This window comes from Lolium perenne, chromosome 2 (genome assembly GCF_019359855.2).
Source record: "Lolium perenne isolate Kyuss_39 chromosome 2, Kyuss_2.0, whole genome shotgun sequence".
In the NCBI taxonomy this organism is placed as follows: domain Eukaryota; kingdom Viridiplantae; phylum Streptophyta; class Magnoliopsida; order Poales; family Poaceae; genus Lolium; species Lolium perenne.
In genome coordinates, this window is record NC_067245.2 from 7,344,899 (window position 1) to 7,414,916 (window position 70,018).

Here is a 70,018-nt window from a genome sequence, read left to right on the forward strand (position 1 = left end):
TTTCTCTTGTGGAGCTTGGCATTAGGGTGGCTTGCAAGAGTGTTAGCTTGCCTTGGTGGGGATAGGAGTCAAAGTTCTCCTCCTCTTCTTGAGAGTAGCCTTCCTCCTCTTGGTACTCCTCGTTACTAGCGTCTATACACGAATACGGGGTACACAATCACCACACAAACTTAAGTGCTAAGCTAAACACACCAAAGATTCACACAAGCCTATGCTAACATCACATCTTATTTAGCATGGTGATTTACTTTGTTTTATTGTAAAGAAAAATAATTTCCTCTCATTATAATTATTTATTAGTGTAGCTCTTTAATGCTTTGGAGGAAATAATTTCCTCTCATTGAATCTTATTAAGATTTAATCTCTTCAAATAATAATAAGGTATGAGTATAAGTTGACCAAGGTCAACACTCCATATCTATTATTTGCGAGTGAAAATTTAAATGAGGTGCTACACCTCATGCATTTTAATACTAACATGGAAATGATTTAATGTCACTAAGTAACCAAGCATGAGGCTTATTAGACCAAGGTCAGTACCTCTATTTGAATTACTTAGGATCACAATTTAAATGAGAGAGGAGCTCTCATACTATTTAAATAAGTTTATGTGTATGGGTTAAATGGACTAGAAATGGCTCCATAGCCATTATTTGGATCTAGTCCATGATCATGTAAAACACTATGTTATATTTTTGCAGAAACAATTAGAGTATATCAAATGTGATTTATGAGAGTTGGAATCAACTCAAAATCATTTGTAGATCATTTTTAATAATTATTTGAAGTTAGAAAAGGCCCTGCCTTGTTATTTTTATCATTTGGATTTAATTTCGAATTTGGAAATGAGGCCAGTGGCATTGTTTAGATAATTTCATGGGCTTTCCGAATATATAAAATTTGCTAAATTTGGTGTAGTAGATTTTAAACTATTCAATTTGGAAGTGGACACCAGTATTTGAATCCAGCTGAATTAATTAAACGAAGTTTGAATTTGTGGGCCGCGCGGGAAACTAGAATGGGCCGAAACCAGAAATAACAGCACAGCGCAGCCCAACACGCATCTGGTGCGAGTGGGCCGCCTGACAAGGTAGGGGCCACCCGTCAGTGGCTCTTTAATAGCCGAAACGGTACGCGTGATGAGATCCGTTAGATCAGAGGGGAGATCAACGGCGCACAGGGGTCGTCGTCTCCAGCGATAATCCGAGGAGCTCACGGCGAGCCTAGGGGGTCGGAGGGCATACCAGAGTTCCCGCGGTGTTCTGCTTGGTGCGAGGCGGCGTTGTCGAGGGTGCTGAAGCGTCTGGTAGCAGTGGCGAGCCTCGGGGCGGCGTCAGTCGTCGACGGTGAGCTGCGGGCTCCGGCGGCTCCGATCTTGAAATTCCGGCGATGGAGATGCTAATTGGACTAGCTATCGATGCGAGGAGAACCAGTGGTGAGAGGGGATGAGATTGTGTGAAGGAGTGGTGCCCGGAGCTCCTCTATTTATAGGTGGGGAGGTGGTGCCGCGGGTGCTGTGAAGGGCCGATCATGGCGTGGCCGCTCCGGCGTGCGAAAGGGCGAGGCGAGGACGGCTACGTGTAGGCGTCGGCCTGGCGATGCTCAAGGTGCAGCGGGCGCAGAGAAAAGGTGACGGGAGGGCTCGGGCGCATGCGATGATCACGGCGGTACCCGCGGTATGATTCCGACGAGGACGACGGTGACAAGGCGGCCGCAGTCGTTCGAGTGCGTCTACGCGTTAGAGGTGAGGGTGGCGGTGCTCGTTACAGGCGTAGGGATGCAGGGGGAGGACGACGTCGAGCAGGCGCGAGATGCTCTGGCGCGTTCCAGAGCGCGCTCACCGCGTGCCTGGCACGTCCTGGCATGGTGCTGGGTGTGCTTGGGCTGGCCAATGCCGTGGCTTGGCGAGCGAGGGCTGTGTACTGGTATGATCCTGGTGATGAGTAGATGCTCTGGGATAAGGTGGTGCTGGGAGAGAGAGGCTAGAGAGAGATGTGCCAAAGGTGGCCGAGTGTGCACGGCATGGGGAGAAAAAAGGGGTGTCTCCTCACTTTAATCAGCCAAGGAGGTACATGTAGAGATGCAGGGGAGGTAGGGGAGAGATGATCATCACTGATAAATCATGGTTTAGTTGAAAAACCAGCGTGTAATAGCATGTATTGCAAAAGCCAGAAGTTGCCTGCAAGGTGTTCGGAGAAATGGCCGCAAGAACTTTTTGGTGGAATTTTGGAAATCTTTTTAGTGAAGCTCATTCTTATATTTAATGTGATGGAATGGTGGTGGTGGTGTTCATTTTGGTGAAGTTTTGCACAAATTCAAAATGTGGGTCATCTTCTCTTTATTTCAAAGTCCTCTCTTGTCAATTCTATTCTGGTCAACCTAGTCAAAGTTAGCATGGGTGGTCAACAGAGAAGTGGTTCACTTTGACTTGGTCTTGGATGAGGTGTCAAGGGTTGACAAAGTTTGGTTTAAGAAAAGATATAACCAGAGGTGCAAAGTAGTGAAGATGTTAAAAAGTGGACATATGACCATGATCATATGTGTGTTAAATTTGAAATTTCCTTTGATTTGAATCTGGTTTCTTTTATGCATTTGTGTTTGTTTTTGTTATATAAGAGTTTTAGAAACCATAGGTCAAGCAATGGCGGCCTTTGGTGATGGTTTGCAAAATTGGCCCTATGTGTATGTGAGGGAGAATTGAATTCTTTTCTAATTTTTTTCTTTTTCTCAACTTTGGGTTTAGTGATCTTGTGTTAGGGTTTAAGCATACTTGACCAACAATAAACACTCATCATGGCAATTGCACAATAGAAAAACACATTATGCATAGGACTATATGCAACACTATATGCATGAGAAAAGTTTTTGTAAGTTGAGAAAATTGAGTATTTGAAATTCTCTCTCTTGATTTATTATTGGTGAAACTTGGGATGTTACACACCTATATAATGAGGGACAAGGGGAGAGGCCGGCTACCACAACACCACCTTGGCCGCACCCCTCAAGGCACCCAAGCCGGCGCCCCCCTCTCCCCAAACCCTAGCCGCCCCTCCTCCTCATACACCTCTAGTAGTGCTTAGGCGAAGCTCTGCTGGAGATCTCCACCACCACCGCCACCACGCCGTTGTGCTGTCGGGATTCCGAGGAGGATCTACTACTTCCGCTGCCCGCTGGAACGGGGAGAAGGACGTCGTCATCAACACCGAACGTGTGACCGAGTACGGAGGTGCTGCCCGACTGTGGCACCGTCAACATCTTCTACGCGCTTTTGAAAGCGGCAAGTGATCGACTACATCCACAACGAGATCTAATCTCGTAGGCTTTGCAAATCTTCGAGGGTTAGTCTCATGATCTTCTCGTTGCTACCATCTTCTAGATTGGATCTTGGCTTGTTATTCGTTCTTGCGGTAGGAAATTTTTTGTTTTCTATGCTACGAATCCCTTCAAAATCCTCTCTCAAATCTTTGTAGCACGTCGAATTCTGCGGGACCGATTGATATGATCTCACCCATTCCTGTGCAAACGGCCATCTTATCGATCAACGCATTCGATCTCCTCCTCTTTTCTCCACTCCAGAAACCTCCGCTTTGTCTCATGAATTTTTTGCCGCTGCCACATCCCATGATCCCATCCACCTACGCATGTTCCTCGTCGTCGAGCTCTAGTTACCCAGAAGCCGCCCAAGGCCCGTGTTACCAAGGGCACGTTTTCATCGTGAAGTGCAAGAAGCAAAGAGTGGTGCGGTTAAAATTCATGGTCTGCAGGAGGAGCATCAATTACTCAAGCCGTGATACAAGAAGAGATCGACGGGGATGCAAGAAGCCCACTGCAATCGCCTCGCGCTCGCCAACTTCCCCCCCGCTCCTTTGTTGCCCATGCCCTCGCTTTCCCTCCTAATTCCCTACGTAGCATATGCCTCCTCGGTAAATTATATGTGATATCACCGATCAATTGGACCAACCCATAACTAGGAGCAACCGCGTGTACAACATGTGTTTGTCCAAATGCAGAAGATGCACAGATGCGAAGGAATTGTGCCCTAGAGGCAATAATACATATATTATTTAATTTTAAGTTTATGATTAATTTTTATGTCTTTATGCTATATAACTGCCATGGTAGTTGAATGTGAGATTCGAAGGGAAACTCATAGGAACATGTAGAAATACAGACTCCAACTTGTTTCTAGTCCCGCCTCTAGGATTAGCTCATGTGTTGTGAGATGACCATGTTTTTCTTGATCATGGGGATCGTTAAAGTAACAAGGATGCCAACAACAGTGAGAGTACATTGTTACAAGAATAAAGTATAATCCAATCTGATGATATACTACGAGCTAGTTTTATCATTTGTTGTTAATATAATCATCATGTTGTTAGTGTCTTATGCACAAGTCCTTAGACTATAGGAGTATCAAGTGATCTCGTACTAGAAGGTGCACTTTGGTTATCATCAGACGTTACACGTAATAGGTGGTCAAAACGGTGAGGACCGGGTACAGTGGAAAGTATGTATGGGAACTTAGATAGTTCAAGAATGTGATATTGCTCCTCCTGGCGATAGGGAGAGACACTTCAGGCTCTCTCGATATTATTCTTCTGTGTGTATGTGTGTGAGAGCTATCATCGGTGTCCATGTCCCGTTGTTAGTTATTGATCTGAATTCGTAATCATGTCTACACATTACTGAACATGTTGGGTCACATGCCTAAAGTGATTCAATCTATTATGAGAGTATATTTGTGGTTTATTTTTGAGAGAGTGTCATCGGAATTATTCCAAGGACATCGAAATTATTTTAGAGAGGGTTAAAAATAATTCTGAAATATTTTATTGGGCATCTGGACTTTATTTTAAAGTATCGAAGGGGTGCCAAAAGAGACCTATGGGTTGCAACATTGCTACAACCCATGAGTGGTCGCATGGGTCATTAAGGCCCATAGGGGCTGGGCGTGGAAGGGCCCCAAGCCCCCTAGGGTTGTGCCCCTTTCTTCCTAGGGAAGCAAAGGGGGTGGCTAGGGTCGATGGGCGCGGCAGCCAAAGGGGGAGACGGCGTCCTAGGGCTGCCCCTCCCCGCATATAAATAGGTGCATCCCTCTCTCTATATCTGGTCTCTGTCCATCTCTTTCACCATCTCTTTCACGTGGAACTTTCCACCTACGCAGAAAGGGTAGACTACTCTCTCCGTGAGCACAACTACATGTACGCCGGATCATTGATTCACCAAACGCATGGCTATCGCTAGAGGGGTCTAACTTTTTTATATAGGATCGAGGACAAGATATAATTCTTGTGGTTGGGAGAGATACACCTAGCTGCGGGAAACGCCACATTCAGAATCGCTTTGTGAGTTCATCTCGACCCAATCTATCACTTGCATATTCATAGATTTGATCTTGATGTTTTCGTAGGATCATTTTTTTTGTTTTATGTCTATAATTTCCAGTAGTGGTATTACAAAGGTCTATACATAGATACCTATTCGATCTAGAGCACACAGAGATGTGCAGGCATTGCACATTAGTTTGTGTGACTAATAGATGAGATTTATTTAATTATTCGATGTTCATGTTGCTTCCCTATAATCTACAATATCGTGATCTTAGCGGCATAGTGCAAATTTTGTTACATATTGCAATATGTTCCTAATCCATTCATGGCTGCTTCTAAGTATGCTGGTTGTGTAGATGAACTAAGTATTTTAAGTGGGGACAGAAATTGACACTAGAGTGAGAAGGAACTCGTTGGAAGAGGCTGTCAGGTTATGTCTTGCCAGCGGCATATGCAAGGAATTGTGTCTGAGGCCCATGCAATATTCAAGACCAAAACTATATTATTGAATATAAACACATTTGATGGATAGTTTTCCTCGAAATTACAAGAGTTGCACTGGATGCAATATGTTAAGTATTGCATTCATGAGGTTAGTCGTTGTATGGGTAATATTGCTCTTGCACTTGAAGCTCGGATATTCTACTTATGTCTTGATAATCTGACATGTGCCACTATTTATTTTTCTTCCTCTTTACTTTAAACAAAGCAAGATACCAGATAGAATAATTATCAATATCAAGCGTCTACGCGAAAGGAATTAGTGGAAAATTCTTGGTATATTTCTTGTTTCCTTGCGAATTTTGTATATGTAGGTCGTTGCTTGCCTATTTTCCATTCAGATGCAAATTTAAGGTAAGTCTTAGCAACAACCTTCTTATCTCTGATGGAAGTTATCTACTTTGTCACGTTTAGGCTCCGCTTCTTGCTGCTATCACTATCAACTCTCTTAAGAGCGGGAAGGTAGTTAATTTTTTTAGATAAATAAAATCTTGAAAATGAAGGCATAGAAAAGGATAACTGAATAAGTGAAAAGGAGATCATGATATGTGGATGCCTACATGAATTTGAGTTTTCTCTCCCATTGCAAGGCACGACGTGTTTTCTACTAAACTTATGGAGAAATAGAATGGTCTGCATAATTACTTTAAAGTCATATTGGTAATACTATGAAATAACCATAGCACAACACGTACAAATCGAGCAACCGTGAGATATTTGGTGTATGATAACTTCACTTGATAACACTTAAGTACCAAACACGAGTTTTTGAAATTCCTTACAACACAATGATAATAGGAAGCACATGGCCAGAAGTTTGGCATGTGTTTGACATCCTTTTTCTCTAGACTAACATTAGTTCATTTTGCCTACGTGATTGGTCGAAGTCGGATGTGATAGCCCTTGGGAAACATCACATCTGTGCTACGGAATACATCTCCGCCTTTGATTTCCTCCCATCTATGAAAACACAAAGAAATTCATATAAATAAGCAGCTTGCATCATTCACTGCTGAATTTTATGTTATCTCTACTAAAAAAAGATAGTAGCATGTTTTGAGATGCAAGAAAAGCTCACATGTACTCAGTCACCAAAACATGGATGAGAAGTGTTACTACAGCCTTGCTATATTCTGCTCCAGGACACACCCTCATGCCTGCTCCGAATGGCATAAAGTTCTTAAGCAGTGTGCTACGTTTTGTCTCATCCTGCAGTTTTAGTTAGTGAATATTAGTGGCAATCTAGCTAAGAAAGATTATTACTAGAAAAAATATATATAAAAATATAAGTATATTGTTATTATCATGGAACAACCTAAAATGGTATGGTTGCATGCTATGCACATAGAGAGTTCCTTGGGTAAAGGTATCGTTCACTTTTCACAAGAGCGACACATTGAAGCTTTTTGAATAGGTTCGGTATGATCATCTGGTATCTGTGACCGACTCCTATATTAGAATGCCCCGAACTACTCTTGGCGTCTTTCTAGAAGTTATACACCTATAAACTAGTCTTGCACCCAAACTGTACTAGTCTTACCTCACCTTTCTCTTGAACCTGTATTTAAGATGTAATTGTTTCTCATGCTGCATTTATTGGAGTTATCACGCTCCTCTATTCCATCCTCTCTAGTACAAGTACATAAGGTACTATGGACTAGTGAAAACAAAATAAAATCCCTAATTACCCTCTGGCTATTTATGGGCTGAAATTGCTTCAGACTGAGACATTTTCGTATTGCTTCATCCTTTAAGGCAGCCCTTAACTTCCTAGTATTTTACCATTTATATTTTTCTTATATCACATCCCCTATATCATGTTGATGCTCCCGGTGATACCCCATCAACTTTAAATGGGACGGTCAAATACTAATCTTCATTAATAAAACACATACATCATTCAATATCGTCCTATGCATGAAACACTTAATTTTCGGTCACTAACCATCCATCTCCATGGGTTAAACTTGAGTGGATCTTCAAACACTTCCGCATTGAGATGTAGTGCCATGGGGTTCACTATGACAATCCATCCAGCCGGAATTGTATAACCTGCAGTATGGAGAACAATTACAACTATGAAAGTTGCTACCGACTATAGTGATTTTTTTAATGAAATAAACTATGGTATAATGGTGTTCAATGGAATGTGCATGGATGTGTACCATTTACTTGTGCGTCCATTAGAGTTGTCCGGAAAACTCCTATGGCGGCATTGCTTATTCGAAAAATCTCATTTGTAACCTTCAGCCAAAGAAAGATACAACCACGTTAGGAAATATATAAATAAATTACTTGACCATCAATCACCATGTCACCCTATAAAAGTACAACAATGTTCACTTAAACCTGAGTAGTAAATCTCAGTGACTTGCACTCTTCCCATGTGAACCTAGAATTCCCATCCGTCCGGTTCTTCAGTATCGCTTGGTTCTCCTCCTATTGAAAGTATATTTTTTCAGGGTTTTAATTGCTTTTGTCACATGTTTTTATAAAATATATTTTAAAATTTAAAAGTGTAAAAGCTTGCACTTGGATATTACTTACGATGTAGTATTACAAACTAGTGGTGTGTACTAGAATACAACAAACCTTGAGAGCACGGACAACTTCAGGGTTATCATGTAGGGACTTGAATGTTATAGCAATGATTGCAGCCAGTGTATAGATGCCAGCGAATAATAATGTGGAAACCATATCAACAGCAAAATTCTCATTTATCAAAGGCTCTTCACAATGTAGTTGTTCCACAATCAGGTCTAGCATGTCACCATGTTTCTTATCAGGTGTTCGCAATCTCTCTGTCAGCGTATCACGGATTGTCTTGCGCACATTTTTCCATGCCTGTATACATGAGAGTATGGGGTTAAACCACAATCAAAGATGAACTGGTTTCACCTTCGGCATGTAGTACATATACTCAAACTTTCAGCGCTTGGACCTATATAGGAAAGGGCACTATAATAATTGTTTTAAAATTGGTACAATGACCAACAAATATCTCTAACCACTGCTTGTTAAAATAGTATAAACTAATGGAAATCCCCAAAATATTATATAAACAAATCATGTTGAATTTAATGATTATATTTTTTTTCCAGTACCAGCTCTCATATATCAGTAGTAAAAGTTTGGCTGTTTTTTACCGGACAAAAAAAGTTTGGAAGTTTTAACTGCATAGAACCTAGGAAATTATATTTTTTTGAAAGAAGGTAATACCTTCATCGATCGGTAAAATGCTGTCCCAGGGAAGTATATTGGGAAGGAGAGCAATCCCTTGGAAAGTGTATCGATGTTCTTTCTCAGTTCCGCCGACTTAGCCGCGTCAAAACTAAGGAACTTCTTAGTCATGAGCTCGAAGAGAATCTTCAAGAAATTTGAAACAAAAGGGATTAGTCATACATTTGGACCAAACATCAAGCCAAATGGAAAAAAATCAAGACGAATGCACTAACATCTGGCGCGCCACCGCGCACGTCAACACTAGGCTTGGTGGCCCACGTTGCAAGGCACTCTCTCACGGCACCCTCCAGCTCAGGAAGAAGCACCTCTTTCAGGTTCTCGAGGCCGAACAGCGTGAAACAAAACCTGCGGATGAACTTCTGGGTTGCACCCCTGAATGCGTCAATGCTCTTGCCGCCGAAGATTTTGCGCACCGCCTCAGGGTACCCGATCTGGAACACGTTGCCCTCCTCCTTAAGGATGAACCGGTTTACCTCTGCATCGCAAGTGAACACCGCAGGCTGACCGAACAAGCTTGTTTTGAAAACAGGACCGTATCTGTTGTGGTGGCAGTTAAAAGAAGTGGATGTCATAATGCAAAACTCAAGTGTGCAAACCAGGATGCATGGTACAAACATATGCATGGAAGTTCACACAACAGTACCTCCTCATCCGTATTTTGAAGTAGTCTGGGATGTCCAAGGAAGAGTTTGCCTTGATGAACTGGAAGGTCTCGCCGATAACAGGGAATCCCATGGAGCCAGGCGGAAGAATCCCATTGCATGTGGGGTTAATCCATTTGTATACCCAGTGTACTAACCATCCTATAAGAAGTGTAACCACTGGAAGAGCAATGTACTGAGATAGAGAAACTTCCATCTGCAGGTGCATCTTACATATTAGCGAGGTCATTAGATGCTCATACATAAGTGTTCTGCTTGTTATATAAGTATATTTCAGACAATCAGAGGAGCAAGAGAAGTGTCTCATAATGACAGACTGCAAACTATTCCTGGTGTGAATCCCGCTGTCATGTATGTTACTATCACTCAGGATAGGGTGTAACCACCGTGAGGAACGACTATTGGCGTCAGGAAGACACAGTCCAAATTCTCAGTCCTAACCAGCGGGTTGGGACACTTTTCGTGCATACCATAGCACTTTAAGTTTTATGAGATAGGATAATAACAAAATAAGTTTCTCTTTTTTTCCATAACACCCAAATATCATCTAAAAGATCCAAATAGAATTATGGAGGATTGTTACCATGTGACTTATCTCCTAGTTTTTTTTAGTTCTACAACTACTTGGCATTTGGGGCTTGATGAACAATTTCTAGCATATCATTTCAAGATCTCAGAAAAAAATATTGGCTCTGTGCATCACGGATGTAGAGAGGTGGAGAGATGATCTGTTCATTGCATATAAACTTCATAAAACCATGGAGACAAAAATGTAGAGCATGACTTATACGGAATCATTTGCCTTCTAATTGTGAAGTGAATACGTGAGGTCCTAACTTATAACAAACTAGTCTCTTGATGGGTATTGCATTGTTTTCTCAGGTGAAGGTGAGGTGCGTGGCCGTTGCACGCCTGGGAGAATCTCACAATTAAGTTGACCAAAATCCCTTGTTAGAGTCGTGCTATCCATGTGGGTAAAAATAAATGAAATGCAAAGCTCACAAGTGTTTATTTCGGCACATATAAACAAAAAAAGGCTCGATGGCGCACAGAGAAAGAATCAGAGAAAATCAACTCACGATGAGCGTTGTGGTGGCAAGTCCTCCCCGGTCGTCGACCCGTCAGAACGGCGATACCTGCCGCTAGAAAAATCGACCTCTCGACTTTGGACGTGTAGAGGCGACGGTTTGTCGTTCGTGGGTTGTCAAACAAGAGAGATAGTGATGGATAGATTGGTTGATCTCATCGATCACAGTTGTGGCCGGCGGCTTTGCGTCATATATATATACAGAGTTTCGGTCTATACAGCAATCAAATCTCAACCAAATAAAAAAAATCTCAACCAAATCAATTTAAATAAATGTAATTAATACGGAATCAATTTGGATCAAAACTGATTCTAGATATCTTATGCAATAAATACCAAATTAATATAAATCAATATATACTCTGGACGCATCTAGCGGGTGGCCGCGTGCCCATTGGTCAAACCGAGCGGGCGGCCTAAAAAGGAAAGGATCTGTCGGGACTGCCCAAAAAGGTAACTGCGTGATCCACCAGCTGGGTGCTGGTTGGCTGTTTCTGGCACGCAGCGTACGAAGCACCAGATCACGAAAAAACCGGCGGGAACCTCTCCCATGTCCGGCCCAATTGCAACAAAACTTGGAGAAGGGGGGTAAACGACCCAGATTTGAGGGACCTGAGACATACCTGGACCAACCCTACGAGCTCCCCCTTTGATGTGGGCATTACTCTTCGGCTAACTAGTATTACGCTACCTCCTACCGTCCAACCAGGGGGCCCATGAAGATCATCCACCGACCAAGGTGGGCTGTTATGTCGGTTCCAAAGGAGGATTCTTGACGAATAAGGCAAGAAGACAAAGAGACAAGGAAAGTTTAGATGTAAAATTCTTTGTAACCTAGTCGAACCCGGACAGGACTCTTGAGACCTGGCCTGCAATATAAGGGCCAGGGGAGGGCCTACCGAGGGACACACAATCATTGCAGCAAAAACCACCGCAAGTCTAGAGCTAGGTCATTAGAAATCTTAGCCTCTCGACGAGTTCATAGTCAGAGCCTTCGGCTACCCCACTGTAACCCGATATTCTCGATAATCAAGATCAGACAAGCAGGAAGTAAGGGTTTTACCTCATCGAGGGCCCCGAACCTGGGTAAATCTCTCTCCCCGTTTGTTTGGTATCCGATGTCTCGTGTCAGCCTGCATGATTCCGTCAACCCTAAGCCCCAAAAGGTTGGCATTGCCGAGGAGTACCCTCGACAATTGGCGCCGTCTGTGGGAAACCTGTTGGCACAAGGCCCGGCATCGGCTGCTTCGTCCATGTCATCCGCAACTTCATCAACATCGCCGGCATTGTCGTCGGCCCCTTCATCACCGAGCTCGGGGAACTCGATTCGATTCGGGTCCTTCGAGTTCACCCCGCAAAACGATTTGTCTCGTCCGACTTTTTCGGATATACAAGGAGGATTGGACATGACGTTTGGGAGCGTCCACTACTGCATCAGCGCTGAAGGCATCCTTTGACTGCCCGATCCGCTCGTTTCCAACTCAGCAAGGACTCCATCCTTGTCAGCGACAGGATCAACCGCGTCGACTCCGGTCCCGGTCGATCTATCGACTGAATTACCTACATCGACAAACTCTTCACCGCCATCGACCCCCCGATCAGTATCATCTATGTATGTTCGATCCGATGATTCTATGTCATCCGATATGACTTCATATTATTGCTTAAATTGCGATACCAGGCACAGATTGGGCTCAAACAACGTCTGCAGCGCCAATTATTCTTCGTGTGAGGAAAGTATCGACAGCGCTGCCAGGACAGCACTTGGAGGGTGATACGTCTCCGACGTATCGATAATTTCTTGTGTTCCATGCCACATTATTGATGTTATCTACATGTTTTATGCACACTTTATGTCATATTCGTGCATTTTCTGGAACTAACCTATTAACAAGATGCCGAAGTGCCAGTTCCTGTTTTCTGCTATTTTTGGTTTCAGAAATCCTAGTAACGAAATATTCTCGGAATCGGACGAAATCAACGCCCAAGTTCCTATTTTCACCGGAAGCATCCAGAACACCCGGGAAGGACCAGAGGGGGGGCACTGGGCCCCCAGACCATAGGCCGGCGCGGCCCAGGCCCTGGCCGCGCCGCCATATGGTGTGGGCACCCCTTCAGCCCTCCTACGCCGCCTCTTCGCCTATATAAAGCCCCTGGATCGAAAACCCTGATACGTTCGACGAAAACCACAGAAACCTTCCAGAGCCGCCGCCATCGCGACGCCAAGATCTGGGGGACAGGAGTCTCTGTTCCGGCACGCTGCCGGAGCGGGGAAGTGCCCCCGGAAGGCTTCTCCATCGACACCGCTGCCATCTCCACCGCCATCTTCATCACCGCTGCTGCTCCCATGAGGAGGGAGTAGTTCTCCATCGAGGCTCGGGGCTGTACCGGTAGCTATGTGGTTCATCTCTCCCATGTACCTCAATACAATAATCTCATGAGCTGCTTTACATGATTGAGATTCATATGAGTTTGTATCACAATTTATCTATGTGCTACTCTAGCAATGTTATTAAAGTAGTTTTATTCCTCCTGCACGTGTGTAAAGGTGACAGTGTGTGCACCGTGTTAGTACTTGGTTTATGCTATGATCATGATCTCTTGTAGATTGCGAAGTTAACTATTGCTATGATAATATTGATGTGATCTATTCCTCCTACATATGCATGAAGGTGACAGTGTGCATGCTATGTTAGTACTTGGTTTAGTCTGTTGATCTATCTTACACTATAAGGTTACTTAAATATGAACAAATTGTGGAGCTTGTTAACTCCGGCATTGAGGGTTCGTGTAATCCTACGCAATGCGTTCATCATCCAACAAGAGTGTAGAGTATGCATTTATCTGTTCTGTTATGTGATCAATGTTGAGAGTGTCCACTAGTGAAAGTGTAATCACTAGGCCTTGTTCCTACATACTGCTATCGCTGCTTGTTTACTGGTTTACTGCGTTACTACTGCTGCAATACTACCACCATCAACTACACGCCAGCAAGCTATTTTCTGGCACCGTTGTTACTGCTCATATATATTCATACCACCTGTATTTCACTATCTCTTCGCCGAACTAGTGCACCTATTAGGTGTGTTGGGGACACAAGAGACTTCTTGCTTTGTGGTTGCAGGGTTGCATGAGAGGGATATCTTTGACCTCTTCCTCCCTGAGTTCGATAAACCTTGGGTGATCCACTTAAGGGAAAACTTGCTGCTGTTCTACAAACCTCTGCTCTTGGAGGCCCAACACTGTCTACAGGAAAAGGAGGGGGAAGTAGACATCAAGCTATTTTAATGCGCCGTTTGCGGGGAGGAAAGGTAAAAGGTACTCACACTCCGGACCTCGGCTACCAAGCTATTTTCCGGCGCTGTAAGTACTCAAAGCTATTTCCTTTAGATCCTGCAATTGCAACTTTTTGTTTCTTGTTTACACTAGTAAGGCATAATGGACAACAATGAGCTTTTTACTCTATTTCCTGATTTAAGACATGGATGGTTTGATCCGAAAATTAAAAAACCCATGGAACATGTTAGTATGAACACTTTGAATACCATTGTTGCTAATAATATAGAAAGTTCTAAGCTTGGGGAAGCTGGTTTTCATGATCTTTTTAGTCCCCCAAGCATTGAGGAGAAAATTTTCTTTGATGATACTTTGCCTCCCATATATGATGATTATAATGATAGTGGTCTTTTGGTGCCACCTACTATGGAGAGTGAATTTGATTATGATTACAATATGCCTCCTATATTTGATGATAGCTACTTTGTTGAATTTGCTCCCACCACAACAACTAATAAAATTGATTATGCTTATGTGGAGAGTAATAATTTTATGCATGAGACTCATGATAAGAATGCTTTGTGTGATAGTTACATTGTTGAGTTTGCTCATGATGCTACTGAAAGTTATTATGAGAGAGGAAAATATGGTTGTAGAAATTTTCATGTTACTAAAATACCTCTCTATGTGCTGAAATTTTTGAAGCTATGCTTGTTTTATCTTCCTATGCTTGTTACTTTGCTCTTCATGAACTTATTTATTTACAAGATTCCTATGCATAGGAAGCATGTTAGACTTAAATGTGTTTTGAATTTGCCTCTTGATGCTCTCTTTTGCTTCAACTACTATTTCTTGCGAGTGCATCATTAAAACCGCTGAGCCCATCTTAATGGCTATAAAGAAAGAACTTCTTGGGAGATAACCCATGTGTTATTTTGCTACAGTACCTTGTTTTATATTTGTGTCTTGGAAGTTGTTTACTACTGTAGCAACCTCTCCTTATCTTAGTTTAGTGTTTTGTTGTGCCAAGTAAAGCCGTTGATAGAAAAGTAAGTACTAGATTTGGATTACTGCGCAGTTCCAGATTTCTTTGCTGTCACGAATCTGGGTCTACCTCCCTGTAGGTAGCTCAGAAAATTAAGCCAATTTACGTGCATGATCCTCAGATATGTACGCAACTTTCATTCAATTTGAGCATTTTCATTTGAGCAAGTCTGGTGCCATTTTAAAATTCGTCAATACGAACTGTTCTGTTTTGACAGATTCTGCCTTTTATTTCGCATTGCCTCTTTTGCTATGTTGGATGAATTTCTTTGATCCACTAATATCCAGTAGCATTATGCAATGTCCAGAAGTGTTAAGAATGATTGTGTCACCTCTGAATATGTTAATTTTTATTGTGCACTAACCCTCTAATGAGTTGTTTCGAGTTTGGTGTGGAGGAAGTTTTCAAGGATCAAGAGAGGAGTATGATGCAACATGATCAAGGAGAGTGAAAGCTCTAAGCTTGGGGATGCCCCGGTGGTTCACCCCTGCATATATCAAGAAGACTCAAGCGTCTAAGCTTGGGGATGCCCAAGGCATCCCCTTCTTCATCGACAAAATTATCAGGTTCCTTCTCTTGAAACTATATTTTTATTCGGTCACATCTTATGTGCTTTGCTTGGAGCGTCTGTATGCTTTTATTTTTGTTTTTGTTTGAATAAATGCTTGTGTGGGAGAGAGACACGCTCCGCTGGTTCATATGAACACATGTGTTCTTAGCTTTTAATATTCATGGCGAAGTTTCTTCTTCGTTAAATTGTTATATGGTTGGAATTGGAAAATGATACATGTAGTAATTGCTATAAATGTCTTGGGTAATGTGATACTTGGCAATTGTTGTGCTCATGTGTAAGCTCTTGCATCATATACTTTGCACCCATTAATGAAGAAATACATAGAGCATGCTAAAATTTGGTTTGCATATTTGGTTTCTCTAAGGTCTAGATAATTTCTAGTATTGAGTTTGAACAACAAGGAAGACGGTGTAGAGTCTTATAATGTTTTCAATATGTCTTTTATGTGAGTTTTGCTGCACCGGTTCATCCTTGTGTTTGTTTCAAATAAGCCTTGCTAGCCTAAACCTTGTATCGAGAGGGAATACTTCTCATGCATCCAAATACTTGAGCCAACCACTATGCCATTTGTGTCCACCATACCTACCTACTACATGGTATTTCCTGCCATTCCAAAGTAAATTGCTTGAGTGCTACCTTTAAACAATTCAAAATTTATCACCTCTGATTTGTGTCAATGTTTTATAGCTCATGAGGAAGTATGTGGTGTTTATCTTTCAATCTTGTTGGGCAACTTTCACCAATGGACTAGTGGCTTCATCCGCTTATCCAATAATTTTGCAAAAAGAGCTGGCAATGGGATTCCCAGTCCCAAATTAATTAACAAAAAATAGACACTCCTCCATGGTATGTGATTGTTGGACGGCACCCGAAGGATTCGGTTAGCCATGGCTTGTGTAAGCAAAGGTGGGGACGAGTGTCATCATAATAAAACTAAAATAAAAAGGCACTCCTTCATGGTATGAGATTGTTGGCAGGCACCCGAGGATTCGGTTAGCCATGGTTTGTGAAAGAAAGGTTGGAAGGAGTGCCACCCAAAAATAAAATAAAATGGGAGCCGCTCTTTGAAGGTTTGTCTGGCAAGGGGGTTAGAGTACCCGCTACCATTCGTTGACAACAACATACACCTCTCAAAACTTTATTTTTATGCTCTCTTTATGTTTTCAAAATAAAAGCTCTAGCACAAATATAGCAATCGATGCTTTCCTCTTTGAAGGACCATTCTTTTACTTTTATGTTGAGTCAGTTCACCTATTTCTCTCCACCTCAAGAAGCAAACACTTGTGTGAACTGTGCATTGATTCCTACATATTTGCTTATTGCACTTGTTATATTACTCTATGTTGACAATATCCATGAGATATACATGTTACAAGTTGAAAGCAACCGCTGAAACTTAATCTTCTTTTGTGTTGCTTCAATGCCTTTACTTTGAATTATTGCTTTATGAGTTAACTCTTATGCAAGACTTATTGATGCTTGTCTTGAAGTGCTATTCATGAAAAGTCTTTGCTATATGATTCACTTGTTTACTCATGTCATATACATTGTTTTGATCGCTGCATTCACTACATATGCTTTACAAATAGTATGATCAAGGTTATGATGGCATGTCACTCCAGAAATTATCTGTGTTATCGTTTTACCTGCTCGGGACGAGCAGAACTAAGCTTGGGGATGCTGATACGTCTCCGACGTATCGATAATTTCTTGTGTTCCATGCCACATTATTGATGTTATCTACATGTTTTATGCACACTTTATGTCATATTCGTGCATTTTCTGGAACTAACCTATTAACAAGATGCCGAAGTGCAGTTCTGTTTTCTGCTGTTTTTGGTTTCAGAAATCCTAGTAACGAAATATTCTCGGAATCGGACGAAATCAACGCCCAAGTTCCTATTTTCACCGGAAGCATCCAGAACACCCGGGAAGGACCAGAGGGGGGGCACTGGGCCCCCAGACCATAGGCCGGCGCGTCCCAGGCCCTGGCCGCGCCGCCATATGGTGTGGGCACCCCTTCAGCCCTCCTGCGCCGCCTCTTCGCCTATATAAAGCCCCTGGATCGAAAACCCTGATACGTTCGACGAAAACCACAGAAACCTTCCAGAGCCGCCACCATCGCGACGCCAAGATCTGGGGGACAGGAGTCTCTGTTCCGGCACGCTGCCGGAGCGGGGAAGTGCCCCCGGAAGGCTTCTCCATCGACACCGCTGCCATCTCCACCGCCATCTTCATCACCGCTGCTGCTCCCATGAGGAGGGAGTAGTTCTCCATCGAGGCTCGGGGCTGTACCGGTAGCTATGTGGTTCATCTCTCCCATGTACCTCAATACAATAATCTCATGAGCTGCTTTACATGATTGAGATTCATATGAGTTTGTATCACAATTTATCTATGTGCTACTCTAGCAATGTTATTAAAGTAGTTTTATTCCTCCTGCACGTGTGTAAAGGTGACAGTGTGTGCACCGTGTTAGTACTTGGTTTATGCTATGATCATGATCTCTTGTAGATTGCGAAGTTAACTATTGCTATGATAATATTGATGTGATCTATTCCTCCTACATATGCATGAAGGTGACAGTGTGCATGCTATGTTAGTACTTGGTTTAGTCTGTTGATCTATCTTACACTATAAGGTTACTTAAATATGAACAAATTGTGGAGCTTGTTAACTCCGGCATTGAGGGTTCGTGTAATCCTACGCAATGCGTTCATCATCCAACAAGAGTGTAGAGTATGCATTTATACGTTGCATTATGTGATCAATGTTGAGAGTGTCCACTAGTGAAAGTGTAATCCCTAGGCCTTGTTCCTATATCTGCTATCGCTGCTTGTTTCTTGTTTCTTTGCGTTACTACTGCTGCAATACTACCACCATCAACTACACGCCAGCAAGCTATTTTTACGGCACCGTTATTCTGCTCATATATATTCATACCACCTGTATTTCACTATCTCTTCGCCGAACTAGTGCACCTATTAGGTGTGTTGGGGACACAAGAGACTTCTTGCTTTGTGGTTGCAGGGTTGCATGAGAGGGATATCTTTGACCTCTTCCTCCCTGAGTTCGATAAACCTTGGGTGATCCACTTAAGGGAAAACTTGCTGCTGTTCTACAAACCTCTGCTCTTGGAGGCCCAACACTGTCTACAGGAAAAGGAGGGGGAAGTAGACATCAGAGGGTGGCGCATCATCAGATCTACGCTATCCTCAATTCGGCTGACGGAGGAGAGGAAGGAGAGCGCACACCACATGCTAGTAGGCGCCGTAACGCCGAAAACAACGCCAGCAACAACGACAGTGACTATACTATCGCAGAAGAAGAGTGGGAAGCAGCTCGAGCTGCCATAATCAACAATATTGGGCTCCCTTCTGGAACGTCGGTAGGGACTCTTAACGCATATCGTTCTATCTTGGAGAGGAATCGAGTGCGGCTATCAAACGAACAAGCAAATCTCGATCGACGTCGCATCGTGGCTGATCAATCTAGTGAACGCCGGAGAGCCTCACAGGCAGGTGCGTCTCGGAGCAACCAAGGTTCAGGAAGACATCGACCAAGGATGCCTCGACTCTCGGGAGATGATGCAAGGGAGATAACTTCGTACTTGTCCAAATCCTTTATGACTATGGACACCGCAGGCATGTTGAGACCAAAAACCGTTGAGGGAGCTACCGCCAACCTCGCGGCCTATCTAATCAATCATCAGCCAGCACCCGAAGGGCCCATGGCGCAAGCTCATCGGGGTGCTCTGGAAAGCCTTGCGATTCTCGGAGATAAACTCGTCCCTCGAAAGGTGAAGTCTACACATCAGGCAGTGGCTCCAGGCATCGTTCGAGAGACGCTCGAGATGATATCACTCAAAGCAGGATTGATAAAGCTCGTCGACGACGAGCCGCAAGGGAAGAGTACGACAGCGACGACTCCGAAGAAACTCAGGATTACGACGGCGAACTGCGAGGAGCCAGTTGTTTGAGCTCTAAGATTCGGGAGACAATGCCACCTAAAAGGTTTAAGCCTAATCCCACTGATACTGCTAAATATGACGGGCAGCAGGAGCCGAGATCTTGGATAGATGATTACTTACAAACTGTGATCTTGCACAAAGGAAATCAAATAGCAGTAATGCAGTGTTTACAGCTTTACCTAAAGGATTCGACACGAGCATGGTTGAGAGGTTTGCCAAAGGGTTCGATTAGATCATGGGAGGATATGATTGATGCTTTCGTCAAAAACTTCCAGGCAACATACAATAGGTCGGTTGAAATCGAGGAGTTACGTCATTGCCAGCAGAAGCCAAAAGAGTCGGTGCGCACGGTGATGGAGGTGGACGTGGAGGCATGCAGAGATACAAGAAACGTACCCAAGGACTGAGTGAATGCAGAGATGTAAAATACACAAGGAAATATGTCGGCTAGTTCATACACATAGTTCGATATATATTGAAAGACACATAGTTCATACACATAGTTCGATATATATTGAAGACGATTTATAGAAAGACACATAGTTCATACACATAGTTCTTTAAATGTTGAGACGATCAACATGGCTATTGTAGCCAAGTAGCTCCCAATAACTCCTAGCCATCTCGAAGCCCAGACGAGCGTCCAGAGCGGCATAGCGCACTTGCTCGTAGCTCAATGGAACATTGGCCCACCCAAATATCAGTTCATCTTCTTTTTCTTGCGCGGCGTCCTTCTTCTTGTACTTCTTCCTCTTCTTCTTCTTCTCAAGATTTGCCCCAATGATAGAATTCGCCAGATCATATAGACTCGGAATGGGATTATTTGTCGGATTCAGTAGTATCTTCTGGAGGTCGAACACAGAAGTAATATGAATACCGTACGGATTCAGCATCTCCAGATCCTTGCCGATAGCCACGCTGCAGAATCTGATGGTCTCGTCCTGCAAGAACTCCTTAAGAACTTGTGGCACTTCATGAGCCTGACAAATCTGGAATACCAAATTCTCGGACGCCACCGAGAGTTGAAGGATGGCGGCTCGCTGATCACCCTCGCGAGGGTTGGTGAACTCGCAGTCCAAGCCGCCGCACTTGATTGGTGCATTGTCGAGACCCTCTTCACTGTGTGGATCCATTTCTCCACCCTTCTTGCACGGAGAGCTACCGTGACCTTGAAAGACATCCCTTCGGCCATGAGGTGGTATACCCGAGTTCGAGGAGGCGGGTCGCGTGCGAGGTGCTCCATTGAGTCTGAAACATCGACGAAGAGGAGAGCTTTTTGGTAGAGGAGATGAGATGGAGAGGAATGTGTGTGGAAATGGTGGAGAAGATGTGAGGCATAGAAAGGAAGAAAGATGAAGATGAACGTGCCATCCACCGGGTGATCAATTCCCGTGCCTAGCCGCCGACGCCGGCGGCTCAGACTCCCGTGGCCGCGCGGCGTCTGACGCTCGATTTCGACGCCAGTAATGGCGATGCTGCGATCGGCTTCCGTGGGAACGAACCGTTTGACTTTAAGTCCCGGCTCGTGTCACCAACCGAGAGTAAAGGGGGTACCGCAGGCGCAGCGGGCCGCAAAACCCTTTAGTCCCGGTTTGGGATACAAACTGGGATAAATGGGTCCTAACGAACCGGGACCTATGGGTGCCATACGGTTGGGTGGATTCGGGGCGACGTGGCCCGGCCTTTGGTCCCGGCCCAGGACACGGCCGGGACCAAAGGGACCTTACGAAAGACCTATTTTCTACTAGTGAGATGTATTTATACAATATATAAATATGGGCCGGTCTAATGCATGGTACAAATATAATTAATTATGAACCCACAAAAGAAAAGACTGTGTCCATATGCTTGAAAGTTAGTACACAAAAATGGTTGACTACATTTTTTCACATACAAACTCATTTTCATACCCATCTTGCCCAAACTAAAATGTGTTGTATTGTTTAAATACTTTTTCAACAAAGAGAATATATTAATATCAGAGATACCAATTACACCCAACCTCTGCAACAACGCACTGCCCTATCAGCATTACGGATGCACACAACCAAAAAAAGAAAGAAGAATTACAGAAAAAGAAAAGTCCCACCACAGTGGTTTAATCCTCGAAACAACAACACTAACACCACCAAGACAGCACCATAAGTCCAACTTCTTCAAAAGCGGCGCCTCCAAGAAGGAAACAGTAAGAAGGTTCTCGCTCTCAAAACAATGCCTTCAACAAGGCCATTGCCAACCACAACAAATAGGGAGAGAGATTTACCCAGGTTCGGGGCCCTCCATGAGATAAAACTCTTACTTCCTGCTTGTCTGATCTTGATTATTGAAACTATCGGGTTACAATGGGGTAGCCAAAGGCTAAAACTAAGATCTCGTCGAGTAGCTAAGATTTCTTATGACCTAGCTCTAGACTTGCGGTGATTCTGGCTATGTTGATTGTGTGTCCCTCGGTAGACCCTCTCCTGGCCCTTATATTGTGAGCCAGGTCTCGAGAGTTCTGTCCGGGTTCGACTAGGTTACAAAGAGTTCTACATCTAAACTTTCCTTGTTCTTCGTCTTCTTTCCTTGTTCATCAATTATATTTCTTCGGAACCGACGTAGCGGCCTACCTTGGTTGGTGGATGATCTTCATGGGCCCCTGGTTGGGCCGTAAGAGGTAACATAATATGGGTTACCCGAAGGGTAATGCCCACATCAGTAGCCCCCGAGTGACTGGTCGAAATGAAGCTTCGGGCAGGGAATAAAAATTGTCTTTTGTCGAACATCCGTAATCATCGGAAAACCTTGATCTCTTGAATAAACTTCATTTTCATCGGGTGCACGTCCAGTGCTCCATGTAGGAGTAGCCCCTGAGTCTAGGCATGGATGCTTGCAACCGTGTGTAGACTCAAGTTGTACTACTCGAATGTTTTTAGCTGTCGATGCCTTTACAAGTCATCACAATCATCCGATATTTTTTGTATATCGAGTCTTCAATATCTTTGAGCAAAGTAATGCCGACTGATGATGCGTAAGGGATTTGAGTAACACGCCCAGTTTTACTCGATGGATCGATACTGGTTAACTGCCGATGGCAAAACAACGTTACTCTACTTCAGAATCAAGTCTCCGGGCATGATTCTGGGTCTTCTGAAACCTTCGAGTCCATAATTTTTATCGGGTGCGCGTCCAGCGCTCCCGATGGGAGTAGCCCCCCGAGTCTAGGCACGGATGCTTGCAACCGTGTGTAGACTCAAGTCTTACTACTCGAATGGTATAAACTTCTTCGGATGCTTCACGAGGATCCGATACTTTTGATGACATCACCAATGACGTGGTCACTACGGCAGTTCGATTGACAGGACGTGACCTAACGGGCCCACCCTACTTCTGCGTGGTCAGTTAGGAAATGACTTGTCCTTGCGCTTTGACCGAGGCACCTCCTCGATTTCCGCGCGTGATGGAGAAAATGTCCTATGTTATGATGGATGCAAGGACACGTGGTGACCTAATCATAGGTCTCTTTTGGTAACTTCCCTTTTATAAAGGAGAAGGAAGAAATTTACTTCCTTCGTTCCTCCCTTTCACAGCCTTTCTTCTTCATGTTTTATTCTTCCTCATAGTTACTGTGCCGCCGCCACTCTTCAATCTTCTTTCGCCTCCTAAACACTCCCGGAGATGGTGAAGAAGAAGAACACCACTGTTTCCGCTGGCGCCACATCCAGCGGCGTCACTGCCAAGGTTACATCTGGTGCGCCAAAAAGGGGCGCATCGGAAATTTCCGCTGCGGCGCCCGCGCCAGAGGTTTCTACCGCGGCGCCTGCACCCGGCGACTGGCATGCCTCAACAACGACCATGCGCGATGAGAAGAAAGCTCGCAGCCTTGGTTTAATTTCCGCTGACAAGGGGAACGTCATTCTTCCAGGTTTGGCCTCGCGCCCCAATCCTCCTGCCGGTTTTACTGTGATGTTCATATCGTTCTTGTACCGTGGTTTATCTCTGCCTGCCCACGAGTTTCTCTGGCGTCTTCTTCACGTGTATGCAATCCAATTATGGCAATTGACTCCCAATTCCACCCAACATCTTGCTATTTTTATCACCCTCTGTGAGGCTTTTCTGGGCATTGAACCTCAGTGGGTTTGTGGAAAAAGATCTTCTTTGTCAAACGCTACAACAGTAGCAGTGGTTCCTTTGTCACCGGTGGAGTTGGATTCGTTGTCCGCAAGGAGGCGAATTACTTCAATTTCCCAATGAGAGAGTCAGTTCAAGGATGGAGGCTGAAGTGGTTCTATCTCAAAGACTCATCGGCAGCCAAAATGCGCCTATCGAAGTTTGTTGATGTTCCTGAAGTTGTGCCGAAGAAATCTTGGAAGAACATATTGACACCCGAAGAAAAGCCTGTAGTCGATAGATTGTTTGATAGAATTCTTCGGATCAAAGAGTCTGACGACCAAACTATGATGGGTACTGAAATAGCGGTAGTTTTCATGAAACGCCGTATCCAACCAGTTATGTCCAGAGCTCACCCGATGTGGTTATATTCGGGTCCTATGGACGAAACTAGCGTCAATGTTGCAGAGTTGTCTGAGAAGGAACTACTGGATGAAGTCAGACGCTTGACTCATTTTAGCCAAGAAGACTCAATTCCACTTATTGCTCTTCACAAACCTTTTGATTCTTATCATCAACCAAATGAGGTAATTCCCTTATTTTGTTTATAATATTATTTGCATCTGATATACGCCTTTCTCCCTTTGTTAAATCTTTATTCAAAATGATAGGTCCTGTTAACTACCGAATGTTTCCCGAATGTATCGGAGGGCAACCATGAAGAGGGTGATTCTACTGCCCCTTCAGAATCATGTGCTGAAGTACATGAAATGTTTGAAGATGAAGACAATGATCCTGCCAATCCTGGGGCTCTTACTATAGATCATAGATCCTTTGCTGACGAATTAAGCGATACATCGGAGTTGAATCATGATAATGATGCTGATCATGCTTTCCTTTGTTGATGCAGCTTTGAAGAAGGCCACCGCTCAACCACCGAAGAGATCTTCTGGCGGCTTCGCAGATGAGGATGACCTGCTGAATTGTAAGTTTCTTCTCTTACTCCAGAAATTCCTCTGTGTTTAATTGCTAACTCTGATTGATGTATATTTCTTCAGTGATGAAAGCTTTATAGAGCCTCCTTCGAAGAAGGTGAAGGAGAGCCCTAGCAGGCCAACTCCCGCAGCTTCTGAAGCTTCTACTCGAGCTGCAGCTACGACTACTCAACCTTCGACAGCTTCCTCTCTTCCTAAAGGGAAGGAAAATCCTTCGCCATCTGCTGCCACGGTTCCTCCTTCTTCTGGCGAAAAACCTATAAGTATATCATCTTCCTTGATGATAATTTTACTTCTACTAGCCCCCGAGTCTACACTCGACTGTTGGTAGTCAAGTGTGGACTTCAAAAGGGTATACTGTTATTTAATAAATGCTAATTCTTTGTCTTTTTCTGTTTTTTATAGGACATTCAAGCAGTCATCTCTTCTTTGAAGGGTTTTGCCTCCCAATTCTCCTCGCTTGAGGCTGACAAGATTCGACTTCAGGAGGAGGTTGAATCAACTTCTTCAAAGCTTGATAACGCAGTAAAATTGGCTGCTGCTGCCCGCCAGAATGCAGATTCCTTGAAAAAGGAACTTGACCAGCTGAAGGAGGAAGAAAAGGAAAAGGCTAAATCCGAAGCCCAAAGGAAAGTAAAGGAGGGCCTTCTTCGTCAATCTACTTTGGCTTTGCTCGGTATTTTCATTGCCTTATCCTCGAACCTTCTTTCCTTAACTTCATTGTATTTCAATTTTCTGTTGCTTATCTTCTGCAGAAGCTGCCGACATTCCTGCTAGTCCTGGAGGCAAGCTCCCTGATAATTCTTCTGCGGATGCTCTATCCATGGCCATTGAGTCTGGTGATCTTGTTCGTGCTCTTCTGCAGAAGAACAAGGCGGTTATGTCGAGGCTCCATGCCATGATCTTCCCAAAGGCCGATAAAGAGAAATCACTGGAGCAGTTGACGGATGCTTTCACCGTCGACACCGAGGCTACTATCGAGGTATTCAAACGTACCTCGCGTGCCTACGATGCTCTCCTTGCCTTCCAGCTTATGATGGGGTATGGCTTTAAGGCTGACATGGAGATGATGATGAAGGAGCTGCCGAAGGATCAGGACTTTTCAAAGCGTCAGCGCGTAAATGCACGCTGCAGCTTCTTGAATTGGTTTTAGCTAACAAGTCTTCTACTGGGAAAGCTGGCCCAAGTTTATTGACTCAGACCCAGGCTTCTTAATTTTATTTTTGCATTTTCTGTAATCTTCACCGTTTGATTTGAACAATGCCTTTAAAAAGGCCCTTTGTAATGATTTCCGTACTGGCAGTGTTCCCAGTATCTTCTTGTTTTAATCGCAATGTTCCTGGTCTTGGAATGTATGCTCCCGATAGGAGTAAGATCAATTGATATTATATATACTCCTTGACACACTAAATGGTGTATCTTGTAGGTGGCTCTTGTACCTTCCTTTGCCGAAGGTTCTTCGACTAATGATTCTGAAAATGATCGGCTCTAGCGTATGAAGATGCGTATTCTTCGATTGGAACAAGACATGCGTGGCCTCCATGCCATGGCTGCTATTATAAAGAAGAAGGGCGAACTGGCCATTGATGCAGAACGTTATGCAATGAATGAATTGCACAAGGCAATAGAAAGCTTGAACTATAAGTGCTTGTTTCTTCTTTAGTTTCCTTGATGCCGCCAAGAGTCTCTTTCGGCTGCTGCGGTTGCCTTGTCTCGTAGAATTTCTGTATTTCAATGAATTGGCGACAATCTCTAAGCAGATGACTTGACTTCTTAACATTATCCTTAGGATCGATATACGCATGCAGGTAACAAGGAGCATTTAGCTGCTCAGCAAAAGGTAATTCTGGGACCCTTGGAGGTCGCTCCTTGTAGTTGCCGTGATTTTCTCCTGCACTGGTTGTTATCTCGAAGATCGTCACGCCTGTCATCGTACCGATCGTCTCGTCGGTCGGAATATCCAGCGGCCACAATGTTAGTATCATCGTATCCGCGGTCTTTCCTCTTCTTGCGACGGTCTCGTCGATGACCCGAATCATGCCTCGGCTGATCATCATCTTCATCATCATTGCGTGGACGCGGTTTTCTGACGTGATCTTCTCCATCAGCCCAGCTATTGGCAATCTCCATCAGTTTGGTGATAGTTTTTGGCTTCTTACGACCAAGTTCTTCGATATATGACTCTTGTCGAATGCCGTCACTGAAGGTGTCGATTGCTCTATCAACAGAAACATCTTTGGCAACATTTAAAAGTTTGGTAAAGCGCCTGATGTATGTGCGCATAGATTCCTTCGGTTTCTGCTGACAATGACGTAATTCTTCGATTCCGAGCGGCCTTTTGTATGTTGCTTGAAAATTTTAACGAAAGCATCAACCAAATCGTCCCAGGACATAATAGATCCTTTCGGCAGGCCTCTCAACCATGCCCGTGTCGAATCTTTCAAGTAAAGCTGCAAGCACTGCATTGCTGCTATTTGATTTCCCTTGTGTAACATCACTGTTTGAAGGTAATCATCTATCCAAGACCTCGGCTTCTGCTGACCATCAAACTTGGCTGCATCAGTGCGAGTAGGTTTGAATCTCTTTGGTGGCATTGCCTCTCGAATCTTGTAACTTAAGCAATCGTCTCCTCGCAGCTCGCCATCGTATTCCTGAGTTTCCTCGGAATCATCGCTATCATATCCTTCCCTTGCAGCACATTGACGTCGAGCTTTGTCGGTTCTGCTTTGCGTGATGTTATCACGGGCGTCCTTCGAGCGATGCCTGGACCCGCTGCCTTGATGTACAGTTTTCTCCTTCCTAGGGGCGAGTTTATCTCCAAGGATCGCGAGGCTTTCTAGGGCACCTCGATGAGCTTGCGCCACAGGACCATCAGCTGTCAGCTGATGGTTAATTAAATAGGCTGCAAGGTTGGCAGTTGCGCCTTCGACAGTTTTTGGCCTGAGCATGCCTGCGGTGTCCAAGGTCATAAAGAAGTTAGACAAGTTTGAAGTTATCTCCCTTTCATATCTTCTTCGGAAAGTCGTGGCATCCTTGGTCGATGTCTTCCTGAACCTTGGTTGCTTCGAGAGGCGCTACCATGTGACATCCTACGTCGCTCACTGGATTGATCAGCTGCAAGTTTGCGTCGCTCGAGATTGGCCTGCTCATTTGACAATCCCTCTCGATTCCTTTCCAGGATAGTATGGTAAGCATTAAGAATTCCTGCCGAAGTTCTAGAAGGAAACCGAGTATTATTGGTTATAGCAGCGCGTGAAATTTCCCACTCTTCCTCAGTAATAGTATAGTCGCTATTATCGTTACTGGTGCTGTTCTCACCATTGTGACGCCTGCTGGCACGTGGGGTGCACTCTCCTTCGTCTCCGTTGACTGGGTTGAGTATAGCATAGATTTGATGGTGCGCCACCTTCCATGTAGCTGTCCTGACGATGCTGTCGATACTTTCTTCACCCTAAGAGTATTGGCACTGTAGACGAACGACGTGTCATCTGAGCCCAATCCATGCCTACTATCGCAGTGGAGGCAATAGTAAGATGTTAAATCGGATGACATAGAGTCATCGAATCCCACGGACATAGATGACGTTGAACGGCGCGGAGTCGATGGTGATGAAGACGGTGTCGATGTCGATGATGCAATTGACAGTTCGACCGGGACTGGAGTCGATGCAATGGATCCTGCTGCCGCTGATAGTGGAGCCCTTGCTGTGTTGGAGACGAACGGATCGAGCAATCGAAGGATGCCCTCGGTGTTGATGCAGTAGTGGATGCTCCCGAACGCCATCCAGCCCGCCTTGTAGGCCTGAAAAGATCGGACGAGACGAGTCGCTGTGCGGAGTAAACTCGAAGGACCCGAATCGAATCGAGTTCCCAGAGCTTGGTGAAGAAGGGGCCGACGAGAGTGTCGGTGATGATGATGGAGTCGTGGATGACATGACTGAAGCAGCTGATGACGAGCCTTGCGCCAACAAGGTTCCCACAGACGGCGCCAATGGTCGAGGGTACTCCTCGGTAATGCCCACCTTTTGGGGCTTAGGGTTGACAGAATCATGCAGGCTGACACGAGACATCGGATACCAAACAAACGGGGAGAGAGATTTACCCAGGTTCTCGGCAGACCCTCTTCTGGCCCTTATATTGTGAGCCAGGTCTCGAGAGTTCTGTCCGGGTTCGACTAGGTTACAAAGAGTTCTACATCTAAACTTTCCTTGTTCTTCGTCTTCTTGTCTTGTTCATCAAGTATATTTCTTCGGAACCGACTTAGCGGCCCACCTTGGTCGGTGGATGATCTTCATGGGCCCCTGGTTGGGTCGTAAGAGGTAACATAATATGGGTTACCCGAAGGGTAATGCCCACATCACCGCTGCTCCAAGTCATGAATCACCAAGCCAAATCCTCATCGCCCCAAAGATTGGAACCTCCATTGCTAGTCCTCAGATCTCGGCCTTCATGTCTCTGCCAGCACTATGGAACGAGAACGTGCCACATGATATTAACAGCCAGTAGAGCTTCTAAGCGCTCCCTTTGAAACCAAAAGGCCAAAGTAAAACACGGGTGCGCACGACCGAATCCCACCCGATCCAGCAGTCTCCAGGCATGAATCGCCCATAGAAGATCGCCAGTGGAGCCTTCCGGAACCTGTCACTCTAGCCAGATCAATGGGGACACAACTCCGGTAGATCATCATCTTGACACAAGTTGGGATCTTAGGACCGCCACCATTATTCTGGCCGAAACCAGCAGCCCCCCACGCCGCCGTCGACTCCCGATGACCGGAGAGATCGGGTTGACCCCTTGCGGCTCGGACGAGCCTAGGGATCAGACCGCACGACGCGATCCCGCCGCCAGAACTTGGCCACGCGCCTGCAGCACAGGATCGGCCAGCGCCGCCACAGGCTGAGGTCGCGCCGCCACCTCCAGCGAGCAGCGCTGTACGTCCTCCCCCTCCGCGCCTCCCTCCAGCGACGGCGACGGCAGGGGCCGGGGACGGAGATCAGAGCCGCCACGCTCTCGGGATCTGGGGGGCCTCCGGAGCCGCTCTCGCCCCAGCGACCCGGGAGGAGCGGTTTATGGGTATCAGGGTATGTTAATTTATACCTTTCAGCTTGCCACACACGGTTGTGTCCTTATTTTTATCATAGGCGCGGGATCGTGTTGTATCGATTTTGTATAGGGATACTAAAAAGATGCCACGATAGTCGATATGTATTGGGAATTTGGGATACATGTAAGATTCTATCAGATTTACACACCGTCACGTTACGTACCATGGTGATGCTCCTACAGTAGCCTATTTTTAGAGCAAAATTCCACAAACCATGCAAACATGGGTCTTCTCTTGGAGATGCTCTAAGGCTATGTTTTGCATCGCAATGGACTACAATAATTAATAATTCGTTTGGTTCAGCTGTTTCTGCATATATTTACCGAACAGCATTCCATTGGTTGTCCTGGCAACTAAAATTACCATGCAATCCTCTCAAAAAAAAAACTATATACAATGCAAACCTTTACAAACTGGAAAGAGAACCGACAATTTTTTACAAACGGATACTCCATAGGGCAAACCTTTATTAACTGGGAAGAGAACCTTGACAAACTGGAGTAGTAAAAATGATGTACTCCGGAAAAGTCCGGTTGCACGTGAACCCTAGTTGGAAATGCATTTTCGAAATGTGAAAAAATTCTGAAATAAAAATATCCGAGTACGTACGCATGTTTCATGTGTGCGTAGAAAGTTTTCGCGGAGAAACAACTTTTTTATTTCAGAATCTAAAAAAGACAAAATACGTCACATATATACTGCTATATAGCCCTACAAAATTTCACTTTTTTGTCGAGACAAAATAAAATGTCTTTTCGTCACGAAACTCATGCCCAGGGCACATATTTGAGATCATCTGGGAAATCATTTTGTGTTTCGATTTTTGAAACATGTTTTAACATCACAAACGGAACTTTTCAAAAAGTGGGTTCACATGCCCCCCATGTTCTCCTATAAAATTTGGACAAAGTTAAAACAAGTTTCATGGGACATAGAGAGTACATTTTCTTCATAATATGCTATACTAGGTTCCGTTCTTCATCTGCACACTTCATAGGGCAAGAAACGATCGCACATAGATCGTAATGATAAATTAAACCACATGGATTTTGCGAAGACCTTCACAGTAATCAACAGTTTGGGCAAAATACACAAGTTATTACCTGTCCTTGGGTATTGTGGTTTTACTCAAAATCACATTTCACTTAGAATAATACATAATATTCTTCCTGAACAAGTCATTCTTTCTACATTACAACATCTGGCGCAGGGGATGTGGCCTTTTTCTTCTTTCTTCTACAACACAATGTAACCAATGGATATCCGCAAAACAAAGAAACAAAAGGGGGCAAGTAAAATATAGCATATCATCAGTCCACTGTAAAATGAATGCGCCCTCCAGAACACAAATCTGGAGAGATACAAAGCACGGAGGCAGGCGGCCGTGGTTACTATGACAGTGTAGGGAAGAGGAAAGCTCTTAATCTTCCGCGCTGTGAGCTGGGGCTTCTGTATCAGCTGCATGATCGGCAGCCAGCCTTTCCTCAAGAACCCTCTCACCACGCTCCCTGTCACAATGAAAGTTTAGTTGGTGAGGTTGGAAAAATATTTTCTGCGATGCCGTGATATCGAGTTTTCTTTCTCAAACTACAACCATTTTGTGGATTCACACAGAATTAGTTTTGTGGGTAAACAATACCTTCTTCTAGATGCCTTGGTAGGATCAGTAACTGGGAGGGCCAATTCTGAAGGCTTAGAACTCCCACACAACATCCGGTGGAACGCATTAGCAACTGGGTCTGTGACTGGTCTACAATGATCATACATAAAAAGATGATTTCAAAAGTGGGATAGTAAAACAGTATTTGCAGCAAAGTATAACGGCATTAAGAATTACCGCATGGCATCTGGGAACAAGCTCGGGAAGGAGAAGTCATCACTTGCATCACCCTTAAGTCCCGTCAGTGGGTTCCTTTGGAAGTATCTCAGGTAAAGCCAGCTAACGTACATCCCAGACAATAAAGTCGGCAGGAAGTTGATGGAATCAGGCACGATGAAGGCCATGATAGTTGAGAAGCACATGACAAAAAATGGCATCCACTGCAGCAGGAAGGACATCGCAAAGACACGGAAAACTCCACATCAACAAATTTGTAACTTGCCACGAAAGAAGTATGAACTGATACATTTACAAGCCTTATAAATTGAACTGTGCTAGTAGTTCATCGATGTACCTTAGCCTTTATTTTCCAGAAAAAGCACATTGGAAGCTCAAGGTGTGGTAACAGTTGCTTTAGGGCTACCAGAAAGCCAGCAAGGGCACCATGGAAGCCAGAAAGTGGCGTGACACTACACGATATGAGATAGCAAGGTTAGCTAGCTAGTTATTATAATGTGCAATATTCCAGCCAGCAGTCTCGTTTCCTGAGGAAGTAATATACTATTATGTAGTAAGCCCAAACAATCAGAGTACGAAAGTGTTCTAAATACCATCAAGGGTATATAATAGAAGAGTAATAGTGTGAGGACAGTGCATTCTCTGATTGTTTGCTAATAGCAAGAATAGAGCTGGCATGCTTGCTAAACGGAGTAATAGGCACATGAATAGAGCTGCAGCGCTTGCTAAATGGTAATAAGTCAACATGCTAACAGGTTGGTGTTTACAACTTACAGGAAGCTCTCCTTTCCGGTGACATAGTACAGTGCAACAGCAATGCAGAATGCAAGGACACCACAGATGGAGTTAATCAAGATAATGAACTTCAAGAACTCCTTGCGGCCCCAGGTTGGTTCAATATCCTTCCCACAGAAGAGAAGCCCAAGAGAACTTCCAATAGCCTACAAAAGCAAATGCAAAATTTATAAGATTAGGATTTCAGGACAGAGCACCCAAAAGTTGTTGCCGAACTTTTATACCACGGTGTCATTCAATTCTAAATTACGCTAATCCAAAGTAACAACTAAATAATGCTTTCGAATCTATCCAATTTTGCTTCAGCTATAATGGTTTTATTTGGAATATAATAGTACTGGGACAGCTAGTAGAGGTGTCATAAGTTCCCATTTCCTAGCCATGACAGAGTAATCGAAATTAAATGGGGAGAGATCTAACTAGCTCACCCCTGGAAGCACTTGCTCGATGTACCCAGCTGTGAATACGGTCCATACATAGGGAATTGTCCTGCAAGATGCAGAAAACGAAATTCAGTGATCTAGTACTCCACCTCAGCAATCCCTCTACAATGAAATTCAGAGAACGTTACTTGGCGGGGACGATGGCGAGGTAGTCTATGGAGGTGGGCACGAAGTGGAGCAGCGCGTAGCCGCCGAGGAGCACGACGACGAGGCCCTTGCAGGTCTTGGTGAACTCCTTCCCGGGAACCTGCATGCGCGCGCGCCAAGAAGAAGCACCGGTAAGCATGAGCAGATCTGAGACGCAAATGAGCTGCTCTGCTCTGCAAGCGAGGCGGCCGGATCGAAGTCTGCATTGGTCAACGCTCCGAGATCCCAAGATTATCGGCTCAGATCTCGCAATTCGCGAGAAACTGGCCCGTGCGAGAGCTTCGCCGGGAATGGCGGAGCAAACCGCCAGATCTCTCGTAGCAAGGCAAGATCCAACGAACATCAACAACTAGGATCCGGACATGGTTGGCGAGCAAGCTCAACTCGTCCACCCCCATGCACAGAACAGAGCAAGAAGATGCAGAGAGCAAGAAGAGCAGCAGAGCAAAGGTGGTTACCACGCCGGTGGCAGCTCCAGCTCCGGCGGCGTCTGCCGCGGCGCCGTGGGTCTCGGCCGTCGGGTCCTGCAGCGGCTGGCTCTCCATCATCACTAGCTCCTCAGATCTTGCCTGCCTCCCACCTCTCCTCGCCTACTTGGTTTAGTAGGAGGGGAATGGCGAACGGGGGAGGTTGTTGGGGGTCAAAGCCTCAGCAGCTCGGGAGAAGAAGTGGCTCACTGCCTGCCCGTCGCCTTCCGACCACCAAACGCTAATCAGCACACGCTTCCTCCACTCTCTTAATTAATTAACACGTTTTATCTCGTTAATCTCGCCGACCTTTCCTTGCAAACAAAGTCAGCATGTCAACCGCTGTCTACAGCAACCATAATTTGACGGGATTGGTTTAAATCCCAAACATCCAGTTTTCAAAATCGGTTTTGCTGCTAAATCTTTGTAATTCCAGGTCATAAATCTGAACGAACCACCTCGTTGAAGCACGCATATATGTGAACGTGACAATGGTACTGTTTTGCTAGGGTGAAGGATGAAGACAATGTTAGAGTAGGAAGATGATCTGCCAAATCAAGTTCCACACAATGTTGTCATCGATAAAAATCTGTGAATTCATGTTGTTGGCAACGATGGTCGTCAATAAAGCCGTGGATGACCGAGAGATCAATGTTAATTTCAGCAGCCATAACGAAATCTCATCCGTTACTCAGATGCGTCGATCGTGTTACAACTAAAGATGCTCGAAAGAGAACTCACGAGTAAAAACTTGTAGGATAGTAGAAATTATTGAAGAGAAGGTTGTGAAACCTCAAAGCATCTAACGAGAGGGAATATGAGAATCAGGTCTGCTACCCATCTCGCGTCTCTCCCGAGGGGAGACCAGGAAACCCCTCCCAGGCTCCCACTCTCCCCCTCCTTCCCCGTCATCACTAGAGAGCGATGCCGCTAAGCCTGGCCGGCAGGGTGGGGTTGTGGGGTCTCCTCTTCCCCCAGGCAAGGTGGAATATGCCTATGATGGTTCCATAGGGCATGGGAGTGGCGCGTCCGCTACAGATGGTATGGTGGCATATCTGGGTAGATCAACCACTGTAGCACGAGATGGAGGCGACGAGGTCGACTGGTGAGAGCCATGCTCCGATGCTATTGGAGTCGATGATGGTGGCACGTCCTCGTGAGTCCTTACTTTGTTGGAGGTGTCATTGTTGCGATAACAGCTCCGACCAAGATGTTCCCGGGGCTCCCTAGATCTGGGTCTCTCGAATCAGACAATGGCGAGAGTTTCTCTGTCGCTCTCCCTCTTGGGAGCTTCGTTTTCTAACACGTGATGCCTAGAGGGGTATATTGGTGGAGTGGTGTTTCATCTACCGTGGCAACGGTGGTGTGTGCTTGATGATGGATGCGTGCAAGGCGGTGATGTAGTCTGCCGGCGTTGAAGACATGCCTAGGAAGGTCAATTACTTAATCCCTGTCCTAAAGTTGGGTCAGCGAAAGATGGCGACATCGACTTCCCGAGCGTTTGCAAGGTGCGCGATGAGGGTGTTGGGTAGTTTGGTGAGGCCTCCGATTTTAAGATGATGTGTTTTGGTGTGAGGTCAGGACGCATGGCCCCGACATGTCCACCCCCTTCATCAAGTTGTAGGTGTTGCGGCAGCTATCACTAGTGTAGTGTCTTCGAGTTAATATTTTTGTATTTTTTGTAAGAGTATTGAATAATCTAAATAAAAAATATTATGTGCATCAACGTGCATTCCAAAAAAGAGGGAATATGAGCTAGAGGCGTTAAATGACAAATGCAAGTCGGAGAAGCCGACATGGATCCCTTTGATGTAGTTATCTCAGTCATACTGTAACTTCCGATCACTAAGTGGTTGTTTGGATAGAGAATATTAGCGACCAGTTTTCAGAAAACAAGTTTTACGCACATTTTTAGGAAAATCGGTTTTAGGGATTATTCTGTTAAGAATCAGTTTAAGGAAAACCATGTTTGGATTCCAAAAGTCTGAAGCAGGCTTATATGATTCCTTAATTAGATGCATATTCCACGTGCTTCTTGAAGCTCTGTTTTTCCAGAATGGTCTTGCGCTCGATGCCCACATGCCCTTGCACGTCATGGCGGTAGCCGCCGGGGTGCGTATATACCACCGGAGCAGGCTACCTCGTTGACGAACATGGATGGTAAGCTAGATCAGCCGAATCGGCTAACCTCTGTCTTCGTGAGTTTCCCAGAAGCTGCAAGGTCCACGCCGCGCACCTGAATTCGCCGGCCGGCGAGTCGTCAGTTGTGCAAGATGGCGGAAACGAGTCCCGCGAGCAGTGGTGTGGGGATTCGCGGTGAGCGGCCGGCGCCGGTTCCCAAGCCGGCGAGCAGCGTCTTCGACGTAATCCAGGAGGATGATGCGGCCAAGACCTACTCCGCCGTCCGCCGACGTCCAAGTCTTTGTGGAGGAATCAACGGGAAGAGAGAAGGCAGTTGGGAACTTGGAATCGCGTTTTCACAAAAACGTCAAATAGTCGTTTTTGCCAAAACGCATTTTCCTGGTTTTATGGAAACTAATTTTTGCTAATCCGCGCTTTATTTGCTCCAGCCAAACAAGATTTTAGACGGTTATTCTGTTAACCGAGTTTATGGAAAATCAGTTCTCTACAAACTTGATATCCAAACAAGGCCTAAGAGGCACACAAGCACACCCGATCCGAGTGGGCAGGGTATGGGTAACTATTTTCACCCATGTATCTTACCAATGGGCGACCCAATTAGTCGTGGACATGTATGGGCACAAACTTGTACCCATCGGTCGCCTGATTAGCTGACAGGTGGGTCCTCGCCGTCGACCTGTTAGGTAATCATCTAGCTATATTGTAAATTGCTTTGATGCATAACAATTATTTCCTTATTGTGTGTTATTTTCTATATTTGTATTAGGGGATTGTAATTCTACCCTCTTTGCACAGTTCATTCTGTTCTTGATGATGAAGAAGTGCCAATGGTAACATCCTCTACATCTATACTTATACATTGCATGGTTGTAAGTAATTCTTGGACTCATTCTTATATATTGTGTACTTGTAACTTTTAGGATGAAAAGGCTCCAGTATTAATCGAAGAATAAACAAAGTGAGGATAAGCTAGTAAGTTGGGCGCTAGGCTTTGTCTACTAGCTAGCTTGCTGGCTGCTGGTCGCTGCTCTCTGTTGGCGTTGGTTTCCTCAGCGGTTTACTGGACGCTCAAGTTTATTTGTGCAAGCATGCTTGAGCTAGATTATTAGTGTTTATGTAAGACTTCTTATTTGTGTGATTGTGGCCTTCTAGGTTGCTACTTATATTTTTACGAATAGAATCCTGATATTAAAAAAAATATTGAACAATACAAACCACCTCAACAAAAACAAAAATTACAATAAAATTCTTGAGATGTCCTTCGTCTAATCGTCTTCAACCTCTTGAAAGTATCGACGGCTCGGCGCCACTGTGGCTTCTCCCTGAGCCAGCCTGACGTTGTTGGGTACGAGCCGGAAGTCGCTAAACGGTTCAAGAAGACCACATCCGTCCAGGAGACGAAAAAGAAGCTCCGTGGTGATCCGGAGATCCCCACATCCAGAAGTTCTCGAGAATCAACACTTAAATATGCCACTATTTGTTCTTAGAAATCTGAAAGTGTTACTATGTCGTGTCTTGTCTGCAGACCCGACCGGTGCCCCGTCGAGTCAGGTTACCCATCAAGTTTGGGCATGTGTCACATGTTAGACCCATGGGAAGAGACCCTTACCCATTTGTTAATTGGGCATGGGTCTAGGAGAGTTCGACCCAATCAAGCCTGGACCATTGCCGACATGAGCAGGCACCACGTTTCATGGGGGTGGACCCCACTTGTCAGTTACTCAAAGGAAGGGTTTTTTTTTTGAACAAACTCAAATGTAGGTTAGGCTACACCATGGAGAAAAGCCGGTTTAGTGTTCTCCCAATTCAAGTGTTCCTTGATACTAGTTTCATTTGTATTGGGCAGATATATTCCAACCCATACTATGTAGTTTAGAAAAATGCTGGTTTAAAAGAGATAGCAAAACTTATTTCACGTGAACTAGGATTTTATTGGACCATTACAACTTGCAATTCAACCGGAAGTTTGAGTCAAGAATATATTATACCAGGGTAGTTTGGGTTGATCACTTGATATGATTTCATTTTGGCATATGAGTTCAAGAGCATTCTTTCACTCTCTTACAAAGCTTCTTTCACTCTCTTACAAAGTTATATATTTTAAGGGATCATCTTTTAGCTAGAGAAGTTAAATTTCTCTTTGTTCAATGTCTCTCCTCTATCTAAGTAAAAAATCTGACATAACGATCATAAGGGAATGCTCACGTCCTTCACTGTACACGCCCTAATTAACCATGGAAGGAAGATGAAATTTTCTACTCCGTATTTGGTCACGGCGGATGGCGGCTGGAGATGGAGCTGCTCACAGCGGCCGCTGCGCGTGGTCGCGGCGGCCCCTCCGACGGTGAGTAGAGTGGCAGACGGCCGCCGGAGGTGGAGCTGCTCGCGATGGCTGGTGGAGGCGCCGATGAGCTCATGGAGGGCGCCGGCGAGCTAGTGGAGGGCTCCGGCGAGCTAGTGGAGGGCTCCGGCGAGCTGATGCAGGGGTGCCGGCGAGCGTGCAGCGTGGATCGCAGCCGGATTTCAAAGTGTAAAGGGGTTTTCTGTAAAATGGTCAACAGTTCAAAAAAATTCTCCCCCGTGTAGCTTTTTTCGGGACGGAGGGAGTATTTGGAAACGAATTAAGATGGAGGTTCAGCGAGAGTTGGCCATGCGTAGCTCTCCTGATCCTAACCATGCACACTTTTTCCCACACATCTGTGGTTTGATGAAGCATGCCTCCCACCAAAAAAGAATCGTTTCGTATGACTTTTTTTAAAGCGGCAAACTGAGCAGAGAGTTGCCTTTATCTTCTTAATCACATCTTAGGTACAGACCAAAACGATGTTCTCTGGTAGCGAATCATCCCGAGGTTCAGAGAGATGGTTCAGTAAAATTGTTTCAGAAAACACAAACAAAACTGTGCGTACGTGCAGCTGTAAGGAAAACGAATATTACAAACAAAGGTTGTTTCTCAGATTTTTAATGAGCTGAAAATGTAAGCTACTTAAACCTTTCTTAGATGAAACATCATTAAACCTGGACGAACTACTATCAATTTGCTTGTGAACAGCAAGAGTGGAACTTACAAAACATTTACTCAGCGAGGAACCAACATGAATTATTTATTCATTCATATTCAAACAATTACAATCGGATTGATGAATACAACCTTGCCAACTCGTACACCAACACTCATGCCCAATTGGCAATCGCAATTCCTGCAACAAAGTTCATAGCAAATTACTGCAGTCGGTTGATGAACTCCTGCATCTGACTGAAGACTAGCAAATTACTGCAGTTGGTTGATGAACTCTTTATTCATTCATATTCACATTATCTCCGCTAATCTCCACTAAAACTGTAGTACCAAACAAGACTTAAGGAGGTGTAAAAGGTATACCAGATACCAAAAACAGGTAGACAACAATCAGAACTAGTGTATAACCATCAGAACGATAACAATTAGCAAAGCAAAGCACTCTTTGTTCAACCTCCACATCAATCTAAGGAATAAATTGTGTTCACAACGTGGAATAAGTAATTGACTTCAGAAACTCGTATAAAAAGCTAGGAAACATCTTTCTAATATTAACCGTCCAAAAAGAAAAAAAGAACAACCAGTGGTTACAGGACATTCGAATAACTTATCCACTGATTAATATAAAAGGATGCAAAACATGGTTCAGGAGGTTTCATGCTGGCTAGTATAAAGTGAATGCAAACTATAATCCAGGAGATTATATCATATTAGTGAATTAGTATGTATGAGAATTGTTCCCTCGTGGGAGGTAAAATTTGAATCTAAGGCATTGGCATGCCAAATATTTTTGAAGCTTAATGAGAAATTCAGATATAGGGCGTACGAAATGCGGAGAGAGTTTTTCGACCTTCACAGAAATCACAGACTTTTTCTACAAGTTTCGGTCAGTTAGCGTGGCTGGAGTTGGCCTTGTCCGGCCCAGGATATGTATCCTGGACGCAGCAGAGCGAGTTGGCGGCACTTCCTATAGGGGGTGATATACACCGACTGGTCGGTGCGGTGCACCCACCGCACATCCTCCCCAGCCTGTGGGCCGGCCTAGTAATATTTTTTTTCATTTCTGTTTTCTTTTTGCGTTCGATTTTAAATTCGTTCAAAATTTGGAAATCGTCCATAGTTCAAAAATTGTTCAGAATTAAAAATTTGTTCAAATTTCGAAATTCGTTCAAATTTTAAAAATCGTTCGAAATTTTAAATTTGTTCAAATTTTAAAATTCTTCCAAAATTTGGAAATTCGTTCAAATTTAAAAATCGTTCAAATTTAAAAATCGTTCAAAATTCAAAATTTATTCAAATTTCAAAATTCGTTCAAGATTCAAAATTTGTTCAAATTTTATCATACTTGAACATTTTTCAAATTTGATAATTTTCGAAAATATTTTTAAACAGAAAAAACGAGAGAACAAAAAGGAAACACTGAAAAAGAAAACAGAAAAAAATAAAAAAAAAATAAAAAAAGAAAAAAAAAAGAAAAAAAATAGAAAACAGAAAAGGAAAGGAAAAGAAAAGGAAGAAAAAACCGTAAAAATCACCTAACCGGGCCGGCCCACGCGGGGGTGTGCGGCGCGGTGCAGGCACCGACCTGGTCGGCATATAGGAACTCCTCTTCCAATACGCCACACAGGTTGGCCGATGCTAGGCGCCGCACACCCCCGCACAGTATATGGGCCTTGTCCATTGATCACGGGTCTTGTTTTTCCGTCCAGGATTTGCAGTTTTCTATCCGTATTTTTTTGTTCTTTCCGGTCTTTCTGGTTTTTTATATGGATTTTTGAGTTTTTAAAAAATATTTATCCCTGAAAATTGTTCAGATTCAAAAAATGTTCAAGTTTTTTAAAAATATTTAAATTCAATAAATGTCCAAATAAAAAATATTCAAATTTTGAGTTAAATTATATTTTTGTTCACACTTGAAAAATTATTAGATTAAAAAATTAACGAAATTCAAAAATGTTAAAATTCAAAAAATGTTAAAATAAAAAAAATCACTTTTGAAAAAGTTGAGAGTCGAAAACTGTTCAAAATGTTTAGATTTCAGGGAAAAGACAGGTTTTGAAAAAAAAAATCAGATTTATTTTCTAGAAAATATTCAAATTTTCAAAAATGCAAAAAAAAAAAACAGAAAAGGAAGAACGAAACAAGAAGAGAGGTATCAGGCCGGCCCAATACCCCAGCCGGGGGTGTGCGGCAGACCATAACCGCCGACCTGGTCGGGTCATAGCACCCCCTAGGGGTGTAAATGGTACGGATAATTTCCGCTCGGAGTTTGGTGTTCGCATCAGTATCCGTTTTTGAGGATATGATATGCAGTTTTAGAAATCCGTTGGATATGGATGCGGATGTAGATAGTGGTCAAGCGGATGTCCGATGGATACGGTAGCAGATATGGTATTGATACTATCCGATGGATACGGATTATCCGCCATTTTTTGCGGATTATCCGAGGTCCACAAAGAGGATAATTCGATAAAATTTGTCCAAACCTAACTGTTCAAATAATATAGTTGAAAGAATGAGATGTCGCCTAGAGGGGGTGCATAGGGGTTTGCCTAGAGGGGGTGCTCGGGCTAAAGAGGAGGGTCAAGTTGGAAGCCTCATTCCACATTTAATCGAGGGAGGGGTATCAGTTTTGCAGTACGCCGATGATACCATTTTGTTTATGGAACACGATTTAGCTAAGGTCGTTAATATGAAACTCATTCTTTGTATTTTTGAGAAATTATTCTGTCTTAAAATTAACTTCCATAAGAGCGAGTTGTTTTGCTTTGGTGAAGCTACAGAAACATCAATGTAAGAACATCTTTGGGTGTACATCTAGGACTTTACCATTTCGATATTTAGGGATTCCTATTCATTATCGGAGACTTCGTAATTCTGAATGGAATCCGATGGAGAACCGTTTTGCCTCAAAATTAGGATGCTGGAAGGGCAAGATGTTGTCATATGGGGATCACATGGTGCTTGTAAACTCTGTACTTACGAGCCTACCTATGTTTATGTTATCATTCTTAGAAATTCCTAAAGGGGTGCGAAAGAGACTTGATTATTATCGTTCTCGTTTTTTCTGGCAAGAGGATGACGATAAGAAAAAATATAGATTAACTAGATCGAATATACTATGCATGCCAAAAGACCAAGGGGGGCTAGGAATTGAGGTGCTCGAACTGAAAAACATGTGTCTATTAAGTAAATGGCTTTTTAAATTGCTACACGAAGAAGGGATGTGGCAACAACTGCTTCGTAATAAATATATCAAAAACAAAACATTGGCTCAGGTAGAGGCTAAACCTACAGATTCACCTTTTTGGAAGGGGCTTATGCGGGTTAAACCAGATTTCTTTAAGAGAGGGAGGTTCAAAGTTGGTAATGGGCTGAAGGTGCGGTTTTGGGAGGACACTTGGCTAGGAGATTATCTTTTATCTTTACAATATTCGTCATTATATAATATTGTCCAACGAAAAAATGTGTTGGTTTCTACGGTATTGGCACAACAACCGCTGAATATTGGTTTTAGAAGAACTTTCAATGATTATAATATAATTTGTGGTTACACATATGCCAGCGGCTTATGTCTATTCACTTATCTAATGAACCTGAAAATTTTGTTTGTAATCTAAATGAATCTGGTGCATTCTCTGTTAAATCTATGTACCTTGATTTTATGAATGGTCATACTACATTTTTGCGGAAATACCTTTGGAAGATTAAGGTTCCTCTAAAAATTAAGATTTTCATGTGATTTCTAAGTAATAGAGTGTTGCTAAGAAAAAATAGACAGGGTGTCATTGTCCTTCTGCAGGGAAGAAAAAATGGACAGGGTGTCAAAAATGTTGTTTTTGTAATAATAATGAAACTGTTGATCATCTGTTTCATCATTGTCCTTTTGCAAAAATTGTTTGGCGGATGATATTTTTTACATATAATATTCCACCTCCTTCTAATATAACTAATATGTTTGGTAATTGGCTAAATGGAGTGAATAAGAATGATAAAGCTTATATTCGGATTGGTATTTCGGCAATTTGTTGGTCGATTTGGACTAGCCGGAATGATATTATCTTTAATAAACAAAAGGGACCAATTTTTTTGCAGGTTATTCTTCGTGCTGCGCATTGGCTACAGCTATGGGCATACCTACTCCTGGAGGACCAGCGGGATACTATGGTTACTGGATGAAACCGGCTGCTGGATGTCACGCTATTTCCAGGCTACTGGATGGCGGCACACTAGTCGAATTCTAGATGGATAGTTCTTGTCTACTCCCTCCGTGCAGAAATATAAGACGTTTAACGATCGGTTCCGACCAGGTGAAAAAGGGAAAAAAGACGATGCTACCCTCCCAGATCTGAATCGGTACCCACCTAGTTCCCCAGATTTCAATCGGTACACGCCTCGATCGCCCTCCGCCTCCTCCGCCCTCGCCCTCGCCGGCGATACCACCTCCAGCCCCAGCAGCTCCTCCTCCGGCCCCAATTACTCCTCCGTCCCCAACTACTCCTCCGTCCCTACACCTCCGACCCAGGCAGCTCCTCGCCCAAGTGCTCCTGGAGGAAGATCTCCGGCCGCCCAAGTGCTCCTGGAGGAAGATCTCCAGCCGCCCAAGTGCTCCTGGATCTCCGGCCCATGTAGCTCCTCGCCCAGGTGATCCTGGAGGATGATCTCCTCCCGCCCGGGAAGCTCCTCGCCCAGGTGATCCTGGAGGACGAGATCCCCTCGCCTAGGTGGCCCTCGCTTCTTCGTCGACCACCGGCGCCCAGGTTCTTCCTCACCCATCACCTGGATGTCTAGGTGCTCCTCGTACAGAGAGCAGCAGCTGCACAAGTCAGAACAAATGTTGAACAAAGAGAGCAGCAACAACACATCACAGCAGCAGCATCCACATACCTAAACAAAGAGCAGCACCACCAATCATATCAGTATGGTGTAGTCATCAAGCCACCATTGCATCCAGCATCACATGACCGTGGTTCATCAGGGTCACACTACAACTGATGACAAGAGATTAGCAATATACTCCAGTTAAGAGATATGAATGTAAAACCAGCAGGAGTACAAGTGAAAATGAGAGATACTGAGCCACAATATCTCCAGTTAGACTAAATAAAATAATGAGTAACCTTGCTACAGACATATGTTCAGAAAAGCAACAACAAAATGCAAGATCAAACAGCTGACAGTTTTAATACAAATGCCAGAAAGTTGTGCAAACAATGGAAAATAAAGTGCCTGAAACAAAAGTATAGGAAGGTTTCTGTAAACAATGCACTTAAGTAAACAATGGAACAACACAAGTAAAGCTCTGTAGATGCATAAGTGTCTAAATGGCATTAGATATTCAGATCCTTACAGGCTCTATCTCCCCTACTATGGCAGAGCGTGCTCCGTCTCTTCTCCCCGCTCATATCAGCGCCGCCACATCCACTTCTCCAGTTTCCACCACGGCTATTGCAATAAACTAGTTAGGCAGGCCTCACCAAGTAAGTTTGTGGACAATTCATCTAGGCGAATTTCAAGTCCATCCCCTGTAATCATCTAGGAAACTTCTCAGAATTAGAATCGGCAAGAAATTACTTTGTTATGCTGTATTCATCATTGACACAGTCCACTGACAGGCGTAGGAAATGATACACCCAAGATTTTGAATCGGTACCTTCCTATATTTAGAATCGGTCTTCCCAGATTGAACTGAAATGTATGTTTCAGACTTCCACGTTCTAATTCTGAACCATTATGCTACAGTCATAGCTCTAGCCATATTCTAGCACAGAAATTCAAGAAATAACTCAGTCATACAAGCAGGCATTGGTAGCCTGTCATCACTAGGTAAAATTCGAGTACTAACTGGCAAAGTCTGGCACTAAGAAACACATGGAAAATATATATAAGTTTGCACTTGCTTCTTCATCTTTTTCTCCTACACCTTAATCTTGTAGCAACGGCAGTGGTAGAGGCTTCCTCTCAATCCATGTTCATTACTGCCAGATGGAGATTGTGCGGACTGATCATGTATTAGCTGAGCAAGATTATGGGAGCATTCCAAATGGTTCACAAGGTTACGGATTCCTTAACAAGTTATACTGATACAATTAAGCAGTAGCAACTACTGATGCTAAAGAATTGTCATTAGCAACTTCAGACAAGTTTCAGGTGTTGTGGAGTAACATGCAGTAAAAATTGTGACAGCAACAGGGATACTGAGATCCTCCTGCAAATGAAGATTACTAGGCCAACATCATGAAACCTAGCATAGTGGAGCAGGAGTTGCTCATTCAATTATCCCTTAGATCAGTAAAATTACTCAACACATACAGCTAAATCTGAACCTAACCACCAGGCAAAGGGACACTCTGATGCCATTGATACAAGACCTTGGATGCAACTTAAGCCATATAGCAAGGTAGTTATCTGAAGCACGAATATTAGTGCTGGCCGCAGATTGGCAAACACGCCAAGCCTAACACTGATACAGAGCAACCTAGTCTCAGGCTTGAGGTGCAGATCAATGATTCTCACCCAAGCAAATGCAATACAGGCAAATGCAGATGAGTATTAGTAGATGATTTCACTCACCCTCCTATCGCTCCAAGGAGGATGGCGTCCAGGTAGGATAGTCCAGGTACCATTCACTACCTGCCTTGGGCGCTGAGTAATTTTATGATGGAGAAGCTGACCTTCTTGTAGATCTCGTGCAGCGCCTCCAGTTCTCCACCTCGTACCCCGGCGCCTGCAGCCTGCGGCAGCAGCCAGAGCCAGTCGAGCGCCGCATCAACAGCCTGCCTTGGAGCGCGTGTCGCGGTCGGCAGCCACGGGCCAAACAGGGGATAAGGAGGCGAAGCTCCGCGCCCAGGGGAGCGGTCGACGGCCGGCAGGAGGGAGCCGGCCTCCTTCTCTTACGCTTCCAGCCGCCTTCTCCTTTGCTGTCGTCGGATCTAGCCCCATCGGCCACGAATCGAGCGCCGCCGCTTAGTAATCTTGGGGCACCGGTAGAAAAAACTTATCTTGCTTGTCGTATGGAGAGATTGAGCGAGGCGGCTGGGGGTGGCAAGAGGTCGCGAGGGCGCGTCGTCTGGGGATCCGCGACCGCGTTGAGGGAGGGAGGGTGGTGGGGGGCGGCCGGCGTTGCAGGCGACGGTGGAGCACGGCGTCGTGGAGCGGGTGGAGAAGAGAGTGAGGGACGCGAGTGGAGCGGGTGGAGTGGACCGTGACGCGAGGGCAAGATGGGAAACTCGGAAAATTCCCATGCCTAAAAAATTTTGACCGTGAAACTCCCAACGTCTTATATTAAAAAACGGAGGGAGTACTTTCCATCGACATGTGTTTCGTTTCGCTTTCAAAGTTTATTTTGCTACTAGATGATGTAATAAGTACTTGACTTTGACATTTTTTAATAAATGGTTGTGTGCATTCGATTGAGGCAGAGGTCGGAGCTATGCTCCTATATATAAAAAAAAAAAAGATAACCTTCGTGGGTTGGAGGGAGTACTAGCCACGGTACCGTGGAGGTTTCGTGACAAATTTTGACAAATCTTAGATAAATTTGGGGCCCTCCCGCATCCGAGCCAGGGTAATCTAATCCGCCAGTTTCACTTTTCCGGGAAGTAATCTAATGGATCATGGCCAAGTAGTGGGCTTAACCACCCACCGACCAGTGTGGGAAACAAAAGAATATGACGAAGACGAAGAAGGCAGCTAGTCTCCTTCCCTCTGGTCAAGCAGCCCCAGCCGGCTATAAATTCGTCCCTTCATCACCCACCGTTCACCAGTCTCACCAAGCACCCACTCATCACACAGGTAACTAGCCCCACGCGCGATGATGTCAGACAGAGATCGAGCCGCGTATGAACGTGCGAGGGCCAACCATGCTGCAGGTTGGGACGCATACAGGCAAGGAGTGAACTCCTGCAGGGAGAACCAAGCGTCGGTTCTCAGGTTTCCCAAGCTAGCCTTTCCTTTGATTTTCCAAACTAGTAGCTTGAATCGCAAAATTGAGCTTCAGTGTCTGTCGTCGGCTAACAGTATGATGTATCATGCTGCGTGGAATGGGCGAACAGCGCTGTCAAGGCCGCCGTGGGCTGGGGAAGCGGTGCTCTGCGTGCCGCTGTGTTTGGAAGAAAAGATGAAAGCGTCCTGAGCCAGTTCGTGGAAGACATGAAGCTCAAGAAGGAGGCAGAAAGGAAGAAAGAAGCCGCCAAGAACAAGGAATAATGGAATCTTTGTGCATTGGGTCATCCGGGCCAAATGTGTTTTCCAATTCGGCTATGTGGCTGGCGTGTGGGCCGTGCGTTGACTCCTCTCGTAGATTCATCTACTAGCTACTTTGTTATCCACTCCACTTCCCAAATAGAAAAGCTATTTTACTACTAGTGAAGTACCCTTCCCTTAAATGTATGCTTTTGTAGATATATTTAAATGACTGGGATTAAGGATATAAGTGGAACGGGCCTGCGGGCGAGTCTGCCTCTCGCCTCGCTAGCAAAGCCCTTGTGAGAAGGAAAACGCTGCCCTTCCCCCGGGGGATAGCGCGTTCGCATCGTCCGCCTCCTAGGCGTGACGCGTGTCCTTCCATGCGCGATGCCAGCGACGGGTCAACATCACCTTATCTCCTCCGTGAGACCGTGACCCATCTCCTCCACACTCTTCTCCTTCCCCATTTTCTTCTCTCGCCTCCCAGCGCTCGCTCGCACAACCACGGCCACACGACGCCTCGTCTCTCCCGTGAGCACACCATGAATACTCCTCCAGCCTTCACCTCCACGAGCGCACCGCCCCGCCGCCGGCCACCATTTCCGCGAGCGTGCCGCCCCCAATCCGTCGTTCTTCCTCCTCCTCAGTGTGTTGCTGCGACTCTCGCCGCCAGCCATTACTGCAAGTCCCGCCGCCACTGCAAGTTGCGCCATGGACGCCGGAGGAGTGGGGCCGCGCAGCCTCTGATGGATTCGGGGCGGCGAAGGAGCTGCCATGCGCGATGCTGCGAGCGCCGGCGTTGGAGCTCCGAGCGGCGGCGGCGCCTGCTACAAAGGGCGTCGGCGTCTGCTACATGTGGAGGCGGCGGTTGCTACACAGGGCGCCGGCGTTCGCTACAACAGGTGTCGCCGGTTGCTACACAGGGCGCCGGCGCTCGCTACAACAGGCAGCGGCGGTTGCTACACAGGGTGCCGGCTTCCGCTACAACAGGCGGAGGCGGTTGCTACACAGGGCGCCGGCATCCGCTACAATAGGAGGTGGCGGCTGCTACAGAGGGCGGCTACGGCTGCTACAAGGTTGCTACCAGCGGCGCTGGCAGTTGCTACAAACGCCTTCGGCGGTTGCTACATAGGGTGCCGCCGTGCTGCAAGAACGCCGGCGAGACCGGCGGCCAAGCTACAAGTATATGACGCCGGTGCTGGCGTGCTGCATGCGAAGGACCTCGGTGCTGCTTGTGGTGGTGCTGCGGACGGCGCTGCCGGAGCGGGCAACGGTTCTACCGGCGTAGGCGGCGGTACTGCAAGCAGGACTCGACGTCGCCGGCGTGCTGCGTTCGTGCGGGCGCATCCGGCGAGGGCGCCGTTGCTGCTACAGAAGACTGTCGGGGCTGCTACAAAAGTTCGCCGGCGTTGCTACAGGAGGTTGATGTTGCTGCTACAGAAGGCCACCGGCGCCGCTACAAGAGGCCGCCATCGCTGCCACCAACGGCGCCGGAGCTGCTACAAGCCATCCACCGCCGGCGATGCTACAAGGGGTTGCCGTCGCTGCTACAAACGGAGCAGGAGCTACAAGCGGCCGCCATCGCTGCTACAAACGGAGCAGGAGCTGCTGCAAGGCGTCCATCGCCGTCGCCGCTACAAATGACGTAGGAGCTGCTGCACGCCGTCCACCGCCGTCGCCGCTACAAACGGCGCCGGAGGTACTTCAAGCGCGGTGCTAAAGGACTCGACGGCGGTACTGCGCCGGCTGAGTTCCGGTCCGTTGGCTCTGTGCGTGCGCTCGTTGGGAGGATAGCCGGGAATTTTATCTCCCTTTCTTTTGCAAACTGTGATGAGTCGTGGGGTCCACCCACGTGGGATGAATAGCCGTGACCCCGATGCACTGGGCGTTTTCTTTTGACTTCTCATGTACTCGATCCAACGGACCTACACATCCAGCTGTGTTTGATCGGGCGGCCGCGGACCCGGGGGATCCAGGATCTGATCCCCCGGGGGACGCTCAGCATCACCCTTGTGAGAAGGCCTCATCTTTTTCCCCTGCGGGGATTTAGCGCTACAATCCCGTGCAAGTCAATCTTGGTCTCAATTGATCCTTTTAGGCAAACAGTTAGTGACTAGGCGCCTGCTACTCTCCGCGGTCGCCCGTGTGAATTCTACATCTAGGGGCTAAAACTCATATGGGTCATCAAGAAACACGCTCAAATCAGCATCATAGAAGCTTGGAAGAGAAGACGAAAGAAGAGACCGATACTAGACTGTAACGCCTATGTGGTTGGGCCTCATTGATGCCATTTGTATGCCTAAAATACCTCCAGACGGTAGGCATGAATTAGGATGAACTACTAGTTGTTTATCTCAAATGGGAGATAGACATGCAGAACACGCCATCAAAGAGATCCGGATGGGAAGGGCAGACTGGTTTCCACATGCGAGAGAAGAGAAACATTAACCAAAAGGGCATCATATCTATTGCTCTTGCATTGAAAATTAAAGCAAATTTGTTTAGGGAACTACATCCCGGAGCTCCGAACAAAACGGGACAACACGTTATCAGATCCTCAACTCAAATCTCATCTTTCACAGAACGCGACTCTTTGTATCAGTCAAAAATTTGCATAGTATTATTTCCAGACAAGCACAAAGCACTTAGCAGCCAAGGATCAGCCAATGGAGTTTATATGTCGAGGAGGAACCTCCGTGGGTCTTCGACCAAGTCCTTGATGCGGCGCAGGAAGTAGACAGCCTCTCTGCCGTCGATAAGCCTGTGGTCGTATGTCAGAGCAAGGTACATCATGGGCCTCGCTAGGATGTTGCCATCCACGACCACAGGGCGTTGCACAATGGAATGCATCCCGAGAATCGCTGACTGCAATAGACAGGGCAGTGTGCTTTGGATGAATATCTGCTGTGAAATGTATCCAGGAGTTTATAGAGAGCACCAGAAAAGAAAAGCAGCAGTACCTGCGGGGGGTTGATGATAGGCGTGCTAATAAGGCTTCCGTAGACGCCACCATTGGAGATGGTGAATGTTCCTCCTGCCATCTCGTCAATTGACAGTGCCCCCTCAGTAGCCTTCTTTGCAAGGTTGTTTATCCCTTTCTCAATGTCAGCAAAGTTCATTGTATCAGCATCTCGGATAACTGGCACCACAAGACCCTGAAAAAACACGAGATTTGCATTCCAGGTGAAATCAAGTCCTAAAAATAAGATATTCAGCATGCTGACAACTGTATGTTATTATTTACCTTGGAAGTGCCAACAGCAACACTAACGTCAACGTAGTCTCTGTATATGATGTCATCACCGTCAATTACAGCATTCACGATTGGCTGGTTCTGCAGTCCAGAAACAGCAGCCTGCAAAAGCCAAACAGAATCAGCATATAACCTAATAAAATAAGCAAGCAATAGTTTGGCAATCCATAACATTGCACAGTACCTTGACAAAGCAAGACATCAGACCCAACTTCACACCATGCTTCTTGACAAATTCATCTTTATAATCAGACCTTAGCTTCATCAAATTGGTCCTGCAGCATCATATCAACAGTAAGGAAGTGATAAATGATAATGTAGAAAAGATGGTGAAAAACAAAAGGATTAATTAAAATCGTATATAAGAAAAGATGAGCAGATACTGAACCACATACTGATATCGCACTATTATATACAATAAAAGTGGATTTTCTGGTCAGGAATACTAGTAATAATTTCTGTGAGCTCTATTATATATAATCCATTATATACTGACATGTGTATTGTCATACTGTTACAGTTGGATGGCACCAATCACATAGTGACATGCACTCTAAAATAGTGTAGTAAATCCTTCAAGACCTCAAATTATGCTAGATCAGCTCACCATGTCCAAATAGTTGTACAGTGAAACATGCATACTATAAGGGTAACAATGAAAAACAAGACAAAACCAAAAGGTACCACACCACATAAACTAATCTTAAATAGTACAGAAAAAACATAACCAATACACTTACATGTCAACTTCATTGAATGTGGTCAGCATTGCAAATGTGTTCTGGGAATCCTTCAAACGGTTGGCAATGCGCTTCCTGAGCCTCGGCATTGGCACCTGCAGTTATCATTACGGTGTTTATCATTGTAAAAGAACATTAGAGATTCTGCTAAAACTAATCCTATGCAGCTTTATCTTATACAAGATTAGGCTTACCCGCCGCTCTCGTTCTTTTGGAGGAAGCTGTGGTTCTGTAGGGGAGGTTTTTGAAGGAGTTGGCTTTGGTGCTTGCTTCTTCGGAGGCTCAACTTTCGGTGCTTTCGCTTCTACTTTTGGTGATTTCTCTTCAACTTTTGCTGGAGGTGATTCTTTTGGTGCCGCCTCCTCAGATGGGGCAACATGTGTTTCAGCCGGTGCTTCAGACTTCGATACAATAGCAACTATGGTACCTGGAGTAACTGTATCCCCTTCACTAGCAATATACTGAAAACCAATGGCATTAAGAAAATCAGCATTTTGCTACACTACCAGTAAAAGGTAAACCATGATAAGAAGAACAAATGAAAGTCGAAAAGAGAAAAATGATTCACCTTTTCAAGAACACCAGCCTCAGGACTAGAAACATCTATGGTGACCTGGAATACAGAAGGAAGAAGTATGTTAAATACTACAAGCATTCACTTTGACATATACACAGATGAGAATCAGAAGTGATTAAGAGAGACAACAGTACCTTATCAGTTTCAATCTGGGCTATGGCCTCATCAGCTTCAACTCTGTCACCAGGTTCTGTATTGAAGAAGAGTTAACATGAGAATATGAATGAGCTTCACACAGCACAGCAGACCCACATCCAGAGAGAGAGAGAGAGGAGAGCATACTCTTTAAGAAGGTAGCAAGAGTTCCATCAGTTACAGATTCACCCATGAAAGGTACAACAGCTTCAAACTTTTCTCCTACAAGAAGAAACAACAAGACTCAATTAACGCAACACCAGGAGCAATTTTGCAGCTCTGAAACATAACCTAGAAGTCTGCTTTCATTACCACTGTCTGATGCAAATGACCTACTCCAGAGTTGGTAAGGAGAGGCATTTGGGAAGTAATAGTGCCTTCTACCAAATTTAATAGCAAACATTAGTCATTAGTGCATGCATCAACAGATCAAAACATCTTATAACATCTGGAATTACAAGAATAAACAATGAAGTCCACGGAATACAATTAAGTACATGGTTTGCTAGTTACCTTGTCAGCTTAGAGCTTTGGGGACCAGCTGGAATAAGACCTGCGGAGAGTACAAAGATATTAGATATGTTGGTGGTGAACCAGTGGTCAAAATCCAAATAGCAGTCGTTCAGCTAAATAACCTGAAAGCTGACTGCTGTAGTTCCTGACATGTGTATAGCTCCTCAGGAGGCCCAGTGTCTGCAAGTATATTGGAATGATGAGCAGGGGAACATAACATAAGGAAGCAATACATGTACTCGTATACTCTGCGAAGACATGTTGTACGAAATCTAACATAACATCATGTACATGACGCGCTGCTACAGATGGAAAATGAAGAATAAACTGATAAGTCTACTGGCAAGCAGAACTACTGTCACAGTAATCTGTTGGGGTCACTACTGGCAAGCAGAACTACTGTCATCGTGAACATTACAACTGAGATAGTAGGTCTTGTCAAATACAACCATCTCGTAGCACAAGATAACCTGGGACAAGTAGAAGTTACATTCCATGACAACAAATTGTACCTAACAGGTATGGCTAGGGCATGAGAAATGCATGTAATCCATGTACTCATATACTCTGCAAGACATGTTGTACGAAATATAGTGTAACATCTTGCATATGCTGTACTTGTAAGGATAAGAAATGAAGATAAAGTGAAGTAGTGAGCTGTTGGATCATTACTAGCAGCATAATTGCAGTCAGTATAAGAATTATTACAGCTGAGAGCCTAGGTCTAGTCAAATGCACCATATCTCTTAGCAAAACATAAGGTGGGACGAGTGCAAGTTACATTCCACGGGAACAGATTGTGCTTAACAGGAATGCAAAGGAAGCATGAATGAAGAAAAACCATCAACCCAAGAGCCAATCCAGGCATCGACAGTGCGTGTTGGTTGCATATCCTGAGATAAAACACAGAAGAAACAATTCTCCTAACAAGAGAAAGCAAGCAATCCTATAGCCCGATTGTAGCCAATGCCGTGCCACCAATTCCACGCCCTCCCCTGGCCCTTGTATTCCACGCAACCACTAGAAAAATGGGGGAAACAGCAAAAGCACGCCCTGTAACCCTAATCTGCGCGCGCTAATCTGCGCAGAGAGACACCAAATCGGCCCGCGCGCGCGGCATCCATCGGCGCGACCTTAGGCCCCCGATGCGAAACAGGCAATCCTCCCCCCGAAACCCCAATCGGAGATCCCCAATCACCCGAGGAGGAGCCCAGCCCGCGGAAACACGCCCCGAGCGCATCAAATTGAGCCCGCGCAAACACGCCGTTACCAGCTTCGCAAACCCTAAATCCCCTTTTTTCCTCACGAAATCGCGGAATCACGCGCGCGCTGCCCACGCCAAACCAATCAGTCGCAGCAGGGAGACGGGGAGGGATGGAGGGGGGCTTACGGGGCCGTGGCGGCGGAGGAGGCGAGAGGCGATGCGGGACGCCATTTCGCCGTCAGCAGCGGCGGCGGCGGCGGCGGCGGGGTGTCGTGGGGAAGAAGAAAGGGCGGACCACCGTGGCTCGGCTGCGAATGAGAGGGATTTGGGTTCCTTCCGACTTTGGATTCGATCTCTCTCTGACCGACGCGACGAGGGTGGGAAGGTGTAGTTGCGGAAGGAATGGGAAATGCCTCTAGTGGCCCCACCCGTCAGCGACCGTGGGTGGCCCCACCGCTCCATTTTCTGAGGAGCGGTCCACCGCTACAGCTGTGACACCGAACGACAAGTGCGGTGGCCACGTAGACAGGTAAAATTGTTATGAAATTCATCTTCTTTCTATATTCATCTTGGAAGATTCACGTGTCACGAAGATTTCAACTCGAAACTGTATCATAATAATGGTGGTGGACCACTGCTTCTCTCGGTAGATTTGACTGCTCTACCACTAAAAGTTGGCTTCTCTTTTAGTTTGTTGACCCGTGAACCGAATTTGGATTTCATAGTAGATGAGCATCGGTAGGTATTCCCCCCCCCCCCTCCATCTTCTCTCGTTGTCATGGGAAAGCCACAGCATATGTCATCGCGAAATGACTTACGAGTTGGAAGAGGAAGTTGCCGAGCATGATCAAGGACAAGATCACCACACGATATATCGAGTTATGGCCCCTCGCTCTCGAGGTAAAGACCCGCTTCTTGCTTATATGCTATTATTAATTGTATATATCGATTACAAGGTTTATACTCGCCGACTTAGTCTTATTGTAAAGCGCTAAGGCGAGTCTTCTTGTCTGCGAATGAGGGATTTGGATTCCGCCCTTTGGATTCGTTCTCACTAGCCTACAGATCATGGGTACGAAGGTGTAGTTGGGGGACCTCCTCGGAAGGAATGGACAATGCTTCCCATGCCCCCACCCGCCTGCGACCGTGGGTGGCCCATCATTGCATTTTCTTATGGATGGCCCATCGCTGCTTAGCCATGATAGGGGTCGAGATATTCGGTGCTGCGTGGCCACATAGGCAATTGAAAAGGTTACTCCCATACCTTTGATGATTCAAAAGTCCACACAAACTGGTTTTGGTATTGGCCGATGTATGAACAATTTATTTTCTTAGTAGGTTCAGATTTTGTACAATCGAGAATCAGCTTTGTCTTTTGGTTTGTCAAATCTTTGATTTTGGACTTCATTACATGTGACAAGGCAGCATCGCATTATATTTTTTTTATGTTACTGGCTCTATTTATGTTTGTATGTAGCATGAAGATACACAAAGAGAGGGGAAGAAGAAACACTGAATATATTCTCGATTGTACGCTTGTGACGTCAAATATTCATTGAAACTCCATGTTCAAGTATGATGTGTTGGGTTCACAACTAACACTGTCAAAACTAACCTGCTTGGCAAATCCAACGTCACGCATGATAAGATTTGGCAAAAAAGTTCGAACTATATGGCTAAAAAAGTGTGGCCGACCATAAATATGACAACAAATTATCAAACATTTTATCAAAGGTAATGTAATGCGAGGCTCTAAACCTAACACACCCATGGAAAAGCAAGCAAACCAAACGAGAGGTTGTGCTCTATGCTTAGTTTAGGCCCAGACCAAATTGTCCATATATTCATGGTGTGACCTTTTTTCGAACAAGATTCACCAACCTAGATTGTCCACTAACTCGAAAAAAAAAACTTTGCATTGCGAACTAGGTTGGACTAGCCAAAAAGATTGAAGGCTAAGAAAATAGTAACCAAAGTTCACTATCATACCAACATTTTAGTAAGGTCAACATTAATTGGCTCGAAACCAAACATGCTAGTAAAGAGTCCGAACTGGGAGGTGGAGATGCTCTTATATGGTTGGGGAGCTATATGTTGCAACCATATGGAAGGCCGCTAGAAGGTGGAGGAAGGATATTTTTACAAACCAATTCAGACGCCGAACCCATCAATCAAATTACTTTATTGCATTATCTTTTTTTTTACCCAAAACAATTGCCATGCTAGAACAAGGGATTACATGTGAAGCATTTCAGGGCATGTACAATGGTGGAGAAGGCATGCACTCCCTTACCCCACCACATTAGCCAGAGAAGGCAATAGATATAAGCTATACCATGCATTATCTCTTATAGCCATCTCTAGCAATTAATAGTAATATTAAATTTTGGTTGAAAATTTGTTGCTAAGGGGAGACATATGATACAATGGAGAAAAAAATATTCTTCCCTTATTTTATAAGAGATGATTCCTTAGCTAAGGGAAGACAACATTCTCTCTGTTTATTCTCTCTCCTCTAATTAAGCAAGCAAAAATCTGACGTGGCATCTCTAAGAGAGGCTTACATCACCCTATTGTATGTGCCCTCATGTGTGATACCCAGTGTGTCATACCGCTCTTCATGGGCTATACCACGGTAGGGTGTGTGGACGGCAAGACATGCAAATTAATTTACTTTTCAAAATGATGATACAATATGTTATAACTTTTGAAGCAGGTACGAAACGTTTTCATCGACGGTGTTGCTGTCTTCAATACTAACTAAAGTGATTTTTTAGACCATTTTTTTAGCGTGCATGCCATTTGAGTTGAACGCACAAACGATTGTGGCAGCTACATAGAATGATGCTTTTGACAAATTGAAATTTTGACCTATTGTCATATTTCTTTCTCTACGAGCAATGAAGGATGAACTAGCATAGCATGTAGCAGATGTTATGTTGCATATCAGCGAGAGATGAAGAAAAATTAACAAAATACGGAAGAAAGGACACCCATTAAGAAATTAGATTGCAACACAAAATGAAATAAAATGGCGGCTACCACATCAAACCCGCTGCAAATCCAAACCATGCTCCTTCATTCCTAGAACATTTATGCATGAGAAAGAAGAACAAAAGTAGTGGACAAGGCGTTTTTGCACCCGGTAGCATATGATCCCGGGTTTTCAAAATGATTTTTAGTTTAATCCTGAATAAAAAATTGACGCATACATCTTGACATTATATGTGCTCATAAAGTAGTTTCGCAGAAAACCGACATTTTTGTGTGTCGTGTTTATAAAGACAAATTTTGGTGCTTAAAAAGAGCTTTTCACAAGACACAAAAATATTAATTTTCCGCGAAACTTGGAATGCATACATCTAATGGCGACATATACGCACTAAATTTTTGTGCAGATTTTTTTCTGACATTTTTAAATGTTTTCTCGGGTACCATGAGCATATGCTCCCAAGTTCGAAAGTAGTTAACTTGTTGCATATGCTTTTGATCAAAATCAAACTATATAATGTATGACCAAATATATAAAAAAGAGCAGACATATACAATACCAAATTTTATATTTGAATCAACGTGATTTTATTTTTTTGTATGTGTTTGATGTTAAAGATGCTGATATTTTTCCTATCTGTGCAACATAATTTGAGAATGAGGTAAGTTAATGTCTTGGGTGAGGAAAATGCGAAGAAAATGAAACGAATAAAAGACGTACGACACAATGTGGTGATCTCAAAAAACAACAGGATTGAAAAAGTTCAGAGAGAAACGAGAGGTATGTATGTAGGAGTGACCAAAACTGGAATCGTGATATTCTGGTTCTAGAGGAGGAGAAAAACATGCCACGGTCGCGACTTGGGAATCCAATACATCTGGAACAAGAAAACGGTGAGTCAAAGGTGTAGGCCGGAAAACACGATGAGCTGGCTTGTCGTATGGTGCATGCATGATGGTGATCCTGTCCACGTCAGCGTTGGTATGCGCGCTTCGTGTTCTAGAAGGAGAGGAAGAAAAGTCTTGAGGAATGGCAACTTGGAGTCTTGGACGTGGACACCGCTGAAAACAAAGAAGTCTTGAAAACTGATAGGACTTGGCCGACGGACGGATTTGTCAGGCGTTTGGTAGGCGTTTGGAGGCAGAATTTGGCATGTTTGAATTTGTTTGAATTCCTAACCACCCTTCGCGATAGGGGTTTTAAAACACATTCGGATCTATCTCTGAAGGAACTGCCGCCCGTGGAGACTGAATTGTTCGAGGGCGAAACCGCATGAACAAGCAGTACATTTGACTGGCAATGAAAGATGATTCCAGGCATGCATAGAGTCCACTTAAAGTATATTTTTATCAAATTATTCTTATTTTCCTTGAGTAAAACGTTAGAAGCGGTTGATGTTGCACTTGATATTGGAGCCATTAGAGTCGTCTTTGAGATGGACTCTGAACTACTCGCTTTTCAGAACTGACGGCATCAGTCGATGTTCTGGAAATTCAGTTACACTCTTGCTTCTCTAGCTATACGGTGCAAGGATGTAGATGTTTAGCTAATATTGTTGCTCACGAACTAGCTCAGCTTGGCAGGTTTTGTTGTGTCCATGAGGCTATATCCTGAAATGTTGATGTACGGGTAAGTATTGCTGAATTTATGGTGGGCGATTTTCCCCATTTTTCGTATAAAGCATAAGTGTTTTCCCTTGAAAAAAGAAAAAAGAAAACACCAATCAGTTCTCTCTGGATTGATGAGGAGGAGGCGGCTCTCCCCTGATTAAACAGCAACATCATCTGCGTTGGCGTTGCTATCGCCGCCGGCACGCACGCTCGCAACTCTCCATTTGTTCCCGTTTCCGTTCTCGCTCACGCAGACACGACCAATGTAAGTAACGCCCACGTCATTGTCTTATCCATTCTTAGTTCTTTTTTCCAAAATCCACCGATCTATTGATAAATATCAATAATAGCACATTTTTTTAAAAAAAACATAAAATTACAAATAGGTCATTGAACCACCTAGCAAAGACTGCAAACAATAGCGGCAGCCGGGCAAAACTTACTGTAATAGAGATTGTTGTAGCAGACATACGGGAAGTCGTCATATTAAGGCCCAAAAGGACTAGCGCAATAGAGAAACAACTATTGCCAATGATGACAACCGTAGATCGGAAGAAACTGACCTAAAACCATACCAGCACACAGGAAAACCAAACAGATTCAAGGAGATCCACACGACTCGACACGCCCTCCGCCGGCACTAGACGCAACACTAGAGCGATGATAGAGGATGATAGAGCGGAGAGTATCTTATTCTGACTTCGAGATGTAACCGCCACCACACCATCCCTGGAAAGACACTAGGAAACAAGTTAAACAGAACACTGAAACCCTTCGGCCGACGAGAGGCAGTGATCCGCCACACCTCCAAGACCCAAAGGCCACCAGAGACAGAGGGGATAGACACCGTCTACTTTGTCCTAAGATGCTCCTCTGGAAAGTTTCTCGAGGCATCAGTGTTATCCTCTTCTTTTCAATGATATTATTTCTTTTGTTTTCTTAGAGAGGGCAATATGATAATATCAAGCTGATCGACATGTACATTTGGTCTCTACAACAACACGACATGCATCATTAGTCAAGATTTCCCTTTGCGGATCAATGTTTTTTACTCTTTTCATACTATCCCACTTTAATTCAAAGGATTTGCATAAGAAAAGTTGGAGGGTTTAAGTCCTTTGATTTTTTTGTATGATGGTTGTTTGATTTGTATGATTGAATCCTGTAGGATACATATAAACCCCGTAGGATTGAAGTTGGCATAAAATTGTAATCCTGTGTTTTTTTTCAAATATGCGAATCAAAGAGCCCTATAAATTGGAGGCTCTATAGCTTGAGGTTGAGATGTGGACTCAGACAACAACTCAAGTTTAACAAGTGCAATTTTTTTCCCTTTGGCCATGTCACAGAAGATAACTGCTAAGGTTAACAAGTGCATCTTTCTTATCCTTTGGCTGATCTCGCAAAAACTGGCCGTCTCTCTGGCAAATTAATCAGCTCTGTCCACTGGATCGGTGGTACTCCTAGCTGGTACGTGCACTCATACATGTTTCGGCTGGCAACGGCCCGCCATTAACTTCTCAGCCTGCCGCCTCCTTCTTCCTCCTTGCTCATCATCGTCTCCACTCTCTCTCTCCCTCCCTAGCTCCCGCCGCGCGTTCGCAATTCCCCATTTACTCGGCTGCTCCGTACCACAGCCCACAGGGCAGCCAAGATGGGCGGCGGATCCAACTCCAAGGCCAAGGGGCAGCCGCGGGCGATGGCGCCGGTGGCGGAGGTCGACATCGCCGCCGTGCGCTACGAGCCGCGGCCGATGCAGGCGCCGCACCTCACGGGCTTCGGCCTCAGGGCCTTCGTCTGGCTCCTCGAGTCCCGCCTCCTCGGCCCCATCCTCCTCTCCGCCCTCAAGAAACAGAACAACATGACGCAGGTACTACCATCCTCAATTCTGCACCCCTCCCCTCTATTTCTGCACTGTAGCTTGCTTCGGCTACTGAAACTTACCAAGATTCTGGACTCGTTGGGCGCGCCCGTGCAGATGCTGCAGAACACGGTGATCCCCGAGCGGCCCATGTACTACCCGGAGTTCCCGCCGCAAGGTACGGCCGGCGGCGCGCCATATCCTCTGCGTTGCTCCTTTGAATTCGTCAATGGAATATCCTTTTTTCTTCTTGATGAAATCGTCAATGGTTGTTTGTTTGTTCAGCGGGACAAGCTAGTAGCCAGGGAAATAAAATACTAGTACTACTCGGATTTTTAATTAAGAAAAAAATGCTCCACTCCTCTTTTATTTTTCGTTGAGAAAATGCTCCACTCCTTTTCGTTGGCTCAAGTTATCGTGCAACTGAAAAAAGCATAGAGATATTGTGCATTTCTTTTCATTTTTTTGGGCGGCATGGAGCATGTTTGTTGCGGAGTCATACCTGCATAATCTGCTCAATTCAGTTACGCAGCTGTTGCAGCTGACATTTTGATGCACCTCCATGTTTGGGCCTCTTACAATTCTGTTCATCCTGTCCTATTCGGATGAATCATGGTGTGCTGTTGTCAATCGCTGCCCGTCCTGATTTTCTAGAGCCGGAGCAAGGAGTCGTGGTCGTGGCCGAAGACAGGGACCCTGTGGACAGGGTGGAGGAAGCGCTGCAGTGCCTCGCTCCGTATGACCCGTCCGCACGTTTCACATCGGTCGACGAGAAAAATCCCTTCCTCTACTGGAAGATCCGAGACTTCGCCTACGCGTACCGGTCCGGGATCACCACACCATCAGCTGTGAGTTAGCCTAGTGGAAGAATGAACAGAGCATTTCTTGCTTCGGTGGCCTTTGCATAGTTGCATATGTGGTGTTCAACCTTGATCTGTTGCGTGTAGGTGGCCGACCATGTCATTGCGGGCGTGGAAGAGTGGAACAACAAGAAGCCTCCGATGCCGATGCTCATCTATTTTAACGCTGATGACCTGAGGAAGCAAGCTGATGCCTCCACAAAGAGATTTGAGCAAGGTTTGCCCCCACCCAACTTTGCTGCTTTGTTTCTTCATCATGGAAATGAACTGGCTTCGGGTGGAAATTCCATTTACCTCTATTCCATTTCCTTGATATGTGTTACTTCTCGTGCCCAGGAAATCCAATTTCCGTTCTGGATGGGATATTTTTCGCCATCAAGGATGACATTGACTGCTTCCCATATCCGTCAAAGAGTTAGTTCGCTCGACTGAAGTAACCATCTGTTGTTCCGCCCGAGAAGCATATTCCAAACTATGGTCTTCTTTTTGTGTGCAGGTGGTACTACATTTTTTGACAAAATCCGCGCTGTGGAGAAAGATGCAGTCTGTGTTGCTCGTCTACGGAAATGTGGAGTAATCTTCATCGGGAAAGCAAATATGCACGAGTTCGGCCTTGGGGTAACTGGAAACAATGCAAACTATGGGTACGGTTAATAATTGTGTGGCTCCTCGTTCTGCTTGAAATGACTACGTAGATGGATTCCAGGGATGCATGAGTTTTTCTTGGAATTGTTGGAAGATAAGTCATGTTTTCATCAAGCAGTTCTGTTGACCCGGTGAAACTGGGTATTACCTGGTTTGACAAACCTGAATATCCAACAATACCGCAAACGGTGAAGGGAAATTATAACATTTATCATTCAAAATCATATTACGAAGGGGAAAAGAAACAAGGAATTTATAATTTGAGTTCATCCTATATTTTCGATCCACAATATATTTTTTCTGATGATCATCACTTTATTTTCATCTCTTCGTAATTATTTTTGCAGGACAGCAAGAAATCCACATTCAATTGATAGATATACTGGTGGTTCTTCATCTGGTCCAGCTGCACTTGTCTCATCAGGGCTATGCTCAGCAGCGATTGGAACAGATGGTGGAGGTTTGTACATATAACGCTGCGGGGTTCGTTAACACTACATTATTTTGAGTACTAGTCTCTAGTTGCTACCTTTTTCTTTTCTACAGGTTCAGTTCGAATTCCATCTTCCCTATGTGGCATTGTTGGTTTGAAGACAACGTATGGGCGGACAGATATGACTGGGTAACTAAGAAAAATTCTACTAGATATTTACTGCTACCCTGTGCTTTGCTCCGGATAAAAATATACATTAAGTCATTGTCATTGTCTCAGTCGGCTGCACATATTGGCCATGCCTCATCTGAGTCCCGCATAGGCCGGTGTCACTCGATTCATGCCTCTGCATTCTTGCTCCTGCTATGACTCATTTTCGTTTAGTCGGTTTATGGGGAAAATCTATTGCGTTTCAGTTAGTTAATTTGTAAATTTTTGGTAAGAGTTTTTTTTTTGAAATGGTATATATTGATTAGGTAATAACAGGCTCATTACAATTGCGCAAGGTCCATACCAACGCGCAGAATGGAGCTGTCTCTTCCAAAATACAATCACTCCACACCTCTCTTCCAAACCAAGCTAAAGCATGAGCTGCTTTATTTCCCCTTGAGGCATCTTGTTGATTTTTAAAATTCAGGAGTTGCTCGAGAAACAGCTTAATGTCCTTGCACACTGCAGACAGCTGTGATCTTCCCATCCCTATTAAGTTCAGACACCACTTCCGCACTATCACTTTCAAGGATCATCTGCGTCATGATAAAATTAAAACTTCCACGTATGCTATCAAAACAGGCAATTAACAGAGCTGTGTTCATCTCTAAGGATCGCTCCCCAGCTCGCATTCCCAGTTTGGTTCACAAAGCTAGCACCAACATTTATTTTACCCATACTGGTTCTGGTTTCTCCCATTCTTTCCTTCTGCTTTGCGACATTGCCGCTTGCCTGTAGGATCTTCATAGCAACAATCAGACCCTTCCCTTTTGTATCCTGATCTGTGAGCCCCACTCGTACCGACTGAAGGTAGTGGACATAACTCTGAAGAAATGTCGAATAAGCCTTAATATAAGCCTTACCATTTCCAAATACGCCACAGTGCACCAGATGAAGAGCTGTTTCACTTTCATATCAGCATCCACCTTATCAAGAATCAAAGAGACCCAATCTGTCCCACTTTTCACCAATTCTTGCTTGGCTGGCAGTTACCATACGTTCCTCATTGTATCACGCATCACCAGCTACTGTTTATAGGATAGAGTAAATTTCGTGAACAGCAAAGAAATGCCTAGCTGCCGAGTGGTAAGGCAGGTGTGCCACAAACTGCAAAAGTTTCAACCAGCCATGTTTGTTATTCTTTTAGAGAGCTAAATAATAGTATTTTCCAACAATCAAGTAAGCGATGCTGCCGAGTTACTTTTTAGTGTTCTCTTACACTGGATTTGATTAGAAAATCGATTGACGTACACAACTGTGAGTATGCATAATTATATATCTCATTTGCAGGGTACTTTGTGATGCTGGGACTGTTGAAGTTGCTTCACCTCTTACAGCATCAGTGGAGGATTCTATGCTAGTGTAAGCAGTTTGGCTTGTTAGAGGAGATCGTGCAATTTCATAAGTCTGTTAGGTTTAGCTATTTTGTTGATAAACTTGGAAGCTTGTCAACTCGCTTATTTTGCTTAACAATATAAGATATAACTTTAACTGTCTTCTAGTGGGTACAACTAAAGACTTGCCCCTTTGCTTGTAAGTTATGTATTTACTACTTACACCCTGCCATATGCCATTTCAGGTATTCTGCACTTGCAGGCAGTAGACCTATGGATAAGCTTACTCTGAGACCTGTAAGATATTACCTTTTTTAACATCTCCCATCTGTTAAATACCAGAAACACTAGGTTTTTGCTAAAAGAACTCTGAAATATCTTTCATGTCACTTCTGTGGATTGCACTATAGCACTCAGTTTTTTCTTTTAAATAAGAGACAGTATATGTAAGTCGCTACTCTTTACTGAATTGTAGAAAACGTGAATGGGATCACTTTCCTCAAATAATATCTAAAATTTTGAACTTCACAACACGATAATCATAATGCCGCAACACTCATATAGTAACATTCTCCAGTATTCCCTAGGATGGATCACAACTTATGATTTAAAGCTGACGTTACTGCATATCATCAGGCTCACAGCTTCTACATCTCCTTCCCTTTTTCTCTCTACAGTTGCCGCTGTGTGTTCCTAACTTGGTGTCCTCTGACAACAGCAATATCCTACAATCAGTAAAAGTGGGAAAATATACAGAGGTACAGTTTTTTTACATGAAATAGTGTATTTGTCAATATTTGCAATTTCTTATATAAAATTGGTTTTTGTAGTGGTTTCATGATGTTTCTGATAGTGAGATCTCAAATACATGCGATGATGCACTTAACCTCCTGTGCAGCACCTTCGGATGCCAGGTATACCCATTGCTATTTCAATACGATTTGTATTCTACCATTTAGTTATCACTCTCTTTTGTAGGTATGTTAGCTATCTAGGTCTTGTACCTTCGAATGTGCAATCTCTTCTTTAGATGAGAGCATTTGCACATTAGTTATATTTTCAATGTGTACAGCTGCGGAATAAAAGTAGCGTTTAATTTGTCAAGCACAGAACCTATATAACTAGTGTTCACCTATGTGCACCAACAACTTATACTAAGCAATACAAGCAAATATGTGATAGCAAGATATATAACTTCAAGCACGAAGGCTATCACAAAGTAAAGTGCATAAGTAAATAGCTCGGGTATAGGAATAACCGAGGTGACGCGGAGACGACGATGTATCCCGAAGTTCACACTCTTGCGAGTGCTAGTCTCCGTTGGAGAGGTGTGGAGGACAAAATACTCCAAACGCCACGAAGGCCTCACCTTATGCTCCTCGACCCTTCCCGCCAAAGGGGAACACCTCGATCCACTATGGAACCTTAGGGTGGTCACCGAACCCGCACAAAGCTTTGGGCTATCTCCACAACTTAATTGGAGGCTCCCAATAAATCGCCACAGAGGCCTTGCTCTTGAATAATCTCTACAACTTAATTGGAGTTCACAAGAACACCACAAAGACCACTAAGCCGTCTATGGTCCAAAGACCCAAGAGGAACAAGCTCCGGGAACAAGCTCCCGAAGTGAATATCTCACAAACTTTCACCTCCACGTATCACCGCGGAGAAGTCAAACCGATGTACCAAATGCAATGGCAAGAACACCACAAAGATGCCCTAATCCTTCACTCTCAAATTCCAACAAAGCTACTAAAGCTATTGGGGGAATAAGAGAGGAAGAAGAAAATAAGAACACAAAGTTCCCCAAGATCTAGATCCCAAAGATTCACTCACAAAGAGATGATTTTGTTTGGTCAAAGAGTGGATCTAGATCTCCTCTATATTTCTCTCAAAAGGATGCTCAAATCATTGGAGAGGGAGAGAGATTGCAAGCTCACCAAAAGTCAACAATGGAGGGAGCCAAGAGATGAAGAAGAAGAAGCAGTAACGCCAAAAGAGAGAGAGGTGGCTTAAAAACGGGGGGCTGCCTGTTTTCTGCCCGTTGGGCAAGATAGATGCTAGGCCGCACCAAAACCAGCAGCAGCGAGTGAGAGCGCGAGCTGCCAGCGAGGCAAGCGACGTGGGCGAGCAAGCTAGCTAGGCGCGGGGTCGAGGCCTGGTGAGCTGGGCGTGCAAGGCTGAGGCGGCCAGGAGCGGTAGCGCTGCGCGCACGGGAGTGGGGTGGCCGGTACCACCGGCCAGGGCCGGCCGGTACCACCGGGCTTGGTACCGGTCACCACACGCAGGCTACTAGAAGCAGGGCGGTGGTGCCGGCCAGCCCAAACTCCTCTCTTTTTCTATTAAAACCAAATATGGGCAAACTTAGAAAATCAATAACTAGAGTTTGGAAAGTCCAAACGACACGAAACAAATTTTGTTGAAAATATGGAAACTAGTGGGGAATGATTTTCTATTCATTTTAGAGGTGCAACCCCTCAATACGAGAAACCGAGAAAATCACCAAACTCGAAAACACAACAAGTGATCTATGCGAAATCTGTTTTCGATGAACTAGAACTTATCATGGAAATAACCACAAGCTCTAAAACACCACATGGATAAGATCCAAATAACAACCAAGAAAGATGATGCAAGGATGCAAAGGTTTGACCGCACTCCGAACGATATGATCGAGTTACTCACTCGAGAGCCCCTTGATAGTACGACGTCTAGCGTATAAACCGGTCTCCCAACTAAACCATGAGACCGATAAGAAAGAAACCCTATCAAGAGCAATCCTTAACCTTGCGCATTCCACTTGAGCTCGATGATGACGATATTGACCGCAACAAGATGGAACACCGTTCTTGATTGTGCTTGCTTGATGAAGTCTTGCGGATTGCTCCCCCATACTCCACTATGGGAGAGCTTCTTCTTTGGTGCATCTTCACATATCCATGAACACCATAAGAATGGTAAACTTCAAGCATATGATCTTTTCAAGTTGATTTATCTTGAATTTGCATTTCATTTCTTCTTATTGCAACCTTGAAGCCAACACATGATTCAAGCATTGCCTATGGACAACTCCTACAAATATAACTCAATGCAAACATTAGTCCATAGGGATTGTCATTAATTACCAAAACCACACATGGGGCTCTATGCCCTTCCATAGTTCTGTTGATGGTTATGTTGAAACAATTGTCAAGTGTTAATTAGAAAAAATACTTGCTATTGTTAACAACTCTTGAAAGTTGTAACTGATTATTGCTCTGCATCATTTGGAGCCTCTAGGTATCCAACAGGCCGTAGAAGTTAAGCTTACTTATTCCATCTGCTAAATTGTTACGATGAAATGCCTTTTCTGAGGATGTGGTACCTACTACAATTTGCATATTTATTCTTTCTTGCTATCTCAGCTGATTAGTGTTGTTTAACATTTTTCAAGATAGAAGAGATAATATTACCAGAGCTTGAGGAGATGCGTACTGCCCATGTTGTCTCTATTGGCTCAGAAGCACTGTGCGACCTGAATGCTCATTACCAAGAAGGGTACCTCTTTCACAAATATCAGATTCATAATGTTGCTCTCAGCTTGAGTTGTTGGAATTTTTCCTTTCAAAATTAGATAGAACTTGAAATTTCTAGTCCCTAAGAGGCTGCAAATATTTTGTTAGCCACTCCTTACTATTCTGTACTATCAATCTCATCATACTACTATCTTCCAGGAGACGAACAGAACTGACATTAGATACTCGAACAAGTTTGGCACTTTTTGGGTCATTCACTTCAACAGATTATGTTGCTTCTCAATGTATCAGGTGAACATAAGTATAAATGCATCTGAGCATTTATGTTTTCGTGACAACACTCATTCATGAGTATGAAGTATGTTTTTTTTTTGTCCACCAGTCTTATTTAGTTCTGGGAAGTTGTTTCAGAACCACTCACCGTGATTGTATATTAGAAAGAGAAATTAAAATTTAGACTGTAAGATTGATTTCAGGATAACACAGAAATGGTCAATCGAGCTAATAAAAATAGAAATATGTCTATTCTTATGATCCCACAGGTTTCCACGAGCCTTTACCCAGTGCATTTTAGTCAGACATAATTCGACAATATCAATTATAGCTAGTAATAACCCTGGGTATTACTGAAGATACCAATTCAATTCAAATTCCATGTAATTTTAGCTGGGAGTTCTTCATTAAGCATTGTTTGAAAAAAAATAGGAGATTAGAGACAAGTAAAAAGAATGGACCTGCATATCTATCTAATGACAGGTGACGGGGCATACTTATTGAGTTTAATTATTTTGACATTCTTACTAAGTAACAATAGTTCAATAACTACTAGAAGTTGTGCAGCTTCGATTTTATCCTTATCTGCTATCAGATAGTGCTCCTACCTGAAATATCTTCTTTTCTACTCCAGAGTCCAGAGATGCCATTTAGAAAAGACCATTTCAGCCTCCTAGTTTGTTGCATACTGAATTACTGAAATTTCCTAGATGCTCTTTCTTTGGGTCGAGTTGTATGGTGAGGTGTTGGTCCAGTCTTGGACTTGTACATAAACCCTCTTTTCTGTCATGCATCGAAACACAATGCCTTTTGTTTTTTCACGATTTTTTCCTAGATGTGCTGACTGCTGCACAAATCGTCGAAATTGTGTTACACATGGCACATACTTGTTGTATGAAAAAATGCAATTTAGTCTGGGATCTAAACTGTAAACTGTAAAGTATATATTGCATCCTCCCATGCAGATGTTCTGCCAATTGTGTGCTTATAGTATCTTTGGTTTATATAGGAGAAGGATAATGTACTATCACATGGAGGCTTTCAAAAAGGTTGATGTCATAGCAACCCCGACGACCGGGTAAGAGGTTTTGAAGTTTATTACAATTGATCCATAGATCTAATATGATTTTACTAGTTTCTGCTTTGGGACCTGTGTCCTTGTACAGTCTGGTCGATATATATAAAAAAATTACACCTGTAAAAAAAAGGTGTATATGCATGGTTCCTCCTCCTCCGCACTTGAATGTCTAGTCAACGAGGCTATTCTGTTTTCTAGCTTCTAGTAGACTGTTGGTAGTTCTCAATTGCGAGATAATATCTGTGAATTACCGAATTGACGTGTAGTATTTTACATTTGGGATTACAGACAGAGTAACTTATATAACTCTGATCTATGCTCCCTAGAACGCTGCACCTAATTTTACCTGGTCCCACCACTTTCGAGAAATTATACTTTTGCCTTTTATCATATGTATAATAACAGCTAAGGAGGATTTGCTGTTTTTTCCCAGCATGACTGCGCCAAAAATACCAGCAAGTGCTCTGAAGGTAGGAGAGTCAGATTATGTTGTATCAGGTAGATTTTCTTCACTGTATTGTGTATCTCCTTTAGCTCTTCAACATATGGATTTACAGCTTATCTCAAGCTCAATTACTGAACTTTGAACCGTGTTAACATCCTGGATAAAAATTGTAGAAATCTTGATGTGAATTGTATTGATAAAGCATTTAATAATAATGATAAGGAAACAATGACAGATCTATAGGTGAAGTTTGTTTCGAACACTTTCACGCCTTCATGGAGAAGACCCAAAAAAGCTAAGGTGGAGCTATCACTAGCTATTTAGAAGCTTGTTGGAGTCTTAACATACAGGAGACATTTCATCCTATTTGGAGTCTAGTAGCAGAAATTACCGATTAAATGTGGAAATACATCGGTCACGTTCATGATTTATACCGCAATAGCAGCTTGCTAGGCAAACTCTATGTGCCTATTTTAATATTAATTACAATTGCTGCGACAGCATTTCTGTTTCTGATTCTGTCTTTTCATTACAGCTAACCTGATGCGATTCATTTTAGCCCCGAACCTTCTTGGTTTGCCTGCCATTACTGTTCCGGTAAGTGGCGTCATGACGCATGACTGATTATTTATTGTACTTCTAGTTCACATTATGTATGAACTGGTAAAATTTTGAGTTATTGATGTATAAATATTAAATATGGACAGTTGTATTTTTTCCAGCATACTACATTTTTGAAAGATTTAAATATGATCGTGGAAAAACATTCAAGCTTCTGGCATATTATAATCTCAAAACATGCAGGAAAATTATTATCCACTGATATGTTGCTAATTCTGTCTTGTGCTCAGGTTGGTCATGACAAGCAAGGCCTTCCAATCGGCTTGCAACTGATAGGCCGTCCATGGGGTGAGGCTAGCTTATTGAGGGTGGCTTCAGCAGTAGAGGTACTGTTCACATTCATCATATGGGTTCTGTAATTGTGGATTTCCAGCTGAGAATGTGCTCATATTCATTAAGAGTCGGTGTGCCTTTTAAAAACTGTTCGGTGAATGTTGTGGGCCTGGGTGAATCTCTGTATATTCACCAATGTTGCTCTGTTAGGTTCAGGTATTGTGAAAACTTCAGCAACACGTATATTGTCCAGGGGCAGTTATTTATATCATGACGTAAAATATAATTAACCTGCAGATTACTCCAGTCATTTTTAAGGGGACAAGATTGTGAGGCAAATAAAAATGTTAGAGAAACAAATTGTAATTTACGGAACGTGGTAAGTTTAGGCTGCCCACTGAATCTGAAAAATAATATCACAATTATGAGTCATTTTAGTTAAACACTATATTGTCCAGGGGCAACTATTTATATCGTGAAAAAATATACTTAACCCTGAGATTACTTTGACTCATTTTAAGGGAAAAATATATG

At 44.2% G+C, this 70,018-nt stretch overlaps 5 protein-coding genes and 1 long non-coding RNA gene across 9 annotated transcripts in view; 1 reads left to right on the forward strand and 5 right to left on the reverse strand.

Annotated features, from left to right (window-relative positions):
• Positions 1-6,543: 6,543 nt before the first annotated feature.
• LOC127329694 (cytochrome P450 87A3-like) lies at positions 6,544-9,932 on the reverse strand. Its single transcript, XM_051356165.1, has 9 exons — positions 9,718-9,932; positions 9,287-9,611; positions 9,051-9,197; positions 8,424-8,675; positions 8,181-8,270; positions 7,997-8,075; positions 7,777-7,883; positions 6,910-7,040; positions 6,544-6,791 (listed from the first exon to the last, which is right to left on the reverse strand). The coding sequence occupies exons 1-9, from the start codon at positions 9,930-9,932 to the stop codon at positions 6,701-6,703; spliced, it is 1,437 nt and encodes a 478-aa protein (XP_051212125.1). The 3' UTR covers positions 6,544-6,700.
• A 10,316-nt stretch (positions 9,933-20,248) lies between these two features.
• LOC127328182 (uncharacterized) lies at positions 20,249-20,821 on the reverse strand. The gene has a single exon (XM_051354804.1). It carries the CDS (start codon positions 20,819-20,821, stop codon positions 20,249-20,251), a length of 573 nt encoding a protein of 190 aa, XP_051210764.1.
• A 10,170-nt stretch (positions 20,822-30,991) lies between these two features.
• On the reverse strand, positions 30,992-33,776 carry LOC127331038 (rhomboid-like protein 19). The gene is made up of 8 exons (XM_051357116.1): positions 33,556-33,776; positions 33,079-33,197; positions 32,936-32,996; positions 32,487-32,653; positions 32,050-32,164; positions 31,713-31,915; positions 31,515-31,625; positions 30,992-31,383 (listed from the first exon to the last, which is right to left on the reverse strand). The coding sequence occupies exons 1-8, from the start codon at positions 33,643-33,645 to the stop codon at positions 31,296-31,298; spliced, it is 954 nt and encodes a 317-aa protein (XP_051213076.1). The 5' UTR covers positions 33,646-33,776; the 3' UTR covers positions 30,992-31,295.
• Positions 33,777-42,963: 9,187 nt separating this feature from the next.
• On the reverse strand, positions 42,964-45,954 carry LOC127331039 (uncharacterized). 3 transcript variants are annotated; one of them, XR_007869544.2, is made up of 4 exons: positions 45,400-45,954; positions 44,076-44,703; positions 43,613-43,716; positions 42,964-43,541 (listed from the first exon to the last, which is right to left on the reverse strand). It is a non-coding gene; the product is annotated as an uncharacterized lncRNA (long non-coding RNA). The 3 variants fall into 3 exon arrangements; XR_007869545.2 differs by having other exon boundaries at positions 44,076-44,260; positions 44,379-45,949; XR_007869543.2 differs by having other exon boundaries at positions 44,076-45,945.
• A 3,402-nt stretch (positions 45,955-49,356) lies between these two features.
• Positions 49,357-53,696, reverse strand: LOC127331040 (dihydrolipoyllysine-residue succinyltransferase component of 2-oxoglutarate dehydrogenase complex 1, mitochondrial). Of its 2 annotated transcripts, none has more exons than XM_051357118.2 (13): positions 53,521-53,696; positions 52,253-52,310; positions 52,131-52,170; positions 51,930-51,994; positions 51,765-51,839; positions 51,617-51,672; positions 51,474-51,518; positions 51,100-51,366; positions 50,906-51,000; positions 50,350-50,440; positions 50,157-50,267; positions 49,873-50,067; positions 49,357-49,777 (listed from the first exon to the last, which is right to left on the reverse strand). In XM_051357118.2, exons 1-13 carry the CDS (start codon positions 53,563-53,565, stop codon positions 49,586-49,588), a joined length of 1,335 nt encoding a protein of 444 aa, XP_051213078.1. In that variant the 5' UTR covers positions 53,566-53,696; the 3' UTR covers positions 49,357-49,585. The 2 variants fall into 2 exon arrangements, with proteins under 2 accessions (XP_051213078.1, XP_051213077.1); XM_051357117.2 differs by having other exon boundaries at positions 51,930-51,997; positions 53,521-53,695.
• A 5,700-nt stretch (positions 53,697-59,396) lies between these two features.
• LOC127331042 (fatty acid amide hydrolase) overlaps positions 59,397-70,018 on the forward strand; it is an 11,240-nt gene continuing 618 nt past the window's right edge. Inside the window, exons 1-18 of the mRNA XM_051357119.1 lie at positions 59,397-59,806; positions 59,915-59,975; positions 60,452-60,645; positions 60,745-60,874; positions 60,994-61,071; positions 61,154-61,301; positions 61,650-61,762; positions 61,849-61,924; positions 63,236-63,307; positions 63,525-63,576; positions 63,957-64,037; positions 64,110-64,193; positions 66,713-66,816; positions 66,993-67,085; positions 68,077-68,145; positions 68,579-68,643; positions 69,126-69,187; positions 69,442-69,537. Coding sequence (XP_051213079.1) covers positions 59,591-59,806; positions 59,915-59,975; positions 60,452-60,645; positions 60,745-60,874; positions 60,994-61,071; positions 61,154-61,301; positions 61,650-61,762; positions 61,849-61,924; positions 63,236-63,307; positions 63,525-63,576; positions 63,957-64,037; positions 64,110-64,193; positions 66,713-66,816; positions 66,993-67,085; positions 68,077-68,145; positions 68,579-68,643; positions 69,126-69,187; positions 69,442-69,537 — 1,794 coding nt within the window. The 5' untranslated portion in view covers positions 59,397-59,590. The remainder of the gene's footprint in view (positions 59,807-59,914; positions 59,976-60,451; positions 60,646-60,744; positions 60,875-60,993; positions 61,072-61,153; positions 61,302-61,649; positions 61,763-61,848; positions 61,925-63,235; positions 63,308-63,524; positions 63,577-63,956; positions 64,038-64,109; positions 64,194-66,712; positions 66,817-66,992; positions 67,086-68,076; positions 68,146-68,578; positions 68,644-69,125; positions 69,188-69,441; positions 69,538-70,018) is intronic.

Excerpts from the sequence above, each read along its gene's own strand:
- LOC127328182 (XM_051354804.1), bottom strand. The coding sequence starts at position 20,821 with ATGGATCCACACAGTGAAGAGGGTCTCGACAATGCACCAATCAAGTGC.
- LOC127331038 (XM_051357116.1), bottom strand. The coding sequence starts at position 33,645 with ATGATGGAGAGCCAGCCGCTGCAGGACCCGACGGCCGAGACCCACGGC. Across the intron at positions 32,165-32,486 it reads ACCGGAAAGGAGAGCTTCCT|TGTCACGCCACTTTCTGGCT; the intron begins GTAAGTTGTAAA and ends CATATCGTGTAG. Across the intron at positions 31,916-32,049 it reads TCTGGAAAATAAAGGCTAAG|TGGATGCCATTTTTTGTCAT; the intron begins GTACATCGATGA and ends TTCCTGCTGCAG.
- LOC127329694 (XM_051356165.1), bottom strand. The coding sequence starts at position 9,932 with ATGGAAGTTTCTCTATCTCAGTACATTGCTCTTCCAGTGGTTACACTT. Across the intron at positions 8,676-9,050 it reads CATTTTACCGATCGATGAAG|GCATGGAAAAATGTGCGCAA; the intron begins GTATTACCTTCT and ends TCATGTATACAG. Across the intron at positions 7,884-7,996 it reads AATGGACGCACAAGTAAATG|GTTATACAATTCCGGCTGGA; the intron begins GTACACATCCAT and ends TCCATACTGCAG.
- LOC127331040 (XM_051357117.2), bottom strand. The coding sequence starts at position 53,565 with ATGGCGTCCCGCATCGCCTCTCGCCTCCTCCGCCGCCACGGCCCC. Across the intron at positions 51,998-52,130 it reads CAAAGCTCTAAGCTGACAAG|AAGGCACTATTACTTCCCAA; the intron begins GTAACTAGCAAA and ends TAAATTTGGTAG. Across the intron at positions 50,441-50,905 it reads ACATTCAATGAAGTTGACAT|GACCAATTTGATGAAGCTAA; the intron begins GTAAGTGTATTG and ends ATGATGCTGCAG.